The 71,930-nt window shown below is 44.6% G+C and overlaps 1 protein-coding gene and 1 pseudogene across 1 annotated transcript; both read right to left on the bottom strand.

The window, feature by feature from the left end:
* Nucleotides 1-11,117: 11,117 nt before the first annotated feature.
* Nucleotides 11,118-30,352, bottom strand: LOC123732561 (high mobility group protein B2-like; annotated as a pseudogene).
* Nucleotides 30,353-43,535: 13,183 nt separating this feature from the next.
* LOC123732560 (uncharacterized) lies at nt 43,536-71,278 on the bottom strand (the record flags this gene model as incomplete). The annotated part of the gene is made up of 8 exons (XM_045711827.1): nt 43,536-44,087; nt 45,607-45,681; nt 45,893-45,913; nt 65,375-65,395; nt 67,695-67,715; nt 68,286-68,309; nt 69,867-70,124; nt 71,246-71,278. Coding segments are annotated over 8 exons (881 nt in total), but the record flags the coding sequence as incomplete, so codon positions are not given.
* Nucleotides 71,279-71,930: the final 652 nt, after the last annotated feature.

Here is a 71,930-nt window from a genome sequence, read left to right as displayed (position 1 = left end):
CTCATTAGCCAATGTTTTCTGTCTCATATCTCTATTCTGACTCATTTGTCCATGTGTTTTGTCTCGTGTCTCCATTTTGACTCATTAGCCCATGTGTACTGTCTCGTGCCTCCATTTTGACTCATTAGCCCATGTGTTCTGTCTCGTGCGTCCATTTTATTTCATAAGCCCATGTGTTCTGTCTCGTGCCTCCATTTTGACTCATTAGCCCATGTGTACTGACTCGTACCTCCATTTTGACTCATTAGCCTATGTGTTCTGTCTTCTGACTCCATTTTGACTCATTAGCCCATGTGTTCTGTCTCATACCTCCATTTTGACTCATTAGCCCATGTGTTCTGTCTCGTGCCTCCATTTTGACTCATTAGCCCATGTGTACTGACTCGTACCTCCATTTTGACTCATTAGCCCATGTGTACTGACTCGTACCTCCATTTTGACTCATTAGCCCATGTGTACTGACTCGTACCTCCATTTTGATTCATTAGACCATGTGTTCTGTCTCGTGCCTCCATTTTGACTCCGCCAAATATCACATAGTTCATGTGTTACAATAAGGTGTTTTTAAAAGTCCTTGAGGCTCTACGTGGTTCTTTGTGTTTTCTATTTAAATCTTTGTGACTGTACAGTTAAAATCCCCAGCAAGAAGTAAATCCTCCTCAGTTGTACATTTCTCAACGGTATTTGATAATCTATGTAAAAAACATTCCCTCTCGACTGCTACTACCGGGGCAAATACATTTACTAAACACATAGTGATGTTTTCACACCTCGCTGTAACTTTTACTAACCTCACGTCAACTACCTCTTCAACCTTATATGACAGAAGGCAAAAAAAACTATTTGAGAACAGGAAGGCCACACCCCCACTTTTTGAGTTTTTATGACTTCACACCACAGCCCCCCCTCCCTCTTCCTCCTCCCCCTTACTTCCCAAATTCTTTACAGGATCTATAATCTCTCTACACGATCTATAATCTCTCTACACGATCTATAATCTCTCTACATGATCTATAATCTCTCTACATGATCTATAATTTCTATACATGATCTATAATCTCTCTACATGATCTATAATCTCTCTACATGATCAATAATCTCTCTACATGATCTATAATCTCTATACATGATCTATAATCTCTCTACATGATCTATAATCTCTATACATGATCTATAATCTCAATACATGATCTATAATCGCTCTACATGATCTATAATCGCTCTACATGATCTATAATCTCTATACATGATCTATAATCTCTATACATGATCTATAATCTCTCTACATGATCTATAATCTCTCTACATGATCTATAATCTCTCTACATGATCTATAATCTCTCTACATGATCTATAATCTCTCTACATGATCTATAATCTCTCTACATGATCTATAATCTCTCTACATGATCTATAATCTCTCTACATGATCTACAATCTCTCTACATGATCTATAATCTCTCTACATGATCTATAACCTCTATACATGATCTATAATCTCTATACATGATCTATAATCTCTCTACATGATCTATAATCTCTATACATGATCTATAATCTCTCTACATGATCTATAATCTCTCTACATGATCTATAATCTCTACATGATCTATAATCTCTCTACATGATCTATAATCTCTCTACATGATCTATAATCTCTCTACATGATCTCTAATCTCTCTACATGATCTCTAATCTCTCTACATGATCTATAATCTCTACACATGATCTATAATCTCTATACATGATCTATAATCTCTCTACATGATCTATAATCTCTCTACATGATCTATAATCTCTCTACATGATCTATAATCTCTATACATGATCTATAATCTCTCTACATGATATATAATCTCTCTACATGATCTATAATCTCTATACATGATCTATAATCTCTCTACATGACCCATAATCTCTATACATGATCTATAATCTCTATACAATAATATCTGTCCAGATCACATCTCTCCTAAAGTCAACGCTGACTATATTGGTGTTACCATAACAACTATAATCACATCACATAAAAACATACACAGTCTAGAACAAATATCTCTACACACACACACACACACACACACACACACACACACACACACACACACACACACGCTCTCTCTGTCTGTCTACACACACACACGCTCTCTCTGTCTGTCTGTCCACACACACACACACACACACACACACACACACACACACACACACACACACACACACACACACACACGCTCTCTGTCTGTCTACACACACACACACACACACACACACACACACACACACACACACACACACACACGCTCTCTCTGTCTGTCTACACACACACACACACACACACACACACACACACACACACACACACACACACACACACACACACACACACACGCTCTCTCTGTCTGTCTACACACACACACACACACACACACACACACACACACACACACACACACACACACACACACACACACACACACACACACACACACACACACACACGCTCTCTCTCTCTCTTCATCCCTCTATTTTTAGGTTAGAGGTGAGAGGTTGTCTCCTCCCCTCCTCTGACCCCTAGATGGGAGGAGTCTCTTCCTGTTGGCTTTGGTCTCACGTCCTCTTCGAGTTCTCTACTTCCTGTCTCCTCAGGGAGCTCTGACCCTCTCCTTCCTCTACCCCTCTATTTCATTCTCTCACTCTCTCTCTCTACCTCTCTCTCTGTCTCTCTCTCTCTACCTCTCTCTCTACCTCTCTCTCTCTCTCCCACTATCTCTCTCTCACTATCTCTCTCTTCACCTCTCAAGGGGTCTGAATACTTTCCAAATACACTGTATATAAAGGGCAGTGGAAAGCATTCCTCAACCCCTCACCGTTTTTCAACTTGTCGTTCAGTACAGCACCATTTCCGTTCAATTGAATGTTGAACGCAGCCCTTCTCTCTCTCTCTCTGTCTCTCTCTCTCTCAATCTCCTTGCTGAGCCTGGCAGGGTGGGCATTTCCATTTGCTGTTCAACCAGTCAAATGGTACAGAGTCAATGTGGAGGCTATATACAGGGGGTACCGGTACAGAGTCAATGTGGAGGCTATATACAGGGTATTACGGTACAGAGTCAATGTGGAGGCTATATACAGGGGGTACCGGTACAGAGTCAATGTGGAGGCTATATACAGGGGGGTACCAGTACAGAGTCAATGTGGAGACTATATACAGGGGGTACCAGTACAGAGTCAATGTGGAGACTATATACAGGGGTACCGGTACAGAGTCAATGTGGAGACTATATACAGGGGGTACCGGTACAGAGTCAATGTGGAGGCTATATACAGGGGGTACCGGTACAGAGTCAATGTGGAGGCTATATACAGGGGGTACCGGTACAGAGTCAATGTGGAGGCTATATACAGGGTATTACGGTACAGAGTCAATGTGGAGGCTATATACAGGGGGTACCGGTACAGAGTCAATGTGGAGGCTATATACAGGGGGTACCAGTACAGAGTCAATGTGGAGACTATATACAGGGGGTACCAGTACAGAGTCAATGTGGAGACTATATACAGGGGGTACCGGTACAGAGTCAATGTGGAGGCTATATACAGGGGGTACCGGTACAGAGTCAATGTGGAGACTATATACAGGGGGTACCAGTACAGAGTCAATGTGGAGACTATATACAGGGGTACCAGTACAGAGTCAATGTGGAGACTATATACAGGGGGTACCGGTACAGAGTCAATGTGGAGGCTATATACAGGGGGTACCGGTACAGAGTCAATGTGGAGGCTATATACAGGGGGTACCGGTACAGAGTCAATGTGGAGGCTATATACAGGGGGTGCCAGTACAGAGTCAATGTGGAGGCTATATACAGGGTATTACGGTACAGAGTCAATGTGGAGGCTATATACAGGGGGTACCGGTACAGAGTCAATGTGGAGGCTATATACAGGGGTACCAGTACAGAGTCAATGTGGAGGCTATATACAGGGGGTACCGGTACAGAGTCAATGTGGAGGCTACATACAGGGGTACCGGTACAGAGTCAATGTGGAGGCTATATACAGGGGGTACCGGTACAGAGTCAATGTGGAGGCTATATACAGGGGGTACCGGTACAGAGTCAATGTGGAGGCTATATACAGGGGGGTACCAGTACAGAGTCAATGTGGAGACTATATACAGGGGTACCAGTACAGAGTCAATGTGGAGACTATATACAGGGGGGTACCAGTACAGAGTCAATGTGGAGACTATATACAGGGGGTACCGGTACAGAGTCAATGTGGAGGCTATATACAGGGGGTACCGGTACAGAGTCAATGTGGAGGCTATATACAGGGGGTACCGGTACAGAGTCAATGTGGAGGCTATATACAGGGTATTACGGTACAGAGTCAATGTGGAGGCTATATACAGGGGGTACCGGTACAGAGTCAATGTGGAGGCTATATACAGGGGGTACCAGTACAGAGTCAATGTGGAGGCTATATACAGGGGGTACCGGTACAGAGTCAATGTGGAGGCTACATACAGGGGGTACCGGTACAGAGTCAATGTGGAGGCTATATACAGGGGGTACCGGTACAGAGTCAATGTGGAGGCTATATACAGGGGGTACCGGTACAGAGTCAATGTGGAGGCTATATACAGGGGGTACCAGTACAGAGTCAATGTGGAGACTATATACAGGGGGTACCAGTACAGAGTCAATGTGGAGACTATATACAGGGGGTACCAGTACAGAGTCAATGTGGAGACTATATACAGGGGGTACCGGTACAGAGTCAATGTGGAGGCTATATACAGGGGTACCGGTACAGAGTCAATGTGGAGGCTATATACAGGGGGTACCGGTACAGAGTCAATGTGGAGGCTATATACAGGGTATTACGGTACAGAGTCAATGTGGAGGCTATATACAGGGGGTACCGGTACAGAGTCAATGTGGAGGCTATATACAGGGGGTACCGGTACAGAGTCAATGTGGAGGCTATATACAGGGGGTACCGGTACAGAGTCAATGTGGAGGCTATATACAGGGGGTACCGGTACAGAGTCAATGTGGAGGCGATATACAGGGGGTACCGGTACAGAGTCAATGTGGAGGCTATATACAGGGGGTACCGGTACAGAGAGGGGGGCGGGGGAGTGATCTTCATATCCCCTTCTTATGCTTATCCTCCTCTTCACCCCTATCAGTCTCTATCCTCCTCTTCACCCCTATCAGTCTCTATCCTCCTCCCCTTCACCCCTATCAGTCTCTATCCTCCTCTTCACCCCTATCAGTCTCTATCCTCCTCTTCACCCCTATCAGTCTCTATCCTCCTCCCCTTCACCCCTATCAGTCTCTATCCTCCTCTTCACCCCTATCAGTCTCTATCCTCCTCCCCTTCACCCCTATCAGTCTCTATCCTCCTCTTCACCCCTATCAGTCTCTATACTCCTCCTCTTCACCCCTATCAGTCTCTATCCTCCTCCTCTTCACCCCTATCAGTCTCTATCCTCCTCTTCACCCCTATCAGTCTCTATCCTCCTCCTCTTCACCCTTATCAGTCTTTATCCTCCTCTTCACCCCTATCAGTCTTTATCCTCCTCCTCTTCACCCCTATCAGTCTCTATCCTCCTCCTCTTCACCCCTATCAGTCTCTATCCTCCTCTTCACCCCTATCAGTCTCTATCCTCCTCCTCTTCACCCTTATCAGTCTTTATCCTCCTCTTCACCCCTATCAGTCTCTATCCTCCTCCTCTTCACCCCTATCAGTCTCTATCCTCCTCTTCACCCCTATCCATCTTTATCCTCCTCCTCTTCACCCCTATCAGTCTCTATCCTCCTCTTCACCCCTATCAGTCTCTATCCTCCTCCTCTTCACCCCTATCAGTCTCTATCCTCCTCCTCTTCACCCCACTCAGTCTCTATCCTCCTCTTCACCCCTATCAGTCTCTATCCTCCTCTTCACCCCTATCAGTCTCTATCCTCCTCCTCTTCACCCCTATCAGTCTCTATCCTCCTCCTCTTCACCCCTATCAGTCTCTATCCTCCTCTTCACCCCTATCAGTCTCTATCCTCCTCCTCTTCACCCCTATCAGTCTCTATCCTCCTCCTCTTCACCCCTATCAGTCTCTATCCTCCTCTCTCTTGCTTTCTCTCCCTCTGTTTTATCAGCTGTTCCCTTCCGAGCTGTTGACTTAGAGAGACATAAGTTTGAGGGAGACAGACAGCGAGAGAGAGAGAGAGGAGGAGAGGGGGACAGACAGACAGCGAGAGAGAGAGGGGGAGAGAGGGGGAGAGAGGGGGGAAAGACAGACAGCGAGAGAGAGAGAGGGGGAGAGACAGACAGTGAGAGAGAGAGAGGGAGAGGGGAGAGGGGGAGAGACAGACAGTGAGAGAGAGAGAGGGAGAGACAGACAACGAGAGAGAGAGAGGGGAGAGACAGACAATGAGAGAGAGAGGGGGAGAGGAGAGGGGGAGAGACAGACAGCGAGAGAGAGAGGGAGAGACAGACAGCGAGAGAGGGAGAGGGAGAGGGGGAGAGACAGACAGCGAGAGAGAGAGAGAGAGGGGGAGAGGGGGAGAGAGAGAGAGGGGGAGAAACAGACAGCGAGAGAGAGAGAGGGGACAGACAGCGAGAGAGAGGGGAGAGGAGTTTGGACTATTTGAGCTTTAGAACAAACCAGTTTGGGTTTGCTTGCTCTGAAAACAGATTATAGCTCAACGCAGGCGCCTAGGGTGTGTGTTTGTGTATGAGCGTCTCAAGAGATTGAGTTGTGAAGGACGAGATGAAAGAACCACGACCCTGCTGTGTGCTGTGTGTGGTGTGTGTGGTGTGTGTGTGCTGTGTGTGGTGTGTGTGCTGTGTGGTGTGTGTGTGGTGTGTGTGCTGTGTGGTGTGTGTGTGGTGTGTGTGGTGTGTGTGGTGTGTGTGTGCTGTGTGTGGTGTGTGTGCTGTGTGGTGTGTGTGTGGTGTGTGTGGTGTGTGTGGTGTGTGTGGGCTGCTGTGTGGTGTGTGTGGGCTGCTGTGTGGTGTGTGTGGTGTGTGTGGTGTGTGTGTGGTGTGTGTGGTGTGTGTGGGCTGCTGTGTGGTGTGTGTGTGGTGTGTGTGGTGTGTGTGTGGTGTGTGTGGTGTGTGTGTGGTGTGTGTGGTGTGTGTGTGGTGTGTGTGCTGTGTGTGGTGTGTGTGTGGTGTGTGTGTGGTGTGTGTGCTGTGTGTGGTGTGTGTGTGGTGTGTGTGGTGTGTGTGTGGTGTGTGTGGCTCAGGAAAGCTTGGTGTGTTGCTGGTTACAGATTTATGGCTGTTCTCTGATTTCCAAAACAACAGCCTCATTACTTTCTCCCTCTCGCTCTCTGTATCTGTCTCTATCTCTCTCTGTGTATTTCTCTCTCTCTCTCTGTTCCTCTCTTTTCCTCTCTCCCTCTTTCCTCTCCCTTCCTCTCTTTATCTCTCTGTCTCTCTCTCTCCCTCTTTCCTCTCCCTTCCTCTCTTTATCTCTCTGTCTCTCTCTCTCACTCTTTCCTCTCCCTTCCTCTCTTTGTCTCTCTGTCTCTCTCTCTCTCTGCCGCTTTCCTCTCCCTCTCTTTTCCCCTCTCCCTCTCTCTCTCCCTCTATTTATCGCTAAGTTGTTTTGTCCCCTTGTCACTTCAGAGAAGCGACAGAGTGAGAAATTACACTCACCTTAATAACACACACGTAGAAAAAGTATCTTTGGTGAGAGAGCGGATCGCCATCTAGTGTTCACTGGAGGGATTACATCTACAGAGAGGGAGGAGGTGAAGGGCTCTAGTGAACCGTTACAGAGAGGGAGGAGGTGAAGGGCTCTAGTGAACCGTTACAGAGAGGGAGGAGGTGAAGGGCTCTAGTGTTACAGAGAGGGAGGAGGTGAAGGGCTCTAGTGTTACAGAGAGGGAGGAGGTGAAGGGCTCTAGTGTTACAGAGAGGGAGGAGGTGAAGGGCTCTAGTGTTACAGAGAGGGAGGAGGGGAAGGGCTCTAGAGGGAGGAGGGGAAGGGCTCTAGAGGGAGGAGGGGCAGGGCTCTAGAGGGAGGAGGGGCAGGGCTCTAGTGTTACAGAGAGGGAGGAGGGGAAGGGCTCTAGAGGGAGGAGGGGAAGGGCTCTAGAGGGAGGAGGGGAAGGGCTCTAGAGGGAGGAGGGGAAGGGCTCTAGAGGGAGGAGGGGCAGGGCTCTAGAGGGAGGAGGGGAAGGGCTCTAGTGGATTCACTTGAGATGCTCAAGCTCAAGTACACCGTACAAATATGATACAAATATGATACAATTTGATTAAAACATGATGAAAATATGATGGAAAATATGATTAAAATATGAAATATTTGATATGATGTATTTCCTATTCAACTGAACTGTATGAATAAGGCTTGAAATAACTTATTCTTTCTAAACATAAAAATATAATCATATTATTAAAAGACCTACTATAAGATTTCACCTTCCTTATAACCGTAAAATACATATTTTATTTTTACATGTTTAGTTTTAGAGAGAATGTGCTTATTTTCTGAAGGTCTCTTGATCATGTCTCAGAGCTCTAGCTTGGCTTCCTGGACTCGAAAGGAACTCGCCTTTCATCTCATACTCATCTTGTATCAGTCTACGACAAAAACAGAAAGTGATTTTTTTTCTTTAAAAAATCAATGAATTATTTAAGATTACTGGTTATAAATCGATCTCAGTGATTAAACCACTCTCTCCTGCTGCGCTACGACGCAACGATTCCTGGGACGTAGGCTTGGTTCAGCCAAGAGATGATGGACAGTCAGAAGAGCGAATTAAATGGCAGGAGGGACATTCCCAGCTTCAAGTGGTGTCAGATTTCACATCCTGCTTTATACAGGCAGAAGAGACATAATCCTGTGTCCGTGAGAATCAGCGTGGCTTGCCGCTCAGCGCAAACCACAGGTCGATTTATAAGCGAAAAATGTCGGTCGGGAAACAGTACCAGAACCACACAGGTTCCCAACATACAAGACTTTGGATCTATCTCCACTAACATGAGGTGGTGTCTCTCTAGGTGGTCTAGATCTATACTGGTTCTATCTCCACTAACATGAGGTGGTGTCTCTCTAGGTGGTCTAGATCTATACTGGTTCTATCTCCACTAACATGAGGTGGTGTCTCTCTAGGTGGTCTAGATCTATACTGGTTCTATCTCCACTAACATGAGGTGGTGTCTCTCTAGGTGGTCTAGATCTATACTGGTTCTATCTACACTAACATGAGGTGGTGTCTCTCTAGGTGGTCTAGATCTATACTGGTTCTATGAGGTGGTGTCTCTCTAGGTGGTCTAGATCTATATTGGTTCTATCTCCACTAACATGAGGTGGTGTCTCTCTAGGTGGTCTAGATCTATACTGGTTCTATGAGGTGGTTTCTCTCTAGGTGGTCTAGATCTATACTGGTTCTATGAGGTGGTGTCTCTCTAGGTGGTCTAGATCTATACTGGTTCTATCTCCACTAACATGAGGTGGTGTCTCTCTAGGTGGTCTAGATCTATACTGGTTCTATCTACACTAACATGAGGTGGTGTCTCTCTAGGTGGTCTAGATCTATACTGGTTCTATGAGGTGGTGTCTCTCTAGGTGGTCTAGATCTATACTGGTTCTATCTCCACTAACATGAGGTGGTGTCTCTCTAGGTGGTCTAGATCTATACTGGTTCTATGAGGTGGTGTCTCTCTAGGTGGTCTAGATCTATACTGGTTCTATGAGGTGGTGTCTCTCTAGGTGGTCTAGATCTATATCCCCCAAGCCATAATACTCCTGAACATCTAATCAAATGGCCACCAGACCCCTCTTTTACTCTGCTGCTACTCTCTGTTTATTATCTATGCATAGTCACTTTAACTCTACCTACATGTACATATTACCTCAATTACCTCCACTAACCTGTACCCCCTCACATTGACTCTGTAGCGGTGCCCCCTGTATATAGTCTCATTACTATCCGGTACCCCCTGTATATAGTCTCATTACTATCCGGTACCCCCTGTATATAGTCTCATTACTATCCGGTACCCCCTGTATATAGTCTCATTACTAACCGGTACCCCCTGTATATAGTCTCATTACTAACCGGTACCCCCAGTATATAGTCTCATTACTAACCGGTACCCCCCTTTATATAGTCTCATTACTAACCGGTACCCCCCTGTATATAGTCTCATTACTAACCGGTACCCCCCTGTATATAGTCTCATTACTAACCGGTACCCCCCTGTATATAGTCTCATTACTAACCGGTACCCCCTGTATATAGTCTCATTACTAACCGGTACCCCCTGTATATAGTCTCATTACTAACCGGTACCCCCAGTATATAGTCTCATTACTAACCGGTACCCCTCTGTATATAGTCTCATTACTAACCGGTACCCCCAGTATATAGCCTCATTACTAACCGGTACCCCCTGTATATAGTCTCATTATTAAACTGTACCCCCTGTATATAGCCTCATTAATAACCGGTACCCCCTGTATATAGCCTCATTACTAACCGGTACCCCCTGTATATAGTCTCAATATTAACCTGTACCCCCTGTATATAGCCTCATTAATAACCGGTACCCCCTGTATATAGCCTCATTACTAACCGGTACCCCCTGTATATACCCTCATTACTATCCGGTACCCCCTGTATATAGTCTCATTACTAACCGGTGCCCTCTGTATATAGTCTCATTACTAACCGGTACCCCCTGTATATAGTCTCATTATTAACCGGTGCCCCCTGTATATAGTCTCATTACTAACCGGTACCCCCTGTATATAGTCTCATTATTAACCAGTGCCCCCTGTATATAGTCTCATTACTAACCGGTACCCCCTGTATATAGCCTCATTACTAACCGGTACCCCTGTATATAGTCTCATTACTAACCGGTACCCCCCTGTATATAGCCTCATTACTAACCGGTACCCCCTGTATATAGTCTCATTACTAACCGGTACCCCCTGTATATAGTCTCATTACTAACCGGTACCCCTGTATATAGTCTCATTACTAACTTTAGTTTAGTATTTAGGCTATTGTTATCTTACCGCTGCTCTTTGATTATTTGTTACATTTACTGCATCATGTCATGTGTTGGAACAGGATAATACACAGAAAACATTTTCAGAATCATAATTTTTTTATTTTTTATTATAAAAGTCAATTTCTACATAGTTGTTGTTTCAGGACACATTTTTTTTTTTTTTCATTTAAAAAATAAAAATCAAAAATCAAAAACAAAAATAAAGTGTATATTTTTAAAAGAGGCTGTAGCGTCGACACAGCTCTGTTACAACACGTGATAACAATGTAGAGAGGCTGAACGCTACGAGGACCACACACAACCCTGGGAACAACAACCTTCTACAAAACAACACCGAATGAAGACACCCACAACGTTCAGCTCTTATTCAACCCCCCAACAGAGGTCTGCTATTGGACATGTTGGCCCACAGCAACTGTTTCCAGGGTTACGGATGTTTTTTTTTTTTTTGCGATGACGACTATTCAGTTACGGCGGTGATATTACGAGTCCCCCCCTGTTAAGGTTGTGTCTGGTCCAGTCCAGCTCTAACTAACCAACCCCCTTGACCTAACTAACCTTTTGACCTCTGGTCAGCCCCTCAAACCCTGCAGGGTCACTGACAGGGCACACACATAACTTTCAGCCAATCAGATGATTCCTTCCTCTGGCCCGTTAGGATTCCGGTGAGAACTGGGTTCGTTTTAGCTCGCCGCGACCCTGGGAGGCGGAGTTTCCACTTTTAGGACCAATGGGGAAATCCGAGTCTCAAAAGAAAATGCGCAAACTCCGCCCCGCTAGGCGAGCGCTAAATCGAACGCACCAATCCAAACAGGCACGAACGCTACGCTAACGCTTTACTCATCATCGTCGTCGTCCTCGTCATCGTCGTCCTCCAGGTCATCGTCGTCCTCGTCGTCGCCACCGGCCATGGCGTGGGGCATCATACCGGACGAACCACCGGGACCGGGTCGCATCGGCACCCGCTTAACGTTCGCACCGGGACGGTACGCAGCCATATCCTACACACACAGAGATGGAGTTATGATGGGGTACAGCTGGTATGATGGGATGTGGTGGGGTACAGGTGGTATGATGGGGTACAGCTGCCAGTCTCTAACAGGTGGTATGATGGGGTACAGGTGGTATGATGGGGTACAGGTGGTATGATGGGGTACAGCTGCCAGTCAGTATAGAGCAGTGAATGAATCTTGGATCCGTCATCCCAGAACCAGATATATTTATCGTCCCAGGGACAACAGGACGGCCATCATGAAATGTAATTGGTTGTAATTGTAACGTTGTAATATTTTCTAGGCCAACCATCCTCCAGGAGAGCCTTAATTAACCTCTCTAGGGTAGGGGGCAGTATTTTCACGGCCGGATGAAAAAACGTACCCAAATTAAACGGCCTACTACTCTGGCCCAGAAACTAGAATATGCAAATTATTAGTAGATTTGGATAGAAAACACTCTAACGTTTCTAAAACTGTTTGAATGGTGTCTGTGAGTATAACAGAACTCATATGGCAGGCAAAACACTGAGAAGATGACAACCAGGAAGTGGCCTGTCATCCAATTTGTTGCCCTTCTTTTACCTCTCTATCGAATATACACCATCTAAGCTGTCACGTTACACTTTGCAAGGCTTCAATTGGTTCTCTAAAGAAAGTGGATTGAAGGGTCTGCTGTCTCTGGGCAGGTCACAGGAGCTCACTTTGTGAGTGGTCAGCCTGATGACATGGAATCTGGAGAGGCACGAGCACGAGTCCTAGCCATTTTTTCTCTTCGTTTTTGAATGAATACAGCGTCGTCCGGTTGGTATATTATCGCTACTTTATGAGAAAAATAGCATAACAATTGCTTTTAAACAGCGTTTGACATGCTTCTAAGTACGGTAAAGGTACATTAAGATTTTTTTTTGTCTCGAAATGCGCCCGCGCGTCACCGCATGAACAAAACGCAGGTATTACATTTACGTCATTTAGCAGACGCTCTTATCCAGAGCGACTTACAGTTAGTTATTGGACATAACTAAGGAGTATTTTTAACAAAACCAACATTTGTTATTGAAGTAGCAGTCCTGGGAGTGCATTCTGACGAAGAACAGCAAAGGTAATCCAATTGTTCTACTATTATTTCTGAGTTCAGAGAGGCGACGTTGGCGGGTGTCTGAAAAGCTAGCCTGAATAGCTAGCCTGTGATGGCCGAGCTCAGAATATTGCAAAATGTGCTTTCGCCGAAAAGCTATTTTAAAATCTGACAAAGCGATTGCATAAAGGAGTTCTGTATCTATAATTCTTAAAATAATTGTTATGTTTTTTGTGAACATTTATCGTGAGTAATTTAATAAATTCACCAGAAGTTTTCGGTATGTTTGCTAGTTCTGAACGTCACATGCTAATGTAAAAAGCTGGTTTTTGATATAAATATGAACTTCATTGAATAAAACATGCATGTATTGTATAACATAATGTCCTAGGAGTGTCATCTGATGAAGGTTACTGCATTTAGCTGTGTTTTGTGCTTTTGTGACATATATGCTTGCTTGAAAAATGGCTGTGTGACTCTTTGTCCTGACATAATCTAATGTTTTGCTTTCGCTGTAAAGCCTTTTTGAAATCAGACAACGTAGTTGGATTAACGAGAGTCATATCTTTCAAATGGTGTAAAATAGTCATATGTTTGAGAAATTGAAGCTATAGCATTTTTTTAAGGCTTTTGTATTTCGCGCCACACTGGATGCTGCTCATATTTGCTATTTGCTAGCGGAACGTCTATCCTCAACAGGGTCATTTTGCACTTCCTAAGGCTTCCACTAGATGTCAACAGTCTTTAGAAAGTTGTTTGAGGCTTCTATGGTGAATTTTGAGGGAATAACAGCCGGTTCAAGCGGTGGACTGTCTGAGGTCATGTAGTTACTTCATGCGCGTTCACGCATGGCTAGCATTTTTTTATTTTTCTTCTGTAATGAATCCGCTATTGTCCGGTTGGAATATTATCGATTATTTATGTTAAAAACACCCTAAGGATTGATTGTAAACATCGTTTGACATGTTTCTACAAACGGTAATGGAACTTTTGAGCTTTTCGTCTATTGATTTGCGCCCCCGCCTCGTGCCTTTGGAATAGTGTTCTGGACCCGCCAACAAAATGGAGGTATTTGGACATAAATTATGGACTTTATCGAACAAATTAACATTTCTTGTGGAAGTGGGCGACTGCATTCCGCCGAGGATCAGCAAAGGTAAGGAAAGAGTTATAACACTAATTTAGAGTTTTGTTGATGCCATGACTTGGCGGGTAGCTGTATAGCTTAGCATTGATGGCTGAGCTCTGTACTCAGAATATTGAACAATGTGCTTTCTCCGTAAAGTTATTTTGAAATCTGACAAAGCGGTTGCATTAAGAAGTAGTGTATCTATAATTCTTTAATTAATTGTTATATATTTCGTAAACGTTTATGATGAGTATTTTTGTAAATTAATGTGCACATTCACCGGAAGTTTTGGGAGGCAAACATTTTCTGAAAATCACGCGCCAATGTAAAATGCTGTTTTTGGATATAAATATGAACTTGATCGAACAAAACATACATGTATTGTGTAACATGATGTCCTAGGAGTGTCATCTGATGAAGATCGTCAAAGGTTAGTGCTTAATTTTAGCTGTATTTCTGGTTTTTGTGACGCCTCTCCTTTCTAGGAAAATTCTAACAGTTTTAGAAACTTCAGAGTGTTTTCTATCCAAATCCAATAATATGCAAATATTTGACTCTGGGCCCGAGTATTAGGCAGTTTACTCTGGGCACGCTTTTCATCCGAAATTGAAAATACTGCCCCCTATACCCTAAAAAGTTAATACATTTTGATACATTACAGCCTTATTTTAAAATGGATTAAATAAATAAAAATGTAATCAGCAATCTACACACAATACCCCATAATGACAAAGAGAAATAAGGTTTTAAGAAATGTTTTCAAATTGATGAAAAATAAAAACACATACCGTATTTACATAAGTATTCAGACCCTTTGCTATGAGACTCGAAATTGAGCTAAAATGCATCCTGTTTCCATTGATCACCCTTGAGATGTTTCTACAACTTGATTGGACTCCACCTGTGGTAAATTAAATTGATTGGACATGATTTGGAAAGGCACACACACCTGTCTATATAAGGTCCCACAGTTTACAGTGCACGTCAGAGCATAAACCAAGCCATGAGGTCGAAGGAATTGTCCGTAGAGCTCCGAGACAGGATTGTGTTGAGGCACATATCTGGGGAAGGGTACCAAACGATGTCTGTAGCATTGAAGGTCTCCAAGAACACAGTGGCCTCCATCATTCTTAAATGGAAGAAGTTTGGAACAACCAAGACTCTTCCTAGACCTGGCCGCCCGGCCAAACTGAGCAATCGGGGGAGAAGAGAAGTGGCTTGGTCTGAGCAAGAACCCTTGCTCCAGAGTTCCTCTGTGGAGATGGGAGAACCTTCCAGAAGGACAACCATCTCTGCAGCACTCCACCAATCAGGCCTTTATGGTAGAGTGGCCAGACGGAAGCCACTCCTCAGTAAAAGGCACATAACAGCCTGCTTGGAGTTTGCCAAAAGGCACCTAAAGGACTCTCTGACCATGAGAAACAAGATTCTCTGGTCTGATGAAACCAAGATTGAACTCTTTGGCCTGAATGCCAATTCTGTCTGGAGGAAACCTGGCACCATCCCTACGGTGAAGCATGGTGGTGGCAGCATCATGCTGTGGGGATGTTTTTCAGAGGCAGGGACTGGGAGACTAGTCAGGATCAAGGGAAAGATGAATGGAGCAAAGTACAGAGAGATCCTTGATGAAAACCTGCTCCAGAGCGCTCAGGACCTCAGACTGGGGTGAAGGTTCACCTTCCAACAGGACAACAACCCTAAGCACACAGCCAAGACAACGCAGGAGTGGCTTCGGGACAAGTCTCTGAATGACCTTGAGTGGCCCAGCCAGAGCCCGGACTTGAACCCGATCGAACATCTCTGGAGAGACCTGAAAATAACTGTGCAGCGACACTCCCCATCCAACCTGACAGAGCTTGAGAGGATCTGCAGAGAAGAATGGGAGAAACTCCCCAAATACAGGTGTGCCAAGCTTGTAGCATCATACCCAAGAAGACTCGAGGCTGTAATCGCTGCCAAAGGTGCTTCAACAAAGAACTGAGTAAAAGGTCTGAATACTTTTGTAAATGTAACGTTTTCTCCAAATGTTTTATATACATTTACAAAAATGTCTAAAAAACATTTTTTTGCTTTGTCATTATGGGGTATTGTGTGTAGATTGATGATTTAATCCATTTTAGAATAAGGCTGTAACGTTACAAAATGTGGAAAAAGGTCAAGGGGTCTGAATACTTCCTGAATACACTGTATATCTGATTTTCTATGGTAAAAAGATACTAATGCATTTTTTTTTTTTTAAAGTGGTTCCTTGCATTGTGTAAAAATGGTGTTACAGAGATTATGGACAAGCAAAACAATATGTCCTACTTGTCCTGAGGACAAATGTGTAAAAAAGCGAATGTGAAGCCGTGTTAAAATCAGAGGCAGTACCTTGTCGTATTTCTCCCTCAGTCGGAGAGCCTTCTCTTCAAACGGCTGTTTCTGGGTCGGAGTCTGTTGACCCCACATGATCCCCAGCTTCTTAGCGCACTCTCCTATAGAGCAGCCTGGAGAGAACAATACATACATTATATATACATATATATATATATACACACTACTACTACTACTACACTCTCCTATAGAACAGCCTGGAGACAATAATATACATTATATATACACTACTACACTCTCCTATAGAGCAGCCTGGAGACAATAATATACATTATATATACACTACTACACTCTCCTATAGAGCAGCCTGGAGACAATAATATACATTATATATACACTACTACACTCTCCTATAGAGCAGCCTGGAGACAATAATATACATTATATATACACTACTACACTCTCCTATAGAACAGCCTGGAGACAATAATATACATTATATATACACTACTACACTCTCCTATAGAGCAGCCTGGAGACAATAATATACATTATATATACACTACTACACTCTCCTATAGAGCAGCCTGGAGACAATAATATACATTATATATACACTACTACACTCTCCTATAGAGCAGCCTGGAGACAATAATATACATTATATATACACTACTACACTCTCCTATAGAACAGCCTGGAGACAATAATATACATTATATATACACTACTACACTCTCCTATAGAGCAGCCTGGAGACAATAATATACATTATATATACACTACTACACTCTCCTATAGAGCAGCCTGGAGACAATAATATACATTATATATACACTACTACACTCTCCTATAGAGCAGCCTGGAGACAATAATATACATTATATATACACTACTACACTCTCCTATAGAGCAGCCTGGAGACAATAATACATACAGTATTATATACTACTACTACTACTACCTCCTATAGAACAGCCTGGAGAGAACAATATATACAGTATTATATACACTACTACACTCTCCTATAGAACAGCCTGGAGAGAATAATATATTGTATTATAAATACTACTACTACTACTACACTCTCCTATAGAACAGCCTGGAGACAATAATACATACAGTATTATATACTACACTCTCCTATAGAACAGCCTGGAGACAATAATACATACAGTATTATATACTACTACTACTACTACCTCCTATAGAACAGCCTGGAGACAATAATACATACAGTATTATATACTACTACTACTACACTCTCCTCTAGAACAGCCTGGAGACAATAATACATACAGTATTATATACTACTACTACTACTACCTCCTATAGAACAGCCTGGAGACAATAATACATACAGTATTATATACTACTACTACTACTACCTCCTATAGAACAGCCTGGAGAGAACAGTGAAGAGGCGACTCCGGGATGCTGGCCTTCTAGGCAGAGTTCCTCTGTCCAGTGTCTGTGTTCTTCTGCCCGTCTTAATCTTTTCTTTTTATTGGCCAGTCTGAGATATGGCTTTTTCTCTGCAACTCTGCCTAGAAGACCAGCATCCCGGAGTCGCCTCTTCGCTGTTGACGTTGAGACTGGTGTTCTGCGGGTACTATTTAATGAAGCTGCCAGTTGAGGACTTGTGAGTCGTCTGTTTTTCAAACTAGACACTCTAATGTACTTGTCCTCTTGCTCAGTTGTGCACCGGGGCCTCCCACTCCTCTTTCTATTCTGGTTAGAGCCAGTTTGAGCTGTTCTGTGAAGGGAGTGGTACACAGCGCTGTACGAGATCTTCAGTTTCTTGGTAATTTCTCACATGGAATAGCCTTCATTTCTCAGAACAAGAATAGACTTGTTGCAAAAGGGTTTTCTAACGATCAATTAGCCCTTTAAAATGATAAACCTGGATTAGCCAACACAACGTGCCATTGGAACACAGGAGTGATGGTTGCTGATAATGGGCCTATGTCAATATTCCATTTAAAATCAGGCGTTTCCAGCTACAATAGTCATTTACAACATTAACAATGTCTACACTGTATTTCTGATCAATTTGATGTTATTTTAATGGACAAAAATTGTTATTTTCGTTCAAAAACAAGGACATTTATGTGAACCCAAACCTTTGAACAGTAGAGTATATATAATAATGTATATATTATTGGCTCCAGGCTGTTCTATAAGAGGTAGTAGTATGTACAGTTGAAGTCGGAAGTTTACATACACTTTAGCCAAATACATTTAAACTCAGTTTTTCACAGTTTCTGACATTTAATCCTAGTAAATATTCCCTGTCTTAGGTCAGTTAGGATCACCACTTTATTTTAATAATGTGAAACGTCAGAATAATAGTAGAGAGAATGATTTATTTCAGCTTTTATTTCTTTCATCACATTCCCAGTGGGTCAGAAGTTTACGTACACTCAATTAGTATTTGGTAGCATTGCCTTTAAATTGTTTAACTTGGGTCAAACATTTCGGGTAGCCTTCCACAAGCTTCCCACAATAAGTTGGGTGAATTTTGGCCCATTCCTCCTGACAGAGCTGGTGTAACTGAGTCAGGTTTGTAGGCCTCCTTGCTCGCACACGCTTTTTCAGTTCTGCCCACAAAATTTATATAGGATTGAGGTCAGGGCTTTGTGTTGGCCACTCCAATACTTGACTTTGTTGTCCTTAAGCCATTTGGCCACAACTTTGGAAGTATGCGACCAAGCTTTAACTTCCTGACTGATGTCTTGAGATGTTGCTTCAATATATCCACATAATTTTCCTCCTCATGTCATCTATTTGTGAAGTGCACCAGTCACTCCTGCAGCAAAGCACCCCCACAACATGATGCTGCCTCCCCCGTGCTTCACGGTTGGGATGGTGTTCTTCAGCTTGCAAGCCTCCCCCTTTTTCCTCTAAACATAACGATGGTCATTATGGCCAAACAGTTCTATTTTTGTTTCTTCAGACCAGAGGACATTTCTCCAAAAAGTACGATCTTTGTCCCCTTGTGCAGTTGCAAACCGTAGTCTGGCTTTTTTATGGCGGTTTTGGAGCAGTGGCTTCTTCCTTGCTGAGCGGCCTTTCAGGTTATGTCGATATAGGACTAGTTTACTGTGGATATAGATACTTTTGTACCTGTGGGAACTGGGAACTCCTGGTAGTAATACCATCATCATTAGTGACCCTGGGAACTCCTGGTAGTAATACTATCATCATTAGTGACCCTGGGAACTCCTGGTAGTAATACTATCATCATTAGTGACCCTGGGAACTCCTGGTAGTAATACTATCATCATTAGTGACCCTGGGAACTCCTGGTAGTAATACTATCATCATTAGTGACCCTGGGAACTCCTGGTAGTAATACTATCAGTGACCCTGGGAACTCCTGGTAGTAATACTATCATCATTAGTGACCCTGGGAACTCCTGGTAGTAATACTATCATCATTAGTGACCCTGGGAACTCCTGGTAGTAATACTATCATCATTAGTGACCCTGGGAACTCCTGGTAGTAATACTATCATCATTAGTGACCCTGGGAACTCCTGGTAGTAATACTATCATCATTACCTGGGAACTCCTGGTAGTAATACTATCATCATTAGTGACCCTGGGAACTCCTGGTAGTAATACTATCATCATTAGTGACCCTGGGAACTCCTGGTAGTAATACTATCATCATTAGTGACCCTGGGAACTCCTGGTAGTAATACCATCATCATTACCTGGGAACTCCTGGTAGTAATACTATCATCATTAGTGACCCTGGGAACTCCTGGTAGTAATACTATCATCATTAGTGACCCTGGGAACTCCTGGTAGTAATACTATCAGTGACCCTGGGAACTCCTGGTAGTAATACTATCATCATTAGTGACCCTGGGAACTCCTGGTAGTAATACTATCATCATTAGTGACCCTGGGAACTCCTGGTAGTAATACTATCATCATTAGTGACCCTGGGAACTCCTGGTAGTAATACCATCATCATTAGTGACCCTGGGAACTCCTGGTAGTAATACTATCATCATCATTACCTGGGAACTCCTGGTAGTAATACTATCATCATTAGTGACCCTGGGAACTCCTGGTAGTAATACTATCATCATTAGTGACCCTGGGAACTCCTGGTAGTAATACTATCATCATTAGTGACCCTGGGAACTCCTGGTAGTAATACTATCATCATTAGTGACCCTGGGAACTCCTGGTAGTGATACTATCATCATTAGTGACCCTGGGAACTCCTGGTAGTAATACTATCATCATTAGTGAACCTGGGAACTCCTGGTAGTAATACTATCATCATCAGTGACCCTGGGAACTCCTGGTAGTAATACTATCATCATTAGTGAACCTGGGAACTCCTGGTAGTAATACCATCATCATTAGTGACCCTGGGAACTCCTGGTAGTAATACTATCATCATTAGTGACCCTGGGAACTCCTGGTAGTAATACTATCATCATTAGTGACCCTGGGAACTCCTGGTAGTAATACTATCATCATCATTAGTGACCCTGGGAACTCCTGGTAGTAATACCATCATCATCAGTGACCCTGGGAACTCCTGGTAGTAATACCATCATCATCATTACCTGGGAACTCCTGGTAGTAATACTATCATCATTAGTGACCCTGGGAACTCCTGGTAGTAATACTATCATCATTAGTGACCCTGGGAACTCCTGGTAGTAATACTATCATCATTAGTGACCCTGGGAACTCCTGGTAGTAATACTATCATCATTAGTGACCCTGGGAACTCCTGGTAGTAATACCATCATCATTACCTGGGAACTCCTGGTAGTAATACTATCATCATTAGTGACCCTGGGAACTCCTGGTAGTAATACCATCATCATTAGTGACCCTGGGAACTCCTGGTAGTAATACTATCATCATTAGTGACCCTGGGAACTCCTGGTAGTAATACTATCATCATTACCTGGGAACTCCTGGTAGTAATACTATCATCATTAGTGAACCTGGGAACTCCTGGTAGTAATACTATCATCATTAGTGACCCTGGGAACTCCTGGTAGTAATACTATCATCATTAGTGACCCTGGGAACTCCTGGTAGTAATACTATCATCATTAGTGACCCTGGGAACTCCTGGTAGTAATACTATCATCATTAGTGACCCTGGGAACTCCTGGTAGTAATACTATCATCATTAGTGACCCTGGGAACTCCTGGTAGTAATACTATCATCATTACCTGGGAACTCCTGGTAGTAATACTATCATCATTAGTGACCCTGGGAACTCCTGGTAGTAATACCATCATCATTACCTGGGAACTCCTGGTAGTAATACTATCATCATTAGTGACCCTGGGAACTCCTGGTAGTAATACCATCATCATTACCTGGGAACTCCTGGTAGTAATACTATCATCATTAGTGACCCTGGGAACTCCTGGTAGTAATACTATCATCATTAGTGACCCTGGGAACTCCTGGTAGTAATACCATCATCATCATTACCTGGGAACTCCTGGTAGTAATACTATCATCATTAGTGACCCTGGGAACTCCTGGTAGTAATACTATCATCATTAGTGACCCTGGGAACTCCTGGTAGTAATACTATCATCATTAGTGACCCTGGGAACTCCTGGTAGTAATACTATCATCATTAGTGACCCTGGGAACTCCTGGTAGTAATACTATCATCATTAGTGACCCTGGGAACTCCTGGTAGTAATACTATCATCATTAGTGACCCTGGGAACTCCTGGTAGTAATACTATCATCATTAGTGAACCTGGGAACTCCTGGTAGTAATACTATCATCATCATTACCTGGGAACTCCTGGTAGTAATACTATCATCATTAGTGACCCTGGGAACTCCTGGTAGTAATACTATCAGTGACCCTGGGAACTCCTGGTAGTAATACCATCATCATTAGTGAACCTGGGAACTCCTGGTAGTAATACTATCATCATTAGTGACCCTGGGAACTCCTGGTAGTAATACTATCATCATTAGTGACCCTGGGAACTCCTGGTAGTAATACCATCATCATTAGTGACCCTGGGAACTCCTGGTAGTAATACTATCATCATTAGTGACCCTGGGAACTCCTGGTAGTAATACTATCATCATTAGTGACCCTGGGAACTCCTGGTAGTAATACTATCATCATTAGTGACCCTGGGAACTCCTGGTAGTAATACTATCATCATTAGTGACCCTGGGAACTCCTGGTAGTAATACTATCATCATTAGTGACCCTGGGAACTCCTGGTAGTAATACTATCATCATTAGTGACCCTGGGAACTCCTGGTAGTAATACCATCATCATTAGTGACCCTGGGAACTCCTGGTAGTAATACCATCATCATTAGTGACCCTGGGAACTCCTGGTAGTAATACTATCATCATTAGTGACCCTGGGAACTCCTGGTAGTAATACTATCATCATTAGTGACCCTGGGAACTCCTGGTAGTAATACTATCATCATTAGTGACCCTGGGAACTCCTGGTAGTAATACCATCATCATCAGTGACCCTGGGAACTCCTGGTAGTAATACCATCATCATTAGTGACCCTGGGAACTCCTGGTAGTAATACTATCATCATTAGTGACCCTGGGAACTCCTGGTAGTAATACTATCATCATCATTACCTGGGAACTCCTGGTAGTAATACTATCATCATTAGTGACCCTGGGAACTCCTGGTAGTAATACTATCATCATTACCTGGGAACTCCTGGTAGTAATACTATCATCATTAGTGACCCTGGGAACTCCTGGTAGTAATACCATCATCATTACCTGGGAACTCCTGGTAGTAATACCATCATCATTAGTGAACCTGGGAACTCCTGGTAGTAATACTATCATCATTAGTGACCCTGGGAACTCCTGGTAGTAATACTATCATCATTAGTGACCCTGGGAACTCCTGGTAGTAATACTATCATCATTAGTGACCCTGGGAACTCCTGGTAGTAATACTATCATCATTAGTGACCCTGGGAACTCCTGGTAGTAATACTATCATCATTAGTGACCCTGGGAACTCCTGGTAGTAATACTATCATCATTACCTGGGAACTCCTGGTAGTAATACTATCATCATTAGTGACCCTGGGAACTCCTGGTAGTAATACCATCATCATTAGTGACCCTGGGAACTCCTGGTAGTAATACCATCATCATTAGTGACCCTGGGAACTCCTGGTAGTAATACCATCATCATTAGTGACCCTGGGAACTCCTGGTAGTAATACTATCATCATTAGTGACCCTGGGAACTCCTGGTAGTAATACTATCATCATTAGTGACCCTGGGAACTCCTGGTAGTAATACTATCATCATTAGTGACCCTGGGAACTCCTGGTAGTAATACTATCATCATTAGTGACCCTGGGAACTCCTGTGTAATCATCCATTAGTGACCCTGGGAACTCCTGGTAGTAATACTATCATCATCATCATCATCATCATTACCTGGGAACTCCTGGTAGTAATACTATCATCATCATCATCATCATCATTACCTGGGAACTCCTGTTTGACCGTCGGACGGAACTCTGCTGAGAACACGAAAAAGGCAGACCTGGGGGAAGAAGAGGAAGGGAGGGGAGTTAGAGGGAAGCAGGGTAATGTGATGGAGGGAAGCAGGGTAATGTGATGGAGGGAGGAGGGTTAGAGGGAAGCAGGGTAATGTGATGGAGGGAGGAGGGTTAGAGGGAAGCAGGGTAATGTGATGGAGGGAGGGAAGCAGGGTAATGTGATGGAGGGAGGGGAGTTAGAGGGAAGCAGGGTAATGTGATGGAGGGAGGGGAGTTAGAGGGAAGCAGGGTAATGTGATGGAGGGAAGCAGGGTAATGTGATGGAGGGAGGAGGGTTAGAGGGAAGCAGGGTGATGTGATGGAGGGAGGAGGGTTAGAGGGAAGCAGGGTAATGTGATGGAGGGAAGCAGGGTTAGAGGGAAGCAGGGTAATGTGATGGAGGGAGGGAAGCAGGGTAATGTGATGGAGGGAGGGGAGTTAGAGGGAAGCAGGGTAATGTGATGGAGGGAGGGGAGTTAGAGGGAAGCAGGGTAATGTGATGGAGGGAAGCAGGGTAATGTGATGGAGGGAGGAGGGTTAGAGGGAAGCAGGGTGATGTGATGGAGGGAGGAGGGTTAGAGGGAAGCAGGGTAATGTGATGGAGGGAAGCAGGGTAATGTGATGGAGGGAGGAGGGTTAGAGGGAAGCAGGGTAATGTGATGGAGGGAGGAGGGTTAGAGGGAAGCAGGGTAATGTGATGGAGGGAGGAGGGTTAGAGGGAAGCAGGGTAATGTGATGGAGGGAGGAGGGTTAGAGGGAAGCAGGGTAATGTGATGGAGGGAGGAGGGTTAGAGGGAAGCAGAGTAATGTGATGGAGGGAGGGAAGCAGGGTAATGTGATGGAGGGAGGGGAGTTAGAGGGAAGCAGGGTAATGTGATGGAGGGAGGAGGGTTAGAGGGAAGCAGGGTAATGTGATGGAGGGAGGAGGGTTAGAGGGAAGCAGGGTAATGTGATGGAGGGAGGGAAGCAGGGTAATGTGATGGAGGGAGGAGGGTTAGAGGGAAGCAGGGTGATGTGATGGAGGGAGGGGAGTTAGAGGGAAGCAGGGTAATGTGATGGAGGGAGGAGGGTTAGAGGGAAGCAGGGTAATGTGATGGAGGGAGGAGGGTTAGAGGGAAGCAGGGTAATGTGATGGAGGGAGGAGGGTAATGTGATGGAGGGAGGAGGGTTAGAGGGAAGCAGGGTATATGTGATGGAGGGAGGAGGGTTAGAGGGAAGCAGGGTAATGTGATGGAGGGAGGAGGGTTAGAGGGAAGCAGGGTAATGTGATGGAGGGAGGAGGGTTAGAGGGAAGCAGGGTAATGTGATGGAGGGAGGAGGGTTAGAGGGAAGCAGGGTAATGTGATGGAGGGAGGGAAGCAGGGTAATGTGATGGAGGGAGGGGAGTTAGAGGGAAGCAGGGTAATGTGATGGAGGGAGGGGAGTTAGAGGGAAGCAGGGTAATGTGATGGAGGGAAGCAGGGTGATGTGATGGAGGGAGGAGGGTTAGAGGGAAGCAGGGTGATGTGATGGAGGGAGGAGGGTTAGAGGGAAGCAGGGTAATGTGATGGAGGGAAGCAGGGTGATGTGATGGATGGAGGAGGGTTAGAGGGAAGCAGGGTAATGTGATGGAGGGAGGAGGGTTAGAGGGAAGCAGGGTAATGTGATGGAGGGAGGGGAGTTAGAGGGAAGCAGGGTAATGTGATGGAGGGAGGGGAGTTAGAGGGAAGCAGGGTAATGTGATGGAGGGAGGAGGGTTAGAGGGAAGCAGGGTGATGTGATGGAGGGAGGAGGGTTAGAGGGAAGCAGGGTAATGTGATGGAGGGAAGCAGGGTAATGTGATGGAGGGAGGAGGGTTAGAGGGAAGCAGGGTAATGTGATGGAGGGAGGAGGGTTAGAGGGAAGCAGGGTAATGTGATGGAGGGAGGAGGGTTAGAGGGAAGCAGGGTAATGTGATGGAGGGAGGAGGGTTAGAGGGAAGCAGGGTAATGTGATGGAGGGAGGAGGGTTAGAGGGAAGCAGGGTAATGTGATGGAGGGAGGGAAGCAGGGTAATGTGATGGAGGGAGGGGAGTTAGAGGGAAGCAGGGTAATGTGATGGAGGGAGGAGGGTTAGAGGGAAGCAGGGTAATGTGATGGAGGGAGGGGAGTTAGAGGGAAGCAGGGTAATGTGATGGAGGGAAGCAGGGTAATGTGATGGAGGGAGGAGGGTTAGAGGGAAGCAGGGTGATGTGATGGAGGGAGGAGGGTTAGAGGAAGCAGGGTAATGTGATGGAGGGAAGCAGGGTGATGTGATGGATGGAGGAGGGTTAGAGGGAAGCAGGGTAATGTGATGGAGGGAGGAGGGTTAGAGGGAAGCAGGGTAATGTGATGGAGGGAGGAGGGTTAGAGGGAAGCAGGGTGATGTGATGGAGGGGAGTTAGAGGGAAGCAGGGTGATGTGATGGAGGGAGGGGAGTTAGAGGGAAGCAGGGTGATGTGATGGAGGAGAGTTAGAGGGAAGCAGGGTAATGTGATGGAGGGAGGGGAGTTAGAGGAAGCAGGGTATATGTGATGGAGGGAGGAGGGTTAGAGGAAGCAGGGTAATGTGATGGAGGGAGGGGAGTTAGAGGAAGCAGGGTAATGTGATGGAGGGAGGGGAGTTAGAGGGAAGCAGGGTAATGTGATGGAGGGAGGAGGGTTAGAGGGAAGCAGGGTAATGTGATGGAGGGAGGAGGGTTAGAGGGAAGCAGGGTGATGTGATGGAGGGAGGGGAGTTAGAGGGAAGCAGGGTATATGTGATGGAGGGAGGAGGGTTAGAGGGAAGCAGGGTAATGTGATGGAGGGAGGGGAGTTAGAGGGAAGCAGGGTGATGTGATGGAGGGGAGTTAGAGGGAAGCAGGGTGATGTGATGGAGGGAGGGGAGTTAGAGGGAAGCAGGGTGATGTGATGGAGGAGAGTTAGAGGGAAGCAGGGTAATGTGATGGAGGGAGGGGAGTTAGAGGGAAGCAGGGTAATGTGATGGAGGGAAGGGAGTTAGAGGGAAGCAGGGTAATGTGATGGAGGGAGGAGGGTTAGAGGGAAGCAGGGTAATGTGATGGAGGGAGGGGAGTTAGAGGGAAGCAGGGTAATGTGATGGAGGTAAGCAGGGTAATGTGATGGAGGGAGGAGGGTTAGAGGGAAGCAGGGTAATGTGATGGAGGGAGGGGAAGCAGGGTAATGTGATGGAGGGAGGGGAGTTAGAGGGAAGCAGGGTAATGTGATGGAGGGAGGGGGGTTAGAGGGAAGCAGGGTTATGTGATGGAGGGAGGGGAGTTAGAGGGAAGCAGGGTGATGTGATGGAGGGAGGGAAGCAGGGTAATGTGATGGAGGGAGGGGAGTTAGAGGGAAGCAGGGTAATGTGATGGAGGGAGGGAAGCAGGGTAATGTGATGGAGGGAAGCAGGGTGATGTGATGGAGGGAGGAGGGTTAGAGGGAAGCAGGGTAATGTGATGGAGGGAGGGAAGCAGGGTAATGTGATGGAGGGAAGCAGGGTGATGTGATGGAGGAAGGGGAGTTAGAGGGAAGCAGGGTAATGTGATGGAGGGAAGCAGGGTGATGTGATGGAGGGAGGAGGGTTAGAGGGAAGCAGGGTAATGTGATGGAGGAAGGGGAGTTAGAGGGGAAGCAGGGTAATGTGATGGAGGGAGGAGGGTTAGAGGGAAGCAGGGTAATGTGATGGATGGAGGAGGGTTAGAGGGAAGCAGGGTAATGTGATGGAGGAAGGAGGGTTAGAGGGAAGCAGGGTAATGTGATGGAGGGAGGAGGGTTAGAGGGAAGCAGGGTAATGTGATGGAGGGAGGAGGGTTAGAGGGAAGCAGGGTAATGTGATGGAGGAAGGGGAGTTAGAGGGAAGCAGGGTAATGTGATGGAGGGAGGAGGGTTAGAGGGAAGCAGGGTAATGTGATGGAGGGAAGCAGGGTAATGTGATGGAGGGAGGAGGGTTAGAGGGAAGCAGGGTAATGTGATGGAGGGAGGGAAGCAGGGTAATGTGATGGAGGGTGGAGGGTTATAGGGAAGCAGGGTAATGTGATGGAGGGAGGAGGGTTATAGGGAAGCAGGGTAATGTGATGGAGGGAGGAGGGTTAGAGGGAAGCAGGGTATTGTGATGGAGGGAGGGGGGTTATAGGGAAGCAGGGTAATGTGATGGATATACAGTAGCGTGTGACTCCACGGGGGTCGTTTTGGAGCGTTGGGGTCCTTCTTCTTCCTGCCGCTCTTGGCCATCCCCTTGGGGGGACGTACCCCCTCATGTCCCTCTCATAGCGCACCTTGTCGTTCTTTGCCATATCCTCAAAACGACGCTTGTCAGTCGCAGTGGAAGCCTACACACAAACTCAGTTATAACTTCTTTATTACACACACAATTATTATGACACCGTTATTACAGACACCGCTATATAACAGACACCGCTATAACAGACACCGTTACAACAGACACTGTTATAACAGACACCGCTACAACAGACACCGTTATTACAGACACCGTTACAACAGACACCGTTACAACAGACACCGTTACAACAGACACCGTTATAACAGACACCATTATAACAGACACCATTATAACAGACACCGTTATATAACAGACACCGTTACAACAGACACCGTTATATAACAGACACCGTTACAACAGACACCGTTACAACAGACACCGTTATATAACAGACACCGTTATATAACAGACACCGCTATTACAGACACCGTTACAACAGACACCGTTACAACAGACACCGTTATAACAGACACCATTATAACAGACACCATTATAACAGACACCATTATAACAGACACCATTATAACAGACACCGCTACAACAGACACCGTTACAACAGACACCGTTATAACAGACACCGTTACAACAGACACCGTTACAACAGACACCGTTATATAACAGACACCGCTATTACAGACACCGTTAAAACAGACACCGTTATATAACAGACACCATTATAACAGACACCGCTATAACAGACACCGCTACAACAGACACTGTTAAAACAGGCACCGTTACAACAGACACCGCTACAACAGACACCGCTACAACAGGCACCGTTACAACAGACACCGCTATAACAGACACCGCTATAACAGACACCGTTACAACAGACACCGCTATAACAGACACCGTTACAACAGACACCGCTATAACAGACACCACTATAACAGACACCGTTATAACAGCCACCGTGGTTACACCGTGCTATAACACCTTGTGATGTGCGTGTTAATATTCACCCTCCATCTCTCTGAACACTGCTTGGAGAACTCTGCGAAGTTGACCGACTGATCGGGGTGTTTAATCTTCTGCTCCTCCCGGCAGGTCTGGACGAAGAAGGCGTAGGCTGACGTCTTGCCCTTGGGTTTATTAATGTCCCCTTTCACCATGGCGACAAGACTGACCGATACACGGGACAAAATAGACATTTATTATTATTAACTACAACAATTACGTTTGTTTTATTTTTTATTTTTATACAAGCGCATCTAGCTAAAGTGGCTAACTAGCTAGGCTCCACATCAGATAAAACGTCGTAAACATTTTTTTTTATAATAATTTGTAGACCAGTGTGCAGCTTAGACTGTAGAGGGTTTGCAGTGAGGTTAGCCCAGTTAGCCGCCACCTAGCATGCTAGCTCGTTGAGAACAATGGGCCCACCATTTGCTTCCCGCCTAACGCGCTGCTAACCTCATCCCATCCCCCAGCGCTAGCATTTATGCTAAAGATGCTAACGCTGCTAGCTTAAGGCTAGTTAACGTTAGCTAGTGTGTGGGGGGAAAAAATATGAGGAATCAAATTAGCAATCCTAAAGCAAGTTTATTTTACTTTATTAACTACATGTTAAATGTAGATGTAGCCAGGTAACGTTTTAGTGGATCGCTTTGTAGTTAGCTAACGTTAATAAACAGTAACAGTTAACGGTACAGTAACTTAGCAGAAAAAATACGAGCAAAACATGCAAGGGGAAACTAACGTTTTCTACAAATATTCAGGTACATTTTTAATGTAGAAAAAAAAGAAAGATTCCACTACTACTACTAACGTGTAATCTTTTCAATGACTTACTTTAACCGGTCAGATAGCAATAATTCGTCTCACGTCGTCGTCGTTATCGTTGTTGTTGTTGTTGTTGTTGTCGACGCTGTGTGCTTTGCTACGGAGGCCAGTTGATAGAGGTTCAAACTGGATGGAGCTCAGACCCGCCCCAGACCCGCCCCCGGACCGCTCCCGTTGGCTGATTACCGTCAGTTAGAACGCTGAGGGCGGGGACACGAGTGTTGAGATGGGCGGAGACTCGTCCCTGATTGGCCAGGGTGCGTTCGATTCAGCCTTGATTTGGTCCCAAACAGCCAACTCTGGACTACTGCACGCCGTGCGGCAGATTTTCGCCCTGGTTGAACGCGGTCGGTACGCCGTAGATGGACTGTTATTCTTATGTTTTTTTGTTGTTGTTGTTGTGCGGGTCTGTGATAGTTTATTACAAGCTGATTGACATCGGTACTAACCATGTCTGTCTGTCCGATCAGATCTAAACAATGTCCGCTACTTGTCTTGTTAGTAAGGTGGGGAGATATGATGAAGCAATTCACAACAATGAAAAGGACAAGAGGCTACAGATTGAAATCCTTTCTGGTTCACTTTGGCCAGAGGGGTGAAGCTGGTTTTAATGTCCATGGAGCGAAGCGGTAATTTACATAGCCTCTGCTTTGGTTTTCTATACTGAACAAAAATATAAACGCAACATTTTATTTAACTAGACAAATCAGTTAAGAAAAAAATTCTTATTTACAATGACAGCCCAGATGACACTGGGCAAATTGTGCACCGCCCTATGGGACTCCTAATCATGGCCAGTTATGATACAGCCTGGATTTGAACCAGGGTGGTCTGTAGTGACACCTCAAGCACTGAGATGCAGTGCCTTAGACCACAGCACCACTCAGGAGCCCAAGTGTCAGGCTCATGTTCCATGGGCTGAAATTAAAGATCCCAGAAATGTTCCATACACACCAAAAACTAATTTCTCTCAAAATGTTGTGCACAAATGTGTTTACATCCCTGTTAGTGAGCATTTCTCCTTTGATAAAGACACTCCATCCACCTGACAGGTCTGGCATATCAAGAAGCTGATTAAATAGCATTATCATTGGTCTCCCGAGTGGCACAGTGGTCTAAGATACTGCAGCTCAGTGCAAGAGGTATCACTGCAGTATTTGGTTCAAATGTAATAAAATCATTACACAGGTGCACCTTGTGCCTGAGAGTGGCGCTGTTACTAATGACTACCTGGAGGGCCTGAGGGTGGCGCTGTTACTAATGATTACATGTATTTACCTGGAGGGCCTGAGGGTGGCGCTGTTACTAATGATTACATGTATTTACCTGGAGGGCCTGAGGGTGGCGCTGTTACTAATGATTACATGTATTTACCTGGAGGGCCTGAGGGTGGCGCTGTTACTAATGATTACATGTATTTACCTGGAGGGCCTGAGGGTGGCGCTGTTACTAATGATTACATGTATTTACCTGGAGGGCCTGAGGGTGGCGCTGTTAGCCTTCTTCTCATGTGTAGTTGTGCAGGTGTGAGACCTATTCCATCCAGGTGTGAGACCTATTCCATCCAGTGGTGTGAGACCTATTCCATCCAGGTGTGAGACCTATTCCATCCAGGTGTGAGACCTATTCCATCCAGGTGTGAGACCTATTCCACCCAGTGGTGTGAGACCTATTCCACCCAGTGGTGTGAGACCTATTCCATCCAGGTGTGAGACCTATTCCATCCAGGTGTGAGACCTATTCCACCCAGTGGTGTGAGACCTATTCCACCCAGTGGTGTGAGACCTATTCCATCCAGGTGTGAGACCTATTCCACCCAGTGGTGTGAGACCTATTCCACCCAGTGGTGTGAGACCTATTCCATCCAGGTGTGAGACCTATTCCATCCAGGTGTGAGACCTATTCCACCCAGTGGTGTGAGACCTATTCCACCCAGTGGTGTGAGACCTATTCCACCCAGTGGTGTGAGACCTATTCCATCCAGGTGTGAGACCTATTCCATCCAGTGGTGTGAGACCTATTCCATCCAGGTGTGAGACCTATTCCATCCAGGTGTGAGACCTATTCCATCCAGCGGTGTGAGACCTATTCCACCCAGTGGTGTGAGACCTATTCCATCCAGGTGTGAGACCTATTCCACCCAGTGGTGTGAGACCTATTCCACCCAGTGGTGTGAGACATATTCCACCCAGTGGTGTGAGACCTATTCCACCCAGTGGTGTGAGACCTATTCCACCCAGTGGTGTGAGACCTATTCCACCCAGTGGTGTGAGACCTATTCCATCCAGTGGTGTGAGACCTATTCCACCCAGTGGTGTGAGACCTATTCCACCCAGTGGTGTGAGACATATTCCACCCAGTGGTGTGAGACCTATTCCACCCAGTGGTGTGAGACCTATTCCACCCAGTGGTGTGAGACCTATTCCATCCAGGTGTGAGACCTATTCCACCCAGTGGTGTGAGACCTATTCCACCCAGTGGTGTGAGACATATTCCACCCAGTGGTGTGAGACCTATTCCACCCAGTGGTGTGAGACCTATTCCACCCAGTGGTGTGAGACCTATTCCACCCAGTGGTGTGAGACCTATTCCATCCAGGTGTGAGACCTATTCCATCCAGTGGTGTGAGACCTATTCCACCCAGTGGTGTGAGACCTATTCCACCCAGTGGTGTGAGACCTATTCCATCCAGTGGTGTGAGACCTATTCCACCCAGTGGTGTGAGACATATTCCACCCAGTGGTGTGAGACCTATTCCACCCAGTGGTGTGAGACCTATTCCACCCAGTGGTGTGAGACCTATTCCACCCAGTGGTGTGAGACCTATTCCATCCAGGTGTGAGACCTATTCCATCCAGCGGTGTGAGACCTATTCCACCCAGTGGTGTGAGACCTATTCCACCCAGTGGTGTGAGACCTATTCCATCCAGTGGTGTGAGACCTATTCCACCCAGTGGTGTGAGACATATTCCATCCAGTGGTGTGAGACCTATTCCACCCAGTGGTGTGAGACCTATTCCACCCAGTGGTGTGAGACCTATTCCATCCAGGTGTGAGACCTATTCCATCCAGGTGTGAGACCTATTCCACCCAGTGGTGTGAGACCTATTCCACCCAGTGGTGTGAGACATATTCCACCCAGTGGTGTGAGACCTATTCCATCCAGGTGTGAGACCTATTCCACCCAGTGGTGTGAGACCTATTCCACCCAGTGGTGTGAGACCTATTCCACCCAGTGGTGTGAGACCTATTCCATCCAGGTGTGAGACCTATTCCATCCAGTGGTGTGAGACCTATTCCATCCAGGTGTGAGACCTATTCCATCCAGCGGTGTGAGACCTATTCCATCCAGGTGTGAGACCTATTCCATCCAGGTGTGAGACCTATTCCACCCAGTGGTGTGAGACCTATTCCATCCAGTGGTGTGAGACCTATTCCATCCAGGTGTGAGACCTATTCCATCCAGGTGTGAGACCTATTCCATCCAGTGGTGTGAGACCTATTCCATCCAGCGGTGTGAGACCTATTCCATCCAGGTGTGAGACCTATTCCACCCAGTGGTGTGAGACCTATTCCATCCAGTGGTGTGAGACCTATTCCACCCAGTGGTGTGAGACCTATTCCATCCAGGTGTGAGACCTATTCCACCCAGTGGTGTGAGACCTATTCCACCCAGTGGTGTGAGACATATTCCACCCAGTGGTGTGAGACCTATTCCACCCAGTGGTGTGAGACCTATTCCACCCAGTGGTGTGAGACCTATTCCACCCAGTGGTGTGAGACCTATTCCACCCAGTGGTGTGAGACCTATTCCACCCAGTGGTGTGAGACCTATTCCACCCAGTGGTGTGAGACCTATTCCATCCAGGTGTGAGACCTATTCCATCCAGCGGTGTGAGACCTATTCCACCCAGTGGTGTGAGACCTATTCCACCCAGTGGTGTGAGACCTATTCCATCCAGTGGTGTGAGACCTATTCCACCCAGTGGTGTGAGACATATTCCATCCAGTGGTGTGAGACCTATTCCACCCAGTGGTGTGAGACCTATTCCACCCAGTGGTGTGAGACCTATTCCATCCAGGTGTGAGACCTATTCCATCCAGGTGTGAGACCTATTCCACCCAGTGGTGTGAGACCTATTCCACCCAGTGGTGTGAGACATATTCCACCCAGTGGTGTGAGACCTATTCCATCCAGGTGTGAGACCTATTCCACCCAGTGGTGTGAGACCTATTCCACCCAGTGGTGTGAGACCTATTCCATCCAGGTGTGAGACCTATTCCATCCAGGTGTGAGACCTATTCCATCCAGCGGTGTGAGACCTATTCCATCCAGGTGTGAGACCTATTCCATCCAGGTGTGAGACCTATTCCATCCAGCGGTGTGAGACCTATTCCATCCAGGTGTGAGACCTATTCCATCCAGCGGTGTGAGACCTATTCCATCCAGGTGTGAGACCTATTCCATCCAGGTGTGAGACCTATTCCATCCAGCGGTGTGAGACCTATTCCATCCAGTGGTGTGAGACCTATTCCATCCAGGTGTGAGACCTATTCCATCCAGCGGTGTGAGACCTATTCCATCCAGGTGTGAGACCTATTCCATCCAGTGGTGTGAGACCTATTCCATCCAGCGGTGTGAGACCTATTCCATCCAGTGGTGTGAGACCTATTCCATCCAGGTGTGAGACCTATTCCATCCAGCGGTGTGAGACCTATTCCATCCAGGTGTGAGACCTATTCCATCCAGGTGTGAGACCTATTCCATCCAGCGGTGTGAGACCTATTCCATCCAGGTGTGAGACCTATTCCATCCAGGTGTGAGACCTATTCCATCCAGCGGTGTGAGACCTATTCCATCCAGCGGTGTGAGACCTATTCCATCCAGTGGTGTGAGACCTATTCCATCCAGCGGTGTGAGACCTATTCCATCCTGGTGTGAGACCTATTCCATCCAGCGGTGTGAGACCTATTCCATCCAGGTGTGAGACCTATTCCATCCTGGTGTGAGACCTATTCCATCCAGGTGTGAGACCTATTCCATCCAGGTGTGAGACCTATTCCATCCAGGTGTGAGACCTATTCCATCCAGGTGTGAGACCTATTCCATCCAGCGGTGTGAGACCTATTCCATCCAGTGGTGTGAGACCTATTCCATCCAGGTGTGAGACCTATTCCATCCAGGTGTGAGACCTATTCCATCCAGTGGTGTGAGACCTATTCCATCCAGGTGTGAGACCTATTCCATCCAGCGGTGTGAGACCTATTCCATCCAGTGGTGTGAGACCTATTCCATCCAGCGGTGTGAGACCTATTCCATCCAGGTGTGAGACCTATTCCATCCAGTGGTGTGAGACCTATTCCATCCAGGGGTGTGTAAGAATCTCCATTGCTGTCTTGTGCTTTTTTCAACAGGTTCTTCACAGTCTGAACTGTCCTCTCAGCCGGATATCTAGAGCTCCACCTGACGTGTTTGAACTCCTAGCTGGTAGAGGACTCTGACATTTCTTGACTCACCAGCTGTCTTCCGTTGTCGGATCACAAAACAACGCTGTTGCTGAGATCGACTTTAGTGCTGTAATAATGTATTTACTTGTTGTTCCACTGAGCTTGGAGATTTCTGGGTATTTTGAGTAGTAATCCACACATAGTAAGGATTCTGTGTCATTGTAATGGAAGAAAGAGGTCCACTCCAATTTTGGCCCAAACTCTCTCTGTGATTGGATTAGACATGAGGGTCTCTCTGTGATTGGATTAGACATGAGGGTCTCTCTGTGATTGGATTAGACACGAGGGTCTCTCTGTGATTGGATTAGACATGAGGGTCTCTCTCTGTGATTGGATTAGACATGAGGGTCTCTCTGTGATTGGATTAGACATGAGGGTCTCTCTCTGTGATTGGATTAGACATGAGGGTCTCTCTGTGATTGGATTAGACATGAGGGTCTCTCTGTGATTGGATTAGACACGAGGGTCTCTCTGTGATTGGATTAGACATGAGGGTCTCTCTCTGTGATTGGATTAGACATGAGGGTCTCTCTGTGATTGGATTAGACATGAGGGTCTCTCTCTGTGATTGGATTAGACATGAGGGTCTCTCTCTGTGATTGGATTAGACATGAGGGTCTCTCTCTGTGATTGGATTAGACATGAGGGTCTCTCTCTGTGATTGGATTAGACATGAGGGTCTCTCTCTGTGATTGGATTAGACATGAGGGTCTCTCTCTGTGATTGGATTAGACATGAGGGTCTCTCTCTGTGATTGGATTAGACATGAGGGTCTCTCTCTGTGATTGGATTAGACATGAGGGTCTCTCTCTGTGATTGGATTAGACATGAGGGTCTCTCTCTGTGATTGGATTAGACATGAGGGTCTCTCTCTTTGCTTGTTGTTGTGTGTGTTGCAGACTGCACATTTTTCTACAACATCGTCCATCTGTTTAGCCATGCCTGGACTGAACAGAACATCCTTTGCTCATTCCTTACATTTTACGATTCCCACGTGTGCTTTGTGTATTGTTTCCATAATGTCGTCTCGCATTTTCTGAGGAACGACAAGTTCTGACCCTTTGGAACAGCAGGCCCAGTAGTGTTGAATTGCCTCTGAGACTTCCCCTCTCTCATGTCTGGCCATCCTGTTGAACTGTCTCTGAGACTTCCCCCCTCTCGTGTCTGGCCATCTTATTGAACTGTCGGTTTCAGTCTTAACTCTTAATCTTCTGCTGTTGCTGCAGTTTCTCTTCTGAAACAGGAAGTTGATTAGCGATAAAGTTTACATCCAGCTCACCATCCAGAAATGTATATGAACTCGGCACTCTGAAATTCAACTCCTGTAATACCTTGAAAATCAGACATTTTCTGAAGTTGGTACACGAAAAGTACTTCAATTGAGGGACAACATAAAAACATGAAATATATACCTCTATATAACAGACTGATGACCTGTCTCCATAGCTCTATATAACAGACTGATGACCTGTCTCCATAGCTCTATATAACAGACTGATGACCTGTCTCCATAGCTCTATATAACAGGCTGATGACCTGTCTCCATAGCTCTATATAACAGACTGATGACCTGTCTCCATAGCTCTATATAACAGACTGATGACCTGTCTCCATAGCTCTATATAACAGACTGATGACCTGTCTCCATAGCTCTATATAACAGACTGATGACCTGTCTCCATAGCTCTATATAACAGACTGATGACCTGTCTCCATAGCTCTATATAACAGACTGATGACCTGTCTCCATAGCTCTATATAACAGACTGATGACCTGTCTCCATAGCTCTATATAACAGACTGATGACCTGTCTCCATAGCTCTATATAACAGACTGATGACCTGTCTCCATAGCTCTATATAACAGACTGATGACCTGTCTCCATAGCTCTATATAACAGACTGATGACCTGTCTCCATAGCTCTATATAACAGACTGATGACCTGTCTCCATAGCTCTATATAACAGACTGATGACCTGTCTCCATAGCTCTATATAACAGACTGATGACCTGTCTCCATAGCTCTATATAACAGACTGATGACCTGTCTCCATAGCTCTATATAACAGACTGATGACCTGTCTCCATAGCTCTATATAACAGACTGATGACCTGTCTCCATAGCTCTATATAACAGACTGATGACCTGTCTCCATAGCTCTATATAACAGACTGATGACCTGTCTCCATAGCTCTATATAACAGACTGATGACCTGTCTCCATAGCTCTATATAACAGACTGATGACCTGTCTCCATAGCTCTATATAACAGACTGATGACCTGTCTCCATAGCTCTATATAACAGACTGATGACCTGTCTCCATAGCTCTATATAACAGACTGATGACCTGTCTCCATAGCTCTATATAACAGACTGATGACCTGTCTCCATAGCTCTATATAACAGGCTGATGACCTGTCTCCATAGCTCTATATAACAGGCTGATGACCTGTCTCCATAGCTCTATATAACAGACTGATGACCTGTCTCCATAGCTCTATATAACAGACTGATGACCTGTCTCCATAGCTCTATATAACAGACTGATGACCTGTCTTCATAGCTCTATATACAGACTGATGACCTGTCTCCATAGCTCTATATAACAGACTGATGACCTGTCTCCATAGCTCTATATAACAGACTGATGACCTGTCTCCATAGCTCTATATAACAGACTGATGACCTGTCTCTATAGCTCTATATAACAGACTGATGACCTGTCTCCATAGCTCTATATAACAGACTGATGACCTGTCTCCATAGCTCTATATAACAGACTGATGACCTGTCTCCATAGCTCTATATAACAGACTGATGACCTGTCTCCATAGCTCTATATAACAGACTGATGACATGTCTTCATAGCTCTATATAACAGACTGATGACCTGTCTCCATAGCTCTATATAACAGACTGATGACCTGTCTCCATAGCTCTATATAACAGACTGATGACCTGTCTCCATAGCTCTATATAACAGACTGATGACCTGTCTCCATAGCTCTATATAACAGACTGATGACCTGTCTCCATAGCTCTATATAACAGACTGATGACCTGTCGCTATAGCTCTATATAACAGACTGATGACCTGTCTCCATAGCTCTATATAACAGACTGATGACCTGTCTCCATAGCTCTATATAACAGACTGATGACCTGTCTCCATAGCTCTATATAACAGACTGATGACCTGTCTCCATAGCTCTATATAACAGGCTGATGACCTGTCTCCATAGCTCTATATAACAGGCTGATGACCTGTCTCCATAGCTCTATATAACAGACTGATGACCTGTCTCCATAGCTCTATATAACAGACTGATGACCTGTCTCCATAGCTCTATATAACAGACTGATGACCTGTCTCCATAGCTCTATATAACAGACTGATGACCTGTCTCCATAGCTCTATATAACAGACTGATGACCTGTCTCCATAGCTCTATATAACAGACTGATGACCTGTCTCCATACCTGTCTCTACCACAGGTCACCAAGGAAACAGTAAGGTAACACTACCTACTGACATTCAATAATGTTAAAATATTACACTGGAGTCACGTTCTCACACAACGATGTCCTAGTTTATTAAAACAAGAAATCATCAATACATGGAAAATACCATTCAACTGCATATACATGATCAATATATAACATACAGTGGGTCTGGAATTATTGACACCCTTGATAAAGATAATAATGACTGAATAAAATACATCAGTATATAACATACAGTGGGTCTGGAATTATTGACACCCTTGATAAAGATAATAATGACTGTATAAAATACATCAGTATATAAAATACAGTGGGTCTGGAATTATTGACACCCTTGATAAATATGAGCAATTATGACTAAAATAAATCATTTAAATACTGAGCTCTATCATCTGCTCAACAACATGAGTCAATTGTTTTATTTTATACAATTGAGCTGAGAAAAATATTTTGTTTAACAAGTAATATTTATTTTCTCAAAAAGGTAGGGGTCTAAATTATTGACCCCCCTAAAGATTCTAATAATTAAAGTAGTCAAAAGTATTTGGTCCCATATTCATACAAAAACACATTTTCTCAAACTTTTCTAATAGTAATCGGAGTTTGGTGAGTACCACACTTGGTGGGTGTCAAATTAGCTAGCCTGTGATGGCCGGGCTATCTACTCAGAATATTGCAAAATGTGCTTTCACCGAAAAGCTATTTTAAAATCGGACATAGCGAGTGCATAAAGGAGTTCTGTATCTATAATTCTTAAAATAATTGTTATGTTTTTTGTGAACGTTTATCATGAGTAATTTAGTAAATTCACCGGACGTGTTTGGTGGGAATGCTAGTCACATGCTAGTCACATGCTAATGTAAAATGCTGTTTTTGGATATAAATATGAACTTGATAGAACAAAAAAGCATGTATTGTGTAACATAATGTCCTAGGAGTGTCATCTGATGAAGATTGTCAAAGGTTAGTGCATAATTTTAGCTGGTTTTCTGCTTTTGGTGACGCCTGTCCTTGAATTGAAAATGGCTGTGTGTACTTTTTTGGCAATGTACTCTCCTAACATAATCTAACTTTATGCTTTCGCCGTTAAGCCTCTTTGAAAATCGGACAATGTGGTTCGATTAAGGAGATGTTTATCTTTTAAATGGTGTAAAATAGTTGATTGTTTGAGAAATTGAAATTATTAGATTTTTGATGTTTTGAATTTCCCGCCTTGCTAGCAATCCCGTCACAGGGACTAGGTTACCCTCGATCCCCAACAGGTTAAGATTCTGAAGATTTAGGGATGTACATTTATTTGAAAAATAAACAATTGTATTAGTTTAAAATAATATAATTTACAATTTATTTTGAGCACACAATAGGTCAGTATTTTATTTAATTTAATATAGTCATTATTGCTAATCTTTAACAAGTGTGTCAATAATTTCCCTCTGTATAGTCTGAATACTAAAAAAGTAGAGCATAAAAATACACTTACAAAAGTAAGTAAATAAAAACAGGCACTTTGACATGTTGAAGATAAAATATAAAAATTTCAACAAATGGTTTTATCAGTCTTGTTGAAGATCAAATAGAAACATTTCAATAACAAAATGAAGCTACAATAGAAGCTGACAGGTCGAAGCTACAATAGAAGCTGACAGGTTGAAGCTACAATAGAAGCTGACAGGTTGAAGCTACAATAGAAGCTGACAGGTTGAAGCTACAATAGAAGCTGACAGGTCGAAGCTACAATAGAAGCTGACAGGTTAAAGCTACAATAGAAGCTGACAGGTTGAAGCTACAATAGAAGCTGACAGGTTGAAGCTACAATAGAAGCTGACAGGTCGAAGCTACAATAGAAGCTGAGAGGTTGAAGCTACAATAGAAGCTGACAGGTTGAAGCTACAATAGAAGCTGACAGGTCGAAGCTACAATAGAAGCTGACAGGTCGAAGCTACAATAGAAGCTGACAGGTTGAAGCTACAATAGAAGCTGACAGGTTGAAGCTACAATAGAAGCTGACAGGTTGAAGCTACAATAGAAGCTGACAGGTTGAAGCTACAATAGAAGCTGACAGGTTGAAGCTAAAACAGAAATATAAACATTTCAACAAATGGTTTTATCAGTCTTGTTCACAGGAGGCTGGTGAGGGGAGGAGCCTCATTATAACGTCTGGAACGGAGCCAATGGAACGGCATCAAACATGGAAACCATGGAAACCACATGTTTGATGTATTTGATACCATTCCACTGATTCCTCTTCAGCCATTACCACGAGCCCCTCCTCCCTAATTAAGGTGCCACCAGCCTCCTGTGGTCCTGTTGATATACCTGTGATTATCAGGTACTGGACATAAGAGGGTCTGTAACAGATTCTAACAGGAGACCTTAGTCCATCGTTCCATTCAATTCAACACTATCAATTCCTGAGGGGGATTAGAAAGACATTGTTTATGGGGAACAATATATCGAATAACCAGGAAATGGATATAAACCCATAATACAAACATGGGTAGTAAAACTTCAAAAAGTAAAGAACTAACTACTGGAAGTGGATTATAGAGTAGTGACCAACACGTTGATCAGAGGACTCTGTCTCACCAAGATTCATATCACTCAGTTATATACTCAGTTATATCCCTCCTAACTTTGTTAGGAGGGATAGGTCTCTATAGAAAGTTACTGTCTCTCTATAGTAACTCAGCTCTATAGTTATAGTCTCTCTATAGTAACTCAGCTCTATAGTTATAGTCTCTCTATAGTAACTCAGCTCTATAGTTATAGTCTCTCTATAGTAACTCAGCTCTATAGTTATAGTCTCTCTATAGTAACTCAGCTCTATAGTTATAGTCTCTCTATAGTAACTCAGCTCTATAGTTATAGTCTCTCTATAGTAACTCAGCTCTATAGTTATAGTCTCTCTATAGTAACTCAGCTCTATAGTTATAGTCTCTCTATAGTAACTCAGCTCTATAGTTATAGTCTCTCTATAGTAACTCAGCTCTATAGTTATAGTCTCTCTATAGTAACTCAGCTCTATAGTTATAGTCTCTCTATAGTAACTCAGCTCTATAGTTATAGTCTCTCTATAGTAACTCAGCTCTATAGTTATAGTCTCTCTATAGTAACTCAGCTCTATAGTTATAGTCTCTCTATAGTAACTCAGCTCTATAGTTATAGTCTCTCTATAGTAACTCAGCTCTATAGTTATAGTCTCTCTATAGTAACTCAGCTCTATAGTTATAGTCTCTCTATAGTAACTCAGCTCTATAGTTATAGTCTCTCTATAGTAACTCAGCTCTATAGTTATAGTCTCTCTATAGTAACTCAGCTCTATAGTTATAGTCTCTCTATAGTTATAGTCTCTCTATAGTAACTCAGCTCTATAGTTATAGTCTCTCTATAGTAACTCAGCTCTATAGTTATAGTCTCTCTATAGTAACTCAGCTCTATAGTTATAGTCTCTCTATAGTAACTCAGCTCTATAGTTATAGTCTCTCTATAGTAACTCAGCTCTATAGTTATAGTCTCTCTATAGTTATAGTCTCTCTATAGTAACTCAGCTCTATAGTTATAGTCTCTCTATAGTAACTCAGCTCTATAGTTATAGTCTCTCTATAGTAACTCAGCTCTATAGTTATAGTCTCTCTATAGTAACTCAGCTCTATAGTTATAGTCTCTCTATAGTAACTCAGCTCTATAGTTATAGTCTCTCTATAGTAACTCAGCTCTATAGTTATAGTCTCTCTATAGTAACTCAGCTCTATAGTTATAGTCTCTCTATAGTAACTCAGCTCTATAGTTATAGTCTCTCTATAGTAACTCAGCTCTATAGTTATAGTCTCTCTATAGTAACTCAGCTCTATAGTTATAGTCTCTCTATAGTAACTCAGCTCTATAGTTATAGTCTCTCTATAGTAACTCAGCTCTATAGTTATAGTCTCTCTATAGTAACTCAGCTCTATAGTTACTGTCTCTCTATAGTAACTCAGCTCTATAGTTATAGTCTCTCTATAGTAACTCAGCTCTATAGTTATAGTCTCTCTATAGTAACTCAGCTCTATAGTTATAGACTCTCTATAGTAACTCAGCTCTATAGTTATAGTCTCTCTATAGTAACTCAGCTCTATAGTTATAGTCTCTCTATAGTAACTCAGCTCTATAGTTATAGTCTCTCTATAGTAACTCAGCTCTATAGTTATAGTCTCTCTATAGTAACTCAGCTCTATAGTTATAGTCTCTCTATAGTAACTCAGCTCTATAGTTATAGTCTCTCTATAGTAACTCAGCTCTATAGTTATAGTCTCTCTATAGTAACTCAGCTCTATAGTTATAGTCTCTCTATAGTAACTCAGCTCTATAGTTATAGTCTCTCTATAGTAACTCAGCTCTATAGTTATAGTCTCTCTATAGTAACTCAGCTCTATAGTTATAGTCTCTCTATAGTAACTCAGCTCTATAGTTATAGTCTCTCTATAGTAACCCTATAGCACATAGTTAAATTCTGTAGTAACTCTTCCTCCCCTCTCCAGCTCATCCAGATCATCCTTCTGTGGTCCAGGACCCAGTAAAGGCTTCATCTCCATCTCCTTCTCTGGACCAGACTTCCTCCCTGAAGGTATTGTCTCTCTATAGTTAAATTCTGTAGTATCTCTTCCTCCCCTCTCCAGATCATACAGATCTTCCTTCTGTGGTCCAGCAGCCAGTAAAGGCTTCATCTCAGGAGCAGACTTCCTCCCTGGTAAAGACTCCATCTCAGGAGCAGACTTCCTCCCTGGTAAAGACTCCATCTCAGGAGCAGACTTCCTCCCTGGTAAAGACTCCATCTCAGGAGCAGACTTCCTCCCTGGACCAGGACCAGACTTCCTCCCTGGTAAAGACTCCATCTCCATCCCTTCAATCCCCTCAGACTCTATTAAAGACAGAGAGAGATAATAAACTGACCAGACAGAGAGAGAGACAGATAGAGATAATAAACTGACCAGACAGAGAGAGACAGATAGAGATAATAAACTGACCAGACAGAGAGAGAGACAGATAGAGATAATAAACTGACCAGACAGAGAGAGAGACAGATAGAGATAATAAACTGACCAGACAGAGAGAGAGAGATAATAAACTGACCAGACAGAGAGAGAGACAGATAGAGATAATAAACTGACCAGACAGAGAGAGACAGATAGAGATAATAAACTGACCAGACAGAGAGAGAGACAGATAGAGATAATAAACTGACCAGACAGAGAGAGAGAGATAATAAACTGACCAGACAGAGAGAGAGACAGATAGAGATAATAAACTGACCAGACAGAGAGAGACAGATAGAGATAATAAACTGACCAGACAGAGAGAGAGACAGATAGAGATAATAAACTGACCAGACAGAGAGAGAGACAGATAGAGATAATAAACTGACCAGACAGAGAGAGAGACAGATAGAGATAATAAACTGACCAGACAGAGAGAGAGAGATAATAAACTGACCAGACAGAGAGAGAGACAGATAGAGATAATAAACTGACCAGACAGAGAGAGAGACAGATAGAGATAATAAACTGACCAGACAGAGAGAGAGACAGATAGAGATAATAAACTGACCAGACAGAGAGAGAGACAGATAGAGATAATAAACTGACCAGACAGAGAGAGAGACAGATAGAGATAATAAACTGACCAGACAGAGAGAGAGACAGATATAGATAATAAACTGACCAGACAGAGAGAGAGACAGATAGAGATAATAAACTGACCAGACAGAGAGAGACAGATAGAGATAATAAACTGACCAGACAGAGAGAGAGACAGATAGAGATAATAAACTGACCAGACAGAGAGAGAGAGACAGATAGAGATAATAAACTGACCAGACAGAGAGAGAGACAGATAGAGATAATAAACTGACCAGACAGAGAGAGAGACAGATAGAGATAATAAACTGACCAGACAGAGAGAGAGACAGATAGAGATAATAAACTGACCAGACAGAGAGAGAGAGACAGATAGAGATAATAAACTGACCAGACAGAGAGAGAGACAGATAGAGATAATAAACTGACCAGACAGAGAGACAGAGATAATAAACTGACCAGACAGAGAGAGAGACAGATAGAGATAATAAACTGACCAGAGAGAGAGAGAGACAGATAGAGATAATAAACTGACCAGACAGAGAGAGAGACAGATAGAGATAATAAACTGACCAGACAGAGAGAGAGACAGATAGAGATAATAAACTGACCAGACAGAGAGAGAGACAGATAGAGATAATAAACTGACCAGACAGAGAGAGAGACAGATAGAGATAATAAACTGACCAGACAGAGAGAGAGACAGATAGAGATAATAAACTGACCAGACAGAGAGAGAGACAGATAGAGATAATAAACTGACCAGTAATTCTAGGAAACATTAGAATCATAAAGACTGATTACTTTGGGAAGGAGTCTGTGTTTTCTGTTGACCACCTGGAGAGGTGGAGAGGGATTGGTTGGTTTCTTCAGCTTTCCCTGAGGACAAGAACAGATAGTCAGAACCCACATGTTGGTGAGCAAACCTTAAAAACATGACAATGCAGACACAGACGCATGTGAACACACACACACACACACACACACACACACACACACACACACACACACACACACACACACACACACACACACACACACACACACACACACACACACACACACACACACACACACACACACTACTTACTCAGCTTTTCTTTGAGTTCATCTGTAAAATTAAATAAAGATAGTGAGATAGTGATAATTAAATAATCATTGAATCATGAGATGTATACACTACATGACCAAAAGTATGTGGACACCTGCTATTATCTAACATTAGGTAGATACACTACATGACCAAAAGTATGTGGACACCTGCTCATTGAACATTTAATTCCAAAATCATGGGCATTAATATGGAGTTGGTCCCCCTTTGCTGCTATAACAGCCTCCACTATTCTGGGAAGGCTTTCCACTAGATGATGGAACATTGCTGTGGGGACTTGCTTCCATTCAGCCACAAGAGCATTAGTGAGGTCTCCCTCTCTCTCTTCTCTCAGAGGACCTGAGCCCTAGGACCATGCCTCAGGACAATCTGGCCTGATGACTCCTTGCTCTCCCCAGTCCACCTGGTTGTGCTGCTGCTCCAGTTTCAACTGTTCTGCCTGCGGCTATGGAACCCTGATCTGTTCACCGGACATGCTCCCGGTCCCAGACCTGCTGGTTTCAACTCTCTAGAGACAGCAGGAGCGGTAGAGATACTCTGAATGATCAGCTATGAAAAGCCAACTGACATTTACTCCTGAGGTGCTGACCTGTTGCACCCTCGACAACCACTGTGATTATTATTATTTGACCCTGTTGGTCATCTATGAACATTTGAACATCTTGGCCATGTTCTGTTATAATCTCCACCCGGCACAGCCAGAAGAGGACTGGCCACCCCTCATAGCCTGGTTCCTCTCTAGGTTTCTTCCTAGGTTCTGGCCATTCTATGGAGTTTTTCCTAGCCACCGTACTTCTACACCTGCATTGCTTGCTGTTTGGGGTTTTAGGCTGGGTTTCTGTACAGCACTTTGAGATATCAGCTGATGTAAAAAGGGCTTCATAAATACATTTGATTGATCGATTGATGCTGGGAGATTAGGCCTTGCTCGCAGTCGGCGTTCCAATTCATTCCAAAGGTGTTCGATGGGGTTGAGGTCAGGGCTCTGTGCAGGCCAGTCAAGTTGATAATCCAAGATGGCAGTCAGACGTCTTTGTCCTGTCGTGTCCCTTGTAATTATCTTTTTATATCTTTTTCTTCGCATATCTTTTAAAAATATTTTCCTAAACCTCAACATCTAAATACTCTCCTGCAACCAGCCTGTGGGGTGGATCTGTTTTCCTAAAGTATTTCTATTTACCTCGGATCTGGAATCCCTCAACTGAAGCCAGCTAATGTATTTCATTGATGTAAGTGAAAACGTTTGCCTTAATAAATATATACACTATATATTACAGTGGTTAACTACACTATATATTACACTGATTAACTACACTATATATTACACTGATTAACTACACTATATATTACACTGGTTAACTACACTATATATTACAGTGGTTAACTACACTATATATTACACTGATTAACTACACTATATATTACACTGATTAACTACACTATATATTACACTGGTTAACTACACTATATATTAACTACACTATATATTACACTATATATTACACTGGTTAACTACACTATATATTACACTGGTTAACTACACTATATATTAACTACACTATATATTACACTGATTAACTACACTATATATTACACTATATATTACACTGATTAACTACACTATATATTACACTGATTAACTACACTATATATTACACTGGTTAACTACACTATATATACAAAAGTATGTGGACACCCCTTCAAATTAGTGTATTTGGTTATTTCAGCCACACCCGTTGCTGACAGGTGTATAAAATCAAGCACACAGCCATGCAATCTCCACAGACAAACCTTGTCAGTAGAATGGCCTTACCAGCTACCAGCTACCAGCTATCAGTCAGCAAACCACTGCTAGCGGTCATCAGCTAACCTTTAGCTCGGAAAGCTCTCGCGAGTTCGTACAACATGACTCAAACCAGAGCATAATGGACCTATTTTTAGGCCCATTCTGCTAACCGCTGCCTGCTAGCTACCTAGAGCTACTTGGAACCCTACTAATCCACGACTGGTCTATTGACGTCAAAGAGGCAAAAAACAGACTTACCTCCATCGCGACGTCCCCAAAGGCCCTTCTGCTAGCTTGCTAGCCCCGGTCTGCTAACTGCTAGCTTGCTTGCCCCCGGTCTGCTAACTGCTAGCTTGCTTGCCCCGCCCACTATCTGCTAGCTTGTTAGCACCGGCCTGCTAACTGTCTGAATCTCCATGTCCCCAGCCAGCCCAACCACTCACTGGACCCATATGTTCACTTGGCTCGCATGCCTCTCTCTAATATCAATATGCCTCGTCCATTACTGTCCTGGTTAGTGATTACTGTCTTATTTCACTGTAGAGCCTCTAGCCCTGCTCAATATGCCTTAACCAACAATGTTGTTCCACCTCCTATATATGCGATGACATCACCTGGTTTAAACGTCTCTAGAGACTACATCTCTCTCATCATTACTCAATGCCTAGGTTTACCTCCAATGTACTCACATCCTACCTTACCTTTGTCTGTACATTATGCATTGAATCTATGCTATCGTGCCCGGAAACCTGCTCCTTTTACTCTCTGTTCGAACGTGCTAGACGGCCAGTTCTTATAACCTTTAGCTGTACCCTTATCCTACTCCTCCTCTGTTCCTCTGGTGATGTAGAGGTGAATCCAGGCCCTGCAGTGCCTAGCTCCACTCCCATTCCCCAGGCACTCTCATTTGTTGACTTCTGTAACCGTAAAAGCCTTGGTTTCATGCATGTTAACATTAGAAGCCTACTCCCTAAGTTTGTTTTATTCACTGCTTTAGCACACTCTGCCAACCCGGATGTCTTAGCCGTGTCTGAATCCTGGCATAGGAAAACCACCAAAAACCCTGGCATCTCCATCCCTAACTAACCTTTTGCAGAATTCTGGGACTTTGTCAAATTCTTCTATTAACCAGGGCCTTTCCACCTCTGGGGAATTGGTCAAAGCTTATAGTGAGTGTTGAGTTAATATCATTGGAACTAGAAATACTCATGACACTACAACATTTTCCGACAAGATAGAACTGCCAAAGTGGGCGGAGTTGCAATCTACTGCAAAAATAACCTGCAGAGTTCTGTATTACTATCCAAGTCTGTACCCAAACAATTCGAGCTTCTACTTCAAAAAAATTCACCTTTCCAGAAACAAGTCTCTCACTGTTGCCGCTTGCTATAGACCACCCTCTGCCCCCAGCTGTGCCCTCGACACCATATGTGAATTGATTGCCCCCCATCTATCTTCTGAGCATGTGCTACTAGGTGACCTAAACTGGGACATGCTTAACACCCCGGCCATCCTACAATCTAAGCTAGATGCCCTCAATCTCACACAAATTATTAAGGAACCTACCAGGTACAACCCTAAATCTGTAACCATGTGCACCCTCTTAGATATCATCCTGACCAACTTGCCCTCTAAATACACCTCTGCCATTTTCAATCAAGATCTCAGCGATCACTGCCTCATTGTCTGCATCCGTAATGGGTCTGCGACCAAACAACCACCCCTCATCACTGTCAAACGCTCCCTAAAACACTTCTGCGAGCAGGCCTTTCTAATCGACCAGGCCGGGGTATCCTGGAAGGACATTGACCTCATCCTGTCAGTAGAGGATGCCTGGCTATTCTTTAAAAGTGCCTTCCTCACCATCTTAAATAAGCATGCCCCATTCAAAAAATGTAGAACTAGGAATAGATATAGTCCTTGGTTCACTCCAGACCTGTCTGCCCTTGACCAGCACAAAAACATCCTGTGGCGTTCTGCATTAGCATCGAATAGCCCCCGTGACATGCAACTTTTCAGGGAAGTTAGGAACAAATATACACAGGCAGTTAGGAAAGCTAAGGCTAGCTTTTTCAAACAGAGATTTGCATCCTGTAGTACTAATTCAAAAACGTTCTGGGACACTGTAAAGTCCATGGAGAATAAGAGCCCCTCCTCCCAGCTGCCCACTGCACTGAGGCTAGGAAACACTGTTACAACCGATAAATCCACTATAATTGAGAATTTCAATAAGCATCTCTACGGCTGGCCATGCTTTCCACCTGGCTACCCCAACCCCGGTCAACTGCCCGGCACCCTCCACAGCAACCCGCCAAAGCCCCCACCATTTCTCCTTCACCCAAATCCAGATAGCGGATGTTCTGAAAGAGCTGCAAAATCTGGACCCCTACAAATGACAAGGTGACACTCTAGACCCAAACTGCTACAGACCTATATCTATCCTACCCTGTCTTTCTACCGTCTTCGAAAGCCAAGTCAACAAACAGATTACCGACCATTTCGAATCCCACCGTACCTTCTCCGCTATGCAATCTGGTTCAGAGCTGGTCATGGGTGCACCTCAGCCACGCTCAAGGTCCTAAACGACATCATAACCGCCATCGATAAGAGACAGTACTGTGCAGCCGTATTCGTCGACCTGGCCAAGGCTTTCGACTCTGTCAATCACCACATTCTTATTGGCAGACTCGACAGCCTTGGTTTCTCAAATGATTGCCTCGCCTGGTTCACCAACTACTTCTCTGATAGAGTTCAGTGTGTCAAATCGGAGGGCCTGTTGTCCGGACCTCTGGCAGTCTCTATGGGGGTGCCACAGGGTTGAATTCTCGGGCCGACTCTCTTCTCTGTATACATCAATGATGTTGCTCTTGCTGCTGGTGATTCTCTGATCCACCTCTACACAGACGACACCATTCTGTATACTTCTGGCCCCTCTTCGGACACTGGCCCCTCTTTGGACACTGTGTTAACTAACCTCCAGACAAGCTTCAATGCCATACAACTCTCCTTACGTGGCCTCCAACTGCTCTTAAATGCAAGTAAAACTAAATGCATGCTATTCAATCGATCACTGCCCGCACCTGCTCGCCCGTCCAGCATCACTACTCTGGACGGCTCTGACTTAGAATACGTGGACAACTAAAAATACCTAGGTGTCTGGTTAGACTGTAAACTCTCCTTCCAGACTCACATTAAGCTTCTCCAATCCAAAATTAAATCTAGAATCGGCTTCCTATTTCGCAACAAAGCATCCTTCACTCATGCTGTCAAACTGACCATCCTACCGTTCTTCGACTTCGGCGATGTCACCTATAAAATCTCCTCCAACACTCTACTCAACAAACTGGATGCAGTCTATCACAGTGCCATCCATTTTGTCACCAAAGCCCCATACACTACCCACCACTGCGACCTGTACACTCTCGTTGGTTGGCCCTCGCTTCATACTCGTCGCCAAACCTACTAGCTTCAGGTTATCTACAAGTCTCTTCTAGGTAAAGCCCCGCCTTATCTCAGCTCACTGATCACCATAGCAGCACCCACTCGTAGCACGCGCTCCAGCAGGTATATCTCACTGGTCACCCCCAAAGCCAATTCCTCCTTTGGTCGCCTCTCCTTCCAGTTCTCTGCTGCCAATGACTGGAACGAACTGCAAAAATCTCTGAAGCTGGGGACTCATATCTCCCTCACTAGCTTTAAGCACCAGCTGTCACTGTACCTGTACATTGCCCATCTGTAAACAGCCCATCTATCTACCTCATCCCCATACTGTATTTATGTATTTATCTTGCTCCTTTGCACCCCAGTATCTACTTGCACATTCATCTTCTGCTCATATACCATTCCAGTGTTTAATTGCTGTATTGTAATTACTTCTCCACCATGGCCTATTTATTGCCTTAACTTACCTCATTTGCAGTCACTATCTATAGACTTTGTTTTCTTTTGTTCTACTGTATTATTGACTGTATGTTTGTTTATTCCATGTGTAACTCTGTGTTGTTGTATGTGTCAAACTGCTTTGCTTTATCTTGGCCAGGTCGCAGTTGTAAATGACAACTTTTTCTCAACTAGCCTACCTGGTTAAATAAAGGTGAAATACATAAATAAAATAAAAAGTTCTTCCATACCGATCTCGACAAACCATTTCTGTATGGACCTTGCTTTGTGGACGAGGGCATTGTCATGCTGAAACAGGAAAGGGCCTTCCCCAAACTGTTGCCACAAAGTTGGAAGCACAGAATCATCTAGAATGTCATTGTATGCTGTAGCGTTAAGATTTCCCTTCACTGGAACTAAGGGGCCCGAACCATGAAAAACAGCCCCAGACCATTATTCCTCCTCCACCAACCTTTACAGTTGGCACTATGCATTGGGGCAGGTAGTGTTTTCCTGGCATCCGCCAAACCCAGATTCATCTGTCAGACTGCCAGATGGTGAAGCGTGATTCATCACTCCTGAGAATGTATTTCCACTAGTCCAGTGTCCAATGGCGGTGAGCTTTACACCTCTCCACCCGACGCTTGGCATTGAGCATGGTGATCTTAGGCTTGTGTGCGGCTGCTCGGCCATGGAAACCCATTTCATGAAGCTCCAGACAAACAGTTATTGTGTTGACGTTGTGTTGACGTTGCATCCAGAGGCAGTTTGGAACTCTGTAGTGAGAGTTGCAAACGAGGACAGACGATTTTTACGCGCTTCAACACTTGGCGGTCCCACTCTGTGAGATTCTGTGGCCTACCACTAAACGGCTGAGACATTTTGCTCCTAGATGTTTCCACTCAACAATAACAGCACTTACACTTGACTGGGGAAGCTCTAGCAGGGCAGAAACTTGACCAACTGACTTGTTGGAAAGGTGGCATCCCAAGACGGTGCCACGTTGAAAGTCACTGAGCTCTTCAGTAAGGCCATTCTACTGACAATGTTTGTCTATGGAGATTGCATGGCGGTGTGGTTGATTTTATACACCTGTCAGCAACGGGTGTGGCTGAAATAGAATCCACTAATTTAAAGAGTTGTCCACATACTTTAGTATATATAGTGCAGTTAATCAGTGTAATATATAGTGTACTTAATCAGTGTAATATATAGTGTACTTAATCAGTGTAATATATAGTGTAATATATAGTGTAGATAATCAGTGTAATATATAGTGTAGTTAACCAGTGTAATATATAGAGTAGTTAATCAGTGTAATATATAGTGTACTTAATCAGTGTAATATATAGTGTAATATATAGTGTAGATAATCAGTGTAATATACAGTGTAGATAATCAGTGTAATATATAGTGTAGTTAACCAGTGTAATATATAGAGTAGTTAATCAGTGTAATATATAGTGTAGTTAATCAGTGTAATATATAGTGTATATATTTTTTAAGGAAAGTGTTTTCACTTAAATCAATGAAGTACATGAAGTTGTGCAACTCATCAGACAGACTACATCCGGTAGTGAAGACAGACAGACAGATAGACAGAAACATAGACAGACAGGAACACAGACAGGAACACAGACAGACAGGAACACAGACAGGAACACAGACAGACAGGAACACAGACAGGAACACAGACAGGAACACAGACATACAGACAGACAGACAGACAGACAGACAGACAGACAGACAGACAGACAGACAGAAATACAGACAGACAGAAATACAGACAGACAGACAGACAGAAACATAGACAGGCAGACAGACAGACAGACAGACAGGAACATAGACAGACATACATACAGACAGACAGACAGACAGACAGACAGACAGACAGACAGACAGACAGACAGGAACATAGACAGACAGGAACACAGACAGACAGGAACACAGACAGACAGACAGACAGACACAGGCCGACAGACAGACAGACAGACAGACAGACAGACAGACAGACAGACAGGAACATAGACAGACAGACAGACAGACAGACAGACAGACAGACAGACAGACAGACAGACAGGAACATAGACAGACAGGAACACAGACAGACAGACAGGAACACAGACAGACAGACACACAGACAGACAGACACAGGCCGACAGACAGACAGACAGACAGACAGGAACATAGACAGACAGACAGACAGGAACATAGACAGACAGACAGACAGACAGACAGACAGACAGACAGACAGACAGACAGACAGACAGACAGACAGACAGAAACATAGACAGAAACATAGACAGACAGGCAGGTACATAGACAGACAGACAGGTACATAGAAAGACAGACAGGAACACAGACAGACAGACAGGAACATAGACACAGACAGACAGACAGACAGACAGACAGACAGGAACATAGACAGACAGACAGACAGACAGACAGACAGACAGACAGACAGACAGACAGACAGACAGACAGGAACACAGACAGACAGGAACACAGACAGACAGACACACAGACAGACAGGAACATAGACAGACAGGAACACAGACAGACAGACAGACAGACAGACAGACAGACAGACAGACAGACAGACAGACAGACAGGAACATAGACAGACAGGCAGGTACATAGACAGACAGACATGTACATAGAAAGACAGACAGGAACACAGACAGACAGACAGGAACACAGACAGACAGACAGACAGACAGACAGACAGACAGACAGACAGACAGACAGGAACATAGACACAGACAGACAGACAGACAGACAGACAGACAGACAGACAGACAGACAGACAGGAACATAGACAGACAGGAACATAGACAGACAGGAACATAGACAGACAGACAGGAACATAGACAGACATACAGACAGACAGACAGACAGGAACACAGACAGGAACACAGACAGACAGACAGACAGACAGACAGACAGACAGACAGACAGACAGACAGACAGACAGACAGACAGACAGACAGACAGACAGACAGACAGGAACATAGATAGACAGACAGACAGGAACATAGACAGACAGACAGACAGGAACATAGACAGACAGACAGGTACATAGACAGACAGACAGGTACATAGAAAGACAGACAGGAACACAGACAGACAGACAGACAGACAGGAACATAGACAGACACAGGTACATAGACAGACAGGTACATAGACACAGACAGACAGGAACACAGACAGACAGACAGACAGACAGATAGACAGACAGACAGACAGGAACATAGACAGACAGACAGACAGACAGGAACACAGACAGACAGACAGACAGACAGACAGACAGACAGACAGACAGGAACATAGACAGACAGGAACACAGACAGACAGGAACACAGACAGACAGACAGACAGACAGACAGGAACATAGACAGACAGACAAACAGACAGACAGGAACATAGACAGACAGACAGACAGACAGACAGACAGACAGACAGACAGACAGACAGACAGACAGACAGACAGACAGACAGACAGACAGAAACATAGACAGACAGGCAGGTACATAGACAGACAGACAGGTACATAGAAAGACAGACAGGAACACAGACAGACAGGAACATAGACACAGACAGACAGACAGACAGACAGGAACATAGACAGACAGGAACATAGACAGACAGACAGGAACATAGACAGACAGACAGACAGACAGACAGACAGACAGACAGACAGACAGACAGACAGGAACACAGACAGGAACACAGACAGAAAGACAGACAGACAGACAGACAGACAGACAGGAACATAGATAGACAGACAGACAGGAACATAGACAGACAGACAGACAGACAGACAGGAACATAGACAGACAGACAGACAGACAGACAGACAGACAGAAACATAGACAGAAACATAGACAGAAACATAGACAGACAGGCAGGTACATAGACAGACAGACAGGTACGTAGAAAGACAGACAGGAACACAGACAGACAGACAGACAGGAACATAGACACAGACAGACAGACAGAAAGACAGACAGGAACATAGACAGACAGGAACATAGACAGACAGACAGGAACATAGACAGACAGACAAACAGACAGACAGGAACATAGACAGACAGACAGACAGACAGACAGACAGACAGACAGAAACATAGACAGACAGGCAGGTACATAGACAGACAGACAGGTACATAGAAAGACAGACAGGAACACAGACAGACAGGAACATAGACACAGACAGACAGACAGACAGACAGACAGGAACATAGACAGACAGGAACATAGACAGACAGACAGGAACATAGACAGACAGACAGACAGACAGACAGACAGACAGACAGGAACACAGACAGGAACACAGACAGAAAGACAGACAGACAGACAGACAGACAGGAACATAGACAGACAGACAGACAGACAGGAACATAGACAGACAGACAGACAGACAGACAGACAGACAGACAGAAACATAGACAGAAACATAGACAGACAGGCAGGTACATAGACAGACAGACAGGTACGTAGAAAGACAGACAGGAACACAGACAGACAGACAGACAGGAACATAGACACAGACAGACAGACAGAAAGACAGACAGGAACATAGACAGACAGGAACATAGACAGACAGACAGGAACATAGACAGACAGACAGACAGACAGACAGACAGACAGACAGACAGACAGACAGACAGACAGACAGACAGACAGACAGACAGACAGGAACACAGAGAGACAGACAGACAGACAGAGACAGACAGACAGACAGAAACATAGACAGAAACATAGACAGACAGGAACATAGACAGACAGACAGGTACATAGACAGACAGACAGGTACATAGAAAGACAGACAGGAACACAGACAGACAGACAGACAGGAACACAGACAGACAGGAACACAGACAGACAGGAACACAGACAGACAGACAGACAGACAGACAGACAGACAGACAGACAGACAGACAGACAGGAACATAGACAGACAGGAACACAGACAGACAGGAACACAGACAGACAGACACACAGACAGACAGACACAGGCCGACAGACAGACAGGAACATAGACAGACAGACAGACAGACAGACAGGAACATAGACAGAAACATAGACAGACAGGCAGGTACATAGACACAGACAGACAGACAGACAGACAGACAGGAACATAGACAGACAGACAGGAACATAGACACAGACAGACAGACAGACAGACAGACAGACAGACAGACAGGAACATAGACAGACAGACAGACAGACAGACAGACAGACAGGAACACAGACAGACAGACAGACAGACAGACAGACAGGAACACAGACAGACAGGAAAAAAGACAGACAGACAGACAGACAGACAGACAGGAACATAGACAGACAGGAACACAGACAGACAGGAACACAGACAGACAGACACAGGCCGACAGACAGACAGACAGACAGACAGACAGACAGACAGACAGACAGACAGACAGACAGACAGGAACATAGACAGACAGACAGACAGGAACACAGACAGACAGACAGACAGACAGACAGACAGACAGACATGTACATAGAAAGACAGACAGGAACAGAGACAGACAGACAGACAGACAGACAGACAGACAGACAGACAGACAGACAGGAACATAGACACAGGCCGACATACAGACAGACAGACAGACAGACAGACAGACAGACAGACAGACAGACAGGAACACAGACAGGAACACAGACAGACAGACAGACAGACAGACAGACAGACAGACAGATAGGAACATAGATAGACAGACAGACAGGAACATAGACAGACAGACAGACAGACAGGAACATAGACAGACAGACAGACAGACAGAGAGAAACATAGACAGACAGACAGGTACATAGACAGACAGACAGGTACATAGAAAGACAGACAGGAACACAGACAGACAGACAGACAGGACATAGACAGACACAGGTACATAGACAGACAGGTACATAGACACAGACAGACAGGAACACAGACGGACAGACAGACAGACAGACAGACAGACAGACAGACAGACAGACAGGAACACAGACAGACAGACAGACAGACAGGAACACAGACAGACAGGAACACAGACAGACAGACAGACAGACAGACAGACAGACAGACAGACAGACAGACAGGAACATAGACAGACAGACAGACAGACAGACAGACAGAAACATAGACAGACAGACAGGTACATAGACAGACAGACAGGTACATAGAAAGACAGACAGGAACACAGACAGACAGACAGACAGGAACACAGACAGACAGGAACACAGACAGACAGGAACACAGACAGACAGACAGACAGACAGACATACAGACAGACAGGAACACAGACAGACAGGAACACAGACAGACAGACAGACAGACAGACAGGAACACAGACAGACAGACACACAGACAGACAGACACAGGCCGACAGACAGACAGACAGACAGGAACATAGACAGACAGACAGACAGACAGGAACATAGACAGAAACATAGACAGACAGGCAGGTACATAGACAGACAGACAGGTACATAGAAAGACAGACAGGAACACAGACAGACAGACAGGAACATAGACACAGACAGACAGACAGACAGACAGACAGACAGACAGACAGACAGACAGGAACATAGACAGACAGACAGACAGACAGACAGACAGACAGACAGACAGGAACACAGACAGACAGACAGACAGGAACACAGACAGACAGGAAAAAAGACAGACAGACAGACAGACAGACAGACAGGAACATAGACAGACAGGAACACAGACAGACAGGAACACAGACAGACAGACACAGGCCGACAGACAGACAGACAGACAGACAGACAGACAGACAGACAGGAACATAGACAGACAGACAGACAGGAACACAGACAGACAGACAGACAGACAGACAGACAGACAGACAGACAGAGATGTACATAGAAAGACAGACAGGAACACAGAGAGACAGACAGACAGACAGACAGACAGGAACATAGACACAGGCCGACATACAGACAGACAGACAGACAGACAGACAGACAGGAACACAGACAGGAACATAGACAGACAGACAGACAGGAACACAGACAGACAGACAGACAGACAGACAGACAGACAGACAGATAGGAACATAGATAGACAGACAGACAGGAACATAGACAGACAGACAGACAGACAGACAGACAGGAACATAGACAGACAGACAGACAGACAGACAGACAGAAACATAGACAGACAGACAGGTACATAGACAGACAGACAGGTACATAGAAAGACAGACAGGAACACAGACAGACAGACAGACAGGACATAGACAGACACAGGTACATAGACAGACAGGTACATAGACACAGACAGACAGGAACACAGACGGACAGACAGACAGACAGACAGACAGACAGACAGACAGGAACACAGACAGACAGACAGACAGACAGACAGGAACACAGACAGACAGGAACACAGACAGACAGACAGACAGACAGACAGACAGACAGACAGACAGACAGACAGACAGACAGACAGGAACATAGACAGACAGACAGACAGACAGACAGACAGACAGAAACATAGACAGAAACATAGACAGACAGGAACATAGACAGACAGACAGGTACATAGACAGACAGACAGGTACATAGAAAGACAGACAGGAACACAGACAGACAGACAGACAGGAACACAGACAGACAGGAACACAGACAGACAGGAACACAGACAGACAGACAGACAGACAGACAGACAGAAACACAGACAGACAGGAACACAGACAGACAGACAGGAACACAGACAGACAGGAACACAGACAGACAGACAGACAGACAGACAGACAGACAGGAACATAGACAGCCAGGAACACAGACAGACAGGAACACAGACAGACAGACAGACACAGGCCGACAGACAGACAGACAGACAGACAGGAACATAGACAGACAGACAGACAGACAGACAGACAGACAGACAGACAGACAGACAGACAGACAGGAACATAGACAGACAGACAGACAGACAGACAGACAGACAGACAGACAGACAGACAGACAGACACATAGACAGAAACATAGACAGACAGGCAGGTACATAGACAGACAGACAGGTACATAGAAAGACAGACAGGAACACAGACAGACAGACAGACAGACAGACAGGAACATAGACACAGACAGACAGACAGACAGACAGACAGACAGACAGACAGACAGACAGACAGACAGACAGGAACATAGACAGACAGGAACATAGACAGACAGACAGGAACATAGACAGACAGACAGACAGACAGGAACACAGACAGGAACACAGACAGACAGACAGACAGACAGACAGACAGACAGACAGACAGACAGACAGACAGACAGACAGGAACATAGATAGACAGACAGACAGGAACATAGACAGACAGACAGACAGGAACATAGACAGACAGAGAGACAGACAGACAGACAGACAGACAGACAGAAACATAGACAGAAACATAGACAGACAGGCAGGTACATAGACAGACAGACAGGTACGTAGAAAGACAGACAGGAACACAGACAGACAGACAGACAGACAGACAGACAGGAACATAGACACAGGCCGACATACAGACAGACAGACAGACAGACAGACAGACAGACAGGAACACAGACAGGAACACAGACAGACAGACAGACAGACAGACAGACAGACAGACAGATAGGAACATAGATAGACAGACAGACAGGAACATAGACAGACAGACAGACAGACAGACAGACAGGAACATAGACAGACAGACAGACAGACAGACAGACAGACAGACAGAAACATAGACAGAAACATAGACAGACAGACAGGTACATAGACAGACAGACAGGTACATAGAAAGACAGACAGGAACACAGACAGACAGACAGACAGGACATAGACAGACACAGGTACATAGACAGACAGGTACATAGACACAGACAGACAGGAACACAGACGGACAGACAGACAGACAGACAGACAGGAACACAGACAGACAGACAGACAGACAGGAACACAGACAGACAGGAACACAGACAGACAGACAGACAGACAGACAGACAGACAGACAGGAACATAGACAGACAGACAGACAGACAGACAGACAGACAGACAGACAGACAGACAGACAGACAGACAGACAGACAAACATAGACAGAAACATAGACCGACAGGAACATAGACAGACAGACAGGTACATAGACAGACAGACAGGTACATAGAAAGACAGACAGGAACACAGACAGACAGACAGACAGACAGACAGGAACACAGACAGACAGGAACACAGACAGACAGACAGACAGGAACACAGACAGACAGGAACACAGACAGACAGACAGACAGACAGACAGACAGACAGACAGACAGACAGACAGACAGACAGACAGACAGACAGGAACATAGACAGCCAGTAACACAGACAGACAGGAACACAGACAGACAGACAGACACAGGCCGACAGACAGACAGACAGACAGACAGACAGGAACATAGACAGACAGACAGACAGACAGACAGGAACATAGACAGACAGACAGACAGACAGACAGACAGACAGACAGGAACACAGACAGACAGACACACAGACAGACAGACACAGGCCGACAGACAGACAGACAGACAGGAACATAGACAGACAGACAGACAGACAGGAACATAGACAGAAACATAGACAGACAGGCAGGTACATAGACAGACAGACAGGTACATAGAAAGACAGACAGGAACACAGACAGACAGACAGGAACATAGACACAGACAGACAGACAGACAGACAGACAGGAACATAGACAGACAGACAGACAGACAGACAGGAACACAGACAGACAGACAGACAGGAACACAGACAGACAGGAAAAAAGACAGACAGACAGACAGACAGACAGGAACATAGACAGACAGGAACACAGACAGACAGGAACACAGACAGACAGACACAGGCCGACAGACAGACAGACAGACAGACAGACAGACAGACAGACAGACAGACAGACAGACAGGAACATAGACAGACAGACAGACAGGAACACAGACAGACAGACAGACAGACAGACAGACAGACAGACAGACAGACAGACAGACAGACAGACAGACAGACATGTACATAGAAAGACAGACAGGAACACAGACAGACAGACAGACAGACAGACAGACAGACAGACAGGAACATAGACACAGGCCCGACATACAGACAGACAGACAGACAGACAGACAGACAGACAGACAGACAGGAACACAGACAGGAACACAGACAGACAGACAGACAGACAGACAGACAGACAGACAGACAGACAGACAGATAGGAACATAGATAGACAGACAGACAGGAACATAGACAGACAGACAGACAGACAGACAGACAGGAACATAGACAGACAGACAGACAGACAGACAGACAGAAACATAGACAGAAACATAGACAAACAGGAACATAGACAGACAGACAGGTACATAGACAGACAGACAGGTACATAGAAAGACAGACAGGAACACAGACAGACAGACAGACAGGACATAGACAGACACAGGTACATAGACAGACAGGTACATAGACACAGACAGACAGGAACACAGACGGACAGACAGACAGACAGACAGACAGACAGACAGGAACACAGACAGACAGACAGGAACACAGACAGACAGGAACACAGACAGACAGACAGACAGACAGACAGACAGACAGACAGACAGACAGACAGACAGACAGACAGACAGACAGGAACATAGACAGACAGACAGACAGACAGACAGAAACATAGACAGAAACATAGACAGACAGGAACATAGACAGACAGACAGGTACATAGACAGACAGACAGGTACATAGAAAGACAGACAGGAACACAGACAGACAGACAGACAGGAACACAGACAGACAGGAACACAGACAGACAGGAACACAGACAGACAGACAGACAGACAGACAGACAGGAACACAGACAGACAGGAACACAGACAGACAGACAGACAGACAGGAACACAGACAGACAGGAACACAGACAGACAGACAGACAGACAGACAGACAGACAGGAACATAGACAGCCAGGAACACAGACAGACAGGAACACAGACAGACAGACAGACACAGGCCGACAGACAGACAGACAGACAGACAGACAGACAGACACATAGACAGAAACATAGACAGACAGGCAGGTACATAGACAGACAGACAGGTACATGGAAAGACAGACAGGAACACAGACAGACAGACAGACAGACAGGAACATAGACACAGACAGACAGACAGACAGACAGACAGACAGACAGGAACATAGACAGACAGGAACATAGACAGACAGACAGGAACATAGACAGACAGACAGACAGACAGGAACACAGACAGGAACACAGACAGACAGACAGACAGACAGACAGACAGACAGACAGACAGACAGACAGACAGACAGGAACATAGATAGACAGACAGACAGGAACATAGACAGACAGACAGACAGGAACATAGACAGACAGAGAGACAGACAGACAGACAGAAACATAGACAGAAACATAGACAGACAGGCAGGTACATAGACAGACAGACAGGTACGTAGAAAGACAGACAGGAACACAGACAGACAGACAGACAGACAGACAGACAGACAGACAGGAACATAGACACAGGCCGACATACAGACAGACAGACAGACAGACAGACAGACAGACAGACAGACAGACAGACAGACAGGAACACAGACAGGAACACAGACAGACAGACAGACAGACAGACAGACAGACAGACAGATAGGAACATAGATAGACAGACAGACAGGAACATAGACAGACAGACAGACAGACAGACAGACAGACAGACAGGAACATAGACAGACAGACAGACAGACAGACAGAAACATAGACAGACAGACAGGTACATAGACAGACAGACAGGTACATAGAAAGACAGACAGGAACACAGACAGACAGACAGACAGGACATAGACAGACACAGGTACATAGACAGACAGGTACATAGACACAGACAGACAGGAACACAGACGGACAGACAGACAGACAGGAACACAGACAGACAGACAGACAGACAGGAACACAGACAGACAGGAACACAGACAGACAGACAGACAGACAGACAGACAGACAGACAGACAGACAGACAGACAGACAGACAGACAGACAGACAGACAGAAACATAGACAGAAACATAGACCGACAGGAACATAGACAGACAGACAGGTACATAGACAGACAGACAGGTACATAGAAAGACAGACAGGAACACAGACAGACAGACAGACAGGAACACAGACAGACAGGAACACAGACAGACAGGAACACAGACAGACAGACAGACAGACAGACAGGAACACAGACAGACAGGAACACAGACAGACAGACAGACAGACAGGAACACAGACAGACAGGAACACAGACAGACAGACAGACAGACAGGAACACAGACAGACAGGAACACAGACAGACAGACAGACAGACAGACAGACAGACAGACAGACAGACAGACAGACAGACAGACAGACAGACAGACAGGAACATAGACAGCCAGGAACACAGACAGACAGGAACACAGACAGACAGACAGACACAGGCCGACAGACAGACAGACAGACAGACAGACAGACAGACAGACAGGAACATAGACAGACAGACAGACAGACAGACAGACAGACAGACAGACAGACAGACAGACAGGAACATAGACAGACAGACAGACAGACAGACAGACAGACAGACAGACAGACAGACAGACAGACAGACAGACAGACAGACAGACACATAGACAGAAACATAGACAGACAGGCAGGTACATAGACAGACAGACAGGTACATAGAAAGACAGACAGGAACACAGACAGACAGACAGACAGACAGGAACATAGACACAGACAGACAGACAGACAGACAGACAGACAGACAGACAGACAGGAACATAGACAGACAGGACCATAGACAGACAGACAGGAACATAGACAGACAGACAGACAGACAGACAGACAGGAACACAGACAGGAACACAGACAGACAGACAGACAGACAGACAGACAGACAGACAGACAGACAGACAGACAGACAGACAGACAGACAGACAGGAACATAGATAGACAGACAGACAGGAACATAGACAGACAGACAGACAGGAACATAGACAGACAGAGAGACAGACAGACAGACAGACAGAAACATAGACAGAAACATAGACAGACAGGCAGGTACATAGACAGACAGACAAGTACGTAGAAAGACAGACAGGAACACAGACAGACAGACAGACAGGAACATAGACACAGACAGACAGACAGACACAGACAGACAGACAGGAACATAGACAGACAGGAACATAGACAGACAGACAGGAACATAGACAGACAGACAGACAGACAGACAGACAGACAGGAACATAGATAGACAGACAGACAGGAACATAGACAGACAGACAGACAGACAGACAGGAACATAGACAGACAGACAGGAACATAGACAGACAGACAGACAGACAGGAACATAGACAGACAGACAGGTACATAGACAGACAGACAGGTACATAGAAAGACAGACAGGAACACAGACAGACAGACAGACAGGAACATAGACAGACAGGTACATAGACACAGACAGACAGACAGACAGACAGACAGACAGACAGACAGACAGGAACACAGACAGACAGACAGGCAGACAGACAGGCAGACAGACAGACAGACAGACAGACAGACAGACAGACAGACAGACAGACAGACAGACAGATAGACAGACAGGAACATAGACAGACAGAAAGGAACATAGACAGACAGACAGGAACATTGACAGACAGGCACACAGTTAAATAATGCAGTTGTGGAAGCCCACAGACTTTCACACACAACTTACCGTTCTCTTTCCTGAGCTTCTCTGTAGACAGTAGATAAAACATGATGTATTATGGGTACTAGAACATGAAGACAGACAACATCCTCTCTATTCTGACCTCCTCTGTAGACAGTAGATAAAACATGATGTATTATGGGTACTAGAACATGAAGACAGACAACATCCTCTCTATTCTGACCTCCTCTGTAGACAGTAGATAAAACATGATGTATTATGGGTACTAGAACATGAAGACAGACAACATCCTCTCTATTCTGACCTCCTCTGTAGACAGTAGATAAAACATGATGTATTATGGGTACTAGAACATGAAAACAGACTACATCCTCTCTATTCTGACCTCTGTTGACAGAAGATAAAACATAATGTATTATGGGTAGTAGAACATGAAGACAGTTACACAGACAGACAGACACACAGGAACACAGACAGACACACAGGAACACAGACAGACACACAGACACACAGACACACACACAGACAGACAGACAGACAGACAGACAGATAGACAGACAGACAGACACAAACACAGACAGACAAAAACACACACAGACAGAAACACAGACATACAGACATACAGAAACACAGAGACACAGACAGAAACACACACACACAGACAGAAACACAGACATACAGACATACAGAAACACAGAGACACAGACAGAAACACACACAGACAGAAACACACAGACAGACAGACAGACCAACACAGACAGACAGCCAGACAGACACAAACAATGACAGAAACACACACAGACAGACAAAAACACACAGACAAAAATACACAGACAGACAGAAACTTACACAGACAGACAGAAACACACACATACAGACACATAGACAGACAGACAAATAGACAGACAGACAGAAACACATACATACAGACAGAAACACACACACACATACAGAAACACACACATACAGACAGAAACACACACAGACAAAAACACACAGACAGACAGAAACACAGACAGACAGAAACACAGACACACGGACAGACAGACAAAAGCACATAGAGACAAAAACACACAGACAGACAGAAACCCACACAGACAGACAAAAACACAGACAGACAGAAACACACACATACAGACAGACACATAGACAGAAACACAGACAGACAGAAACACAGACATACAGACAGAAACACACACAGACAGAAACACACAGACAGACAAAAAACACACACAGACAGACAAAAACACACAGACAGACAAAAACACACACAGACATACAGAAACACACACATACAGACAGAAGGACACATAGACAGAAACACAGACATACCGTAACACAGACAGACAGAAACACAGACAGACAAACAGACAGACAGACAGAAACACAGACATACAGACAGACACACACACAGACAGACAAAAACATAGACAGACAGAGACAGACAGAAACACAGACAGACAGACACACAGAAACACAGACAGACAGACAGAAACACACACAGACAGACAAAAACACAGACAGACAGACATACAGAAACACACACATACAGACAGAAACATAGACAGAAACACAGACAGACAGAAACACAGACAGACAGAAACACAGACATACAGACAGAAACACACACAGACAGAAACACACAGACAGACAGACAGACCAACACAGACAGACAGACAGACACACAGACAGAAACACAAAAACACAGACAGAGAGAAACACAGAAAGAAACACAGACACACAGACAGAAACACAGAAACACACACACAGACAGACAAACACAGACAGACAGACAGACAGACAGACAGACAGACAGACAGACAGACAGACAGACAGACAGACAGACAGACAGACAGACAGACAGACAGACAGACAGGCAGACAAAAACACAAAGACAGACAAAAACACACAAACAGACAAAAACACAGACAGACAAAACACACACAGACAGACAGAAAGCAACATAGACAGACAGGTAGGAACATAGACAGACAGACAGACAGCAACATATCAGACAGACAGACAGCAACAGATCAGACAGATAGACAGCAACACAGACAGACAGACAGTAACATAGACAGACAGACAGACAGACAGACAGACAGACAGAGAGACAGACAGACAGACAGACAGACAGACAGACAGACAGACAGACAGACAGACAGACAGACAGACAGACAGACAGACAGACAGACAGACAGACAGACAGACAGACAGGAACATAGACAGACAAGAACATAGACAGACAGAAAGGAACATAGACAGACAGACAGGAACATAGACAGACAGACAGGAACATTGACAGACAGGCACACAGTTAAATAATGCAGTTGTGGAAGCCCACAGACTTTCACACACAACTTACCGTTCTCTTTCCTGAGCTTCTCTGTAGACAGAAGATAAAACATGATGTATTATGGGTACTAGAACATGAAGACAGACAACATCCTCTCTATTCTGACCTCCTCTGTAGACAGTAGATAAAACATGATGTATTATGGGTACTAGAACATGAAAACAGACTACATCCTCTCTATTCTGACCTCCTCTGTAGACAGTAGATAAAACATAATGTATTATGGGTACTAGAACATGAAGACAGACTACATCCTCTCTATTCTGACCTCCTCTGTAGACAGTAGATAAAACATAATGTATTATGGGTACTAGAACATGAAAACAGACTACATCCTCTCTATTCTGACCTCCTCTGTAGACAGTAGATAAAACATAATGTATTATGGGTACTAGAACATGAAGACAGACTACATCCTCTCTATTCTGACCTCTGTTGACAGAAGATAAAACATAATGTATTATGGGTAGTAGAACATGAAGACAGTTACACAGACAGACAGACACACAGGAACACAGACAGACAGACACACACAGACAGACAGACAGACAGACAGACAGACAGACAGACAGACAGACAGACAGACTTATAAATACTTACTGGGGGCCTTCATCTTATTTACATCTGTTAATAAAAAACAGATAATCAGTTAGAAGACGTTGACACCTAAAAACATCATGTTATTATCTAACTCAGAGCCTGGTTCCTCTGGTCTACCCAGTACAGCCAGTAGAGGACTGGTCACCCCTCAGAGCCTGGTTCCTCTGGTCTACCCAGTACAGCCAGTAGAGGACTGGTCACCCCTCAGAGCCAGGTTCCTCTGGTCTACCCAGTACAGCCAGAAGAGGACTGGTCACCCCTCAGAGCCTGGTTCCTCTCTACCCAGTACAGCCAGTAGAGGACTGGTCACCCCTCAGAGCCTGGTTCCTCTGGTCTACCCAGTACAGCCAGTAGAGGACTGGTCACCCCTCAGAGCCTGGTTCCTCTGGTCTACCCAGTACAGCCAGTAGAGGACTGGTCACCCCTCAGAGCCTGGTTCCTCTGGTCTACCAGTACAGCCAGTAGAGGACTGGTCACCCCTCAGAGCCTGGTTCCTCTCTACCCAGTACAGCCAGTAGAGGACTGGTCACCCCTCAGAGCCTGGTTCCTCTCTACCCAGTGCAGCCAGTAGAGGACTGGCCACCCCTCAGAGCCTGGTTCCTCTGGTCTACCAGTACAGCCAGCAGAGGACTGGTCACCCCTCAGAGCCTGGTTCCTCTCTACCCAGTACAGCCAGTAGAGGAATGGTCACCCCTCAGAGCCTGGTTCCTCTGGTCTACCCAGTACAGCCAGTAGAGGACTGGTCACCCCTCAGAGCCTGGTTCCTCTGGTCTACCCAGTACAGCCAGTAGAGGACTGGTCACCCCTCAGAGCCTGGTTCCTCTGGTCTACCAGTACAGCCAGTAGAGGACTGGTCACCCCTCAGAGCCTGGTTCCTCTGGTCTACCCAGTACAGCCAGTAGAGGACTGGTCACCCCTCAGAGCCTGGTTCCTCTGGTCTACCAGTACAGCCAGCAGAGGACTGGTCACCCCTCAGAGCCTGGTTCCTCTGGTCTACCAGTACAGCCAGTAGAGGACTGGTCACCCCTCAGAGCCTGGTTCCTCTCTACCCAGTGCAGCCAGTAGAGGACTGGCCACCCCTCAGAGCCTGGTTCCTCTGGTCTACCAGTACAGCCAGCAGAGGACTGGTCACCCCTCAGAGCCTTGTTCCTCTCTACCCAGTACAGCCAGAAGAGAGGTTCTTACCCAGGTGATAGACTAGATCAGGTTTATATTCCAGTGATATGTAACCAGAGGTAGAGAGGTTCTTACCCAGGTGATAGACTAGATAAGGTTTATATTCCAGTGATATGTAACCAGAGGTAGAGAGGTTCTTACCCAGGTGATAGACTAGATAAGGTTTATATTCCAGTGATATGTAACCAGAGGAAGAGAGGTTCTTACCCAGGTGATAGACTAGATAAGGTTTATATTCCAGTGATATGTAACCAGAGGTAGAGAGGTTCTTACCCAGGTGATAGACTAGATAAGGTTTATATTCCAGTGATATGTAACCAGAGGTAGAGAGGTTCTTACCCAGGTGATAGACTAGATAAGGTTTATATTCCAGTGATATGTAACCAGAGGAAGAGAGGTTCTTACTCAGGTCTTTGACAACGTCAGGTTCCAGATCCAGTAGAATCTTGTAAAATGTAGATTTCACTCTTGTTGTGTCTTCTGCTTCTTCTAGGGCCTTGAACAACAGTCTCATCTGGTCCTGGCTGGTCCCGGCAGCACTGATCTGAGAGTTCATCTCATCAGGGATCAAGTCCTTCTGGTGCAGCTCAGATGCTATGGATTCCCCCCCGGAAACCTTCTGAATGAGGTGATCCTTGTGTCTGGTCACAAACCGGGCATCACCTAGTCAGGTTAGATGTAGAGTTATATACTGTAGAACAAGAGGACATTACTAGTCAGGTTAGATGTAGAGTTATATACTGTAGAACAAGAGGACATTACTAGACAGGTTAGATGTAGAGTTATATACTGTAGAACAAGAGGACATTACTAGTCAGGTTAGATGTAGAGTTATATACTGTAGAACAAGAGGACATTACTAGTCAGGTTAGATGTAGAGTTATATACTGTAGAACAAGAGGACATTACTAGTCAGGTTAGATGTAGAGTTATATACTGTAGAACAAGAGGACATTACTAGTCAGGTTAGATGTAGAGTTATATACTGTAGAACAAGAGGACATTACTAGTCAGGTTAGATGTAGAGTTATATACTGTAGAACAAGAGGACATTACTAGTCAGGTTAGATGTAGAGTTATATACTGTAGAACAAGACAAAACTATGAGGTCTGTGATTAACAGTTGACCCATCAGTATTATAGTAATAAACCATGAGGTCTGTGATTAACAGTTGACCCATCAGTATTATAGTAATAAACCATGAGGTCTGTGATTAACAGTTGACCCATCAGTATTATAGTAATAAACCATGAGGTCTGTGATTAACAGTTGACCCATCAGTATTATAGTAATAAACCATGAGGTCTGTGATTAACAGTTGACCCATCAGTATTATAGTAATAAACCATGAGGTCTGTGATTAACAGTTGACCCATCAGTATTATAGTAATAAACCATGAGGTCTGTGATTAACAGTTGACCCATCAGTATTATAGTAATAAACCATGAGGTCTGTGATTAACAGTTGACCCATCAGTATTATAGTAATAAACCATGAGGTCTGTGATTAACAGTTGACCCATCAGTATTATAGTAATAAACCATGAGGTCTGTGATTAACAGTTGACCCATCAGTATTATAGTAATAAACCATGAGGTCTGTGATTAACAGTTGACCCATCAGTATTATAGTAATAAACCATGAGGTCTGTGATTAACAGTTGACCCATCAGTATTATAGTAATAAACCATGAGGTCTGTGATTAACAGTTGACCCATCAGTATTATAGTAATAATCATAATCTCTATATGTGAAACTCTAACAAGACAACAGCCCACTTACTTTGTTCTTCCCATCCTTTACTTTGCTCCTCCTCTGTAGACAAAAGAAAACAAATGTGTAAAAGCACAATAGTAAAAAGTACAATAATAATTAATAATCATTAAAAGCCTGGATGTCTGTTCCACGCGGTAATCTAATTAGCATAATGCTAAACTAAACTCTGACTTTAGTGTCTGGGGGGTCTAAAAAGGTATTTCACCCATTTTGCTCTACAAGCTTCACACTGGTACCTATATATAGTTATATCCTGATCTAATACAGGACTGAAGGTAACCTGGTATAAATGAATAGAAGTGAATAGAGTCTAATGGACAGGATATGGATCATTCCTAGTTATATCCTGATCTAATACAGGACTGAAGGTAACCTGGTATAAATGAATAGAGTCTAATGGACAGAATATGGGTCATTCCTAGTTATATCCTGATCTAATACAGGACTGGTCTGAAGGTAACCTGGTATAAATGAATAGAGTCTAATGGACAGGATATGGGTCATTCCTAGTTATATCCTGATCTAATACAGGACTGGTCTGAAGGTAACCTGGTATAAATTAATAGAGTCTAATGGACAGGATATGGATCATTCCTAGTTATATCCTGATCGAATACAGGACTGGTCTGAAGGTAACCTGGTATAAATGAATAGAGTCTAATGGACAGGATATGGGTCATTCCTAGTTATA

Source organism: Salmo salar, unplaced genomic scaffold, assembly GCF_905237065.1.
Source record: "Salmo salar unplaced genomic scaffold, Ssal_v3.1, whole genome shotgun sequence".
NCBI lineage: Eukaryota > Metazoa > Chordata > Actinopteri > Salmoniformes > Salmonidae > Salmo > Salmo salar.
This window is presented reverse-complemented; position numbering and strand designations above follow the sequence as displayed.